Source organism: Populus alba, chromosome 16, assembly GCF_005239225.2.
Source record: "Populus alba chromosome 16, ASM523922v2, whole genome shotgun sequence".
Lineage (NCBI taxonomy): Eukaryota > Viridiplantae > Streptophyta > Magnoliopsida > Malpighiales > Salicaceae > Populus > Populus alba.
Genome location: NC_133299.1, coordinates 2,974,804 through 3,045,413, shown reverse-complemented (window position 1 = coordinate 3,045,413; position 70,610 = coordinate 2,974,804). Strand labels below are relative to the sequence as shown.

Here is a 70,610-nt window from a genome sequence, read left to right as displayed (position 1 = left end):
CATCATAACGAGACCGTTCATCATATTTTTTCCATCCGGGTTGGTCACCCATTACAATGAGACCACATTTCATATTTTTTCCATTTTTGGGTAGGTCACCCATTACAATGAGACCGCACTTCATATTCTTTCTATTTGGGTAGGTCGCCCATCACAACGAGACTGTTCATCATATTTTTTCCATCTGGGTAGGTCACCCATTATAATGAGACCCCACTTCATATTTTTTCCATTTTCGGGTAGGTCACCCATGACAATGAGACCGCACTTCATCATATTTTTTCCATCTGGGTAGGTCACCCATTACAATGAGACCACACTTCTTCACATTTTTTCCATTTTGGGTAGGTCACCCATTACAATGAGACCACACTTCACATTTTTTCCATTTGGGTCGGTCACCCATACAATGAGACCAGCATTTTTCTAGGGTTCGTCACCCGTACAATGAGACCAGCATTTGTCTAGGGTTCGTCACCCGTACAATGAGACCAACATTTTTCTAGGGTTCGTCACCCGTACAATGAGACCACCATAGGGTTTGTCACCCGTACAATGAGACCAGCACTAGGGTTCGTCACCCGTACAATGAGACCAGAATGAGGTCGCCAGATGGGATCTCATGTAGCTTTGGTTAAAGGGAATCGCCAGATGGGATTTCAGGTTAACCGAGTTACACATATTTCGTTCCATTGAATGAGGTCGCCAGATGGGATCTCATGTAGCTTTGGTTAAATGGAATCGCCAGATGGGATTTCAGGTTAACCGAGTTACGCATATTTCGTTCCAGTTGAATGAGGTCGCCAGATGGGATCTCAGGTAAACCCAATGTGTGGGCAGGTCGCCCGTGAAAATAGACTATTGGGAGAGTGTGGGTCGGTCGCCCGTGAAAATAGACTGGGGTGAGTATGTGTGGGCAGGTCGCCCGTGAAAATAGATCAGTGTGAGTGTGTGGGCAGGTCGCCCAAGATAATGAAATCATTTTCCTTTTGTTTTCTTTACAAAGCTTACTATGCAAAATTTTGAGGAGTTTTGCTTCGTAAGCATTGTAAAGAGGGGGCATCTGTTGCTACCCAATTTTTGACCCATGTTTTGATATATTTTCAAAAAATCCAAAAATAGAGAAAAACAATGAAAATCCAAAAAATATGTTTTTTAATATATTTTCGTCATTTTAGCATTTTCAACGTCGTCTAAAAAGGAATTTAAATTGTTAAAAGATTTTCAAACGCGTTCGACTTTTCACGCGTCATTTTTAAATCGTTGATTTTCCGCATTTGAGTCGACGTTGATATTGCTCGTTTTCAAAAAATACAAAAAATAAGAAAAATCAAAATTTACAAAAAAGAAAGAAGTTGAGGGACCAAGTTGAAAAACCTAGCAACATTTTGCCTATAAATACTAGTTTCCTCAACACATTCAAGTGGGGGCAATTTTGAAATATCAAAAAAAATACAAAAAAAACAACCTAACCCTGAACCTATCTCTACCAAGCCTGCCGCCCCCCTCCCTTGGAATTTTGTTTCCCGAGCCTTCTTCTCCTGAAGCCAAAACACAGCCGCCCTGACCTTTTTGCATTTTTGAACACCGGCCAAACAACCCCTCCACCATTTGATTTTTCAGTTTTCTCTTCTTCCACCCGAGAGCAGCCCCCATTTTTCCAAACAACAGCCCCCCACCACTTTGATTTTTTTTTTAGTTTTCTCTTCTTCTCTACTGAACCGAAAGCCCTCACCTTCACTCTCCCCTCTCAGCCGTTCCTCTGGACAACCATCAACCCAGAACTTTCCCTCTCAGCTGCAGGAGCAAGGGACGAACCGAACGGAGACCATAGCAGCCTCCTCTGCAATCTTCTTCCTTCACCGGCCATCGCTGCTCTCTTCTCTTTCCCTCTCCCCCACCTGGCCGACACCACCGATCTGCTCGTCTTCTGCCTCCCGCAGCAAAGACGACCCAGCAGCAGCTCCTCCACCACGCACGGCTGCACCCGCAGCTCCGGCCTCCAGCCTTGAGCCACTCCTCACTCCACAGCAGGTCGGCCACAGAAGAAGAAGGAAGAACAACGGCTGGAAAGTAAAACGGAAGCAGACCCGAACGGTGGAGAAAATAAAACAGATCTGGAAAACTAAGAAAAATTAAAATCGACTGCTGTGTTGTTCTTTGATTGATCTGCAGGTTGGCGCCGGCGAGGAAAGAAGGAGGGAAGAGGTCGTTGCAGACCCCCCCTGTTTTCGCCTTGTTTTCACGGGGCGCGTGAGATCCACGCGCCACCACTGCCACTGCTGTCCCAGCGGCTTCGCAACACTGTTCCGGCGAGTTAGAGGTTTCCAGCACTGTTCCGGAATGTTTTGGTTCATTTTGTAATTTCCAAATTGTTTTAATGTAATATTTTATTTAGTTTTGAGTTTTTTGTAATTTGTATTTGTATTATGGATGTAAAAGAAAAGAAAAAACAAAAAGAAAAGAAAAGAAAAGAAATAAAAACAGTGAAAGTGTATGTGTGTGGTTGTATTTGTTTTATGAATTTGTTATTTTATTTATTTTATTTTTTCAGGATAAAATTGCAAATATATTAAAGAAGAATTTAATATTTTGATCGGATCACGGTTAAGAATTATTAACTTATACGTAAGTGATATTTCTAATTTCCGATGAAAAGATAATTATTAAAACTTCTTTAACACATCAAATTCGTGAAGCAGCTTGCCTCAGGTAGGGTGCGTTAGGGGCGCTAATACCTTCCCTAACCACAACCAGTCCCTTACCCACGATCTCTGACAAGACCAGTACATCAGGTTTCCTAGTAGCCCTCAATGAATTACTAGGTGGCGACTCCAACGAACCGAATTCAAACACTACACAACAGAGATAAATCGCCAGCCGATGCCGCGCGCTGATTTTTTTCGGGGTGCGACAATTACCATAATCTCTGTCAATACTAGTGCATTAGTGTAGTTCTTCATTATGTTGTTTGATCTTATCTGCTGCTGATCTGATGCCTTTTGTTTTGAAAACGAAGCTGGGTTAAGACATAAAGATTGATTGTTGATGATGTTCTTCTATCATAATATCAAACCAAATTCACATGATAATTTTTGAAGTTAAGCAGATTCATAATCAGGTTACTGATTTCTGTGTTTCAGGTTCCTGTTAGATACCTTAGGTTTATTTCATTTGACTGAGTCTACATACCTATGCATTGATTAAGTGGTGTGTATTGATTCTCTTGTATCAAAATTTAAATATGCATATTTAAGTACTGATGTTTAAATGTTTTGTTTTTTGTCTTCCATTTGCTACTTTTAGTTGGATTCTGTTTGTATCCTAATTAGTGGCTTAATGTAGGCACAATCTACTGATTTATCGATAAAGCAAAAAATTAAAAAAATAATTAGGACAAGAAATGGTTTGGATTCTGAAGTGACTGTTTTACTTTAATGGAAAAGAAACAAACTATTTCATCACAGATAACGTAAACTTCTTTACATTAAGACAAAAAAACTGTAAAGAATATAGATTTTTTATTATTATAAGTGATAGTTTTTAATTAGAATGAAATATAATAATATTGTATAATTAGATTACGACAAATTAATGCAAAATATAATGATATTATAAAAGCCTTTAATTTCAGTCATCTTTGCTGTCGTTTCAAGTCTGAACAGAAGAAACCATGGATCATGTTATGAGTCTCAAGTGTTCTGTTTTTAGGTTAGATCTTAGAAGAAAAAAAATTGTTATGAGAAGACAATTGCCATGAAAATATGAAAACTAAACGGTACTTTAACTTGGATATGCTTTCTGTTTTTCATAGTTTAACTTAGATTTGTTTTAAAGACTAGCAATTGATAAAGCTGGATGGGTTTAACATACTGTTTATGTTTTTTTATTTTCCAGCAATATGAATGGCTTAATGGATCACAATATAAATCAATAGAGTTGGTTAAGTCTGATTGGGTTGCAACAAGGAAATCTCCACCTTCGGCCATTGATTATTGGGGCTTTTGGTAAGTCTATTTTGCTCCATTTTTTGATGGTTGCTTAATTAGATTATGCTTAATTTGTCTACTGGGCATGCCTATTGTAATCTTTTCAATTACTGAATGTATTGCTGTAAATTAAAGCAATCTTTTCAATTAATGAATGTATTGCTGTATATTAAAGCACAGACGTCAATTGTTTTTCCTTCCATTTCATGTAGTAATAAATAAGAATTGGATTGAATAATTTCAAGATAAAAGAGACCTAAAGCAACGTTTTTTCAGGAAGAAATAAGACCAAACAAGATTCTTGATTTATTGATGCACATGCAACAATTAATAGCACCAATCTCTTTTTGCTTATTTGTTGAGCCATCAAAGGACACTATCTGTGGGTGATTTTCGTTTTTCCAAGCTTATATTGGAATTCCCGAAGACTACAGTACTGTGTGGATGTTAATGGGAGCACACGTATAACCAGTTTAACATAGAAATAATAATAATAATAAGAAGAAAAAAAACAATTCTTGAGTTTTGAGAACCAACATCTATGGACATCAAGCAATTACCAGTCTGCTTGGTCATTAAATTATATGCCATATTCTAATTAGTTAGGTAGGTTTTTTTGTTTTTTTAATAATCAAATCCCCTCTTTTCATGTGCTTTATTTATAAGAGATCTCAAGAACTTGAGTACTCCACATAAAATCAAAAGGGTAAACTGAAGAAAAAGGAAAAAAAAAATAAGGTTCCCCATTCAAGAGTTACTAACTAGTGAATTTTATTGCAAGTAATGATTTCCCATTTGAAAAGGAGATGTCTGCTTTTTTCTCCTGCTAAATTCCAACAGATTCCAATTAGCTAGCACATATCTGGAAGACCTTGTCTTCTGGATCATTTCAAGCTTTTTACACAAAGCAAGCATCCGGTCCCTCTGTGCATTTTATTTCCCTTCATGTCTTTCCACCCTTTCAGACGCATCCTTGGAATCAAAACAGGGGCTATTAAATTAAATGAAAATTTTCAGGTTATATCTAAAATGAAAAAATATTTGTTATGAGAAGACAAGTACCAAACAAATATTAAAATTTCATTCTTTAACTTGTATATGCTTTTTGCTTTTCATAGTTTAACTTGGATTTGTTTTAAAAACTAGAAATTGTTATAACTTGATGGGTGTAACATACTGTTTATGTTTTTTTTATTTTTCCAGCAATATGAATGGCTTATTGGATCACAATATAATCCAATAGAGTTGGCTAAATCTAATTGGGTTGCAATAAGAAAACCTCCACCTTGTGCCATTGATTCTTGGGGATTAGGTAAGTTCTATTTTGCTCTATTTTTACATGGTTGCTTAATTATATCGTGCATGATTTTTCTGTTGGGCATGCCTATTGTAATGTTTTCAAGTAGTTGGAACTCTGCCTTTCATGTGGTACATATTTTATTTTAAAGGATTGTTTAAGTACTAGTAGTTAAAGAAGTATGCTTATTTCAAAAAATACTTATTGGTGTTGTCATGTTAATTAGATTAACATGGATGATCGATCGTGGATGTATCGTCGTCTTATGGATGGTCGCCTTTGTCCTGAATACATTACCGGTGTTAGAAGATTTATCAATTTTGCATTTTCAATTGATAAAAATATATCTGGGGGAAAAATTAGATGTCCTTGTGTGAGGTGCAAAAATCAAAAAGTTTTTAAAGGAGGATGATGTTTGTAAACATCTATTGACAAAAGGTTTTTTACCTTGTTATGAAAATTGGACTGTACATGGGGAGCCTTATGTCGCAGAACCAATATTGGCTGGACCTTCATCGATTATAATGAGTCATGCTGTGAATGATGTTTGTCTAGAGAATCCATATAGGAATCTGGTTATGGATGCAATGGGGGTTGGTGATGCATTCTGTAATGATAATGTGTCTAGTCCTGTGGTAGCTGGAGAAATTCCAAATCCGGAGGCAACTAAATTTTTTAACCTTTTGAAAGCTGCGGAGGAGCCGTTGTGGATGGGTGTACCAAGCAATCCAAATTATCTGCTTGTGTGCAATTGCTCAATATGAAGTCAAATTTAAATTTGACTCAGAATGCCTTCAATAATTTTATTGACTTTACAAAAAGTTGCATGCCTAATGATGAAAATTTGGTTTCAAATTTTTATGATGCCAAGAAATTTATGCGACCACTTGGACTTGGTTATGAGAAATATGATGTGTGTCCTAATTACTGTATGCTGTACTATGGGGAAGATGCAATGAAAATAAATTGTGATTTTTGTGGAAGTTCACGATACAAACCTAGAAATCCAACTAGTAAAGGTTCCAATAAGGCGGAGAAGCAACTTCGATACTTTCCCTTAACACCAAGGCTTCAGAGACTGTTCATGTCTCCATATCATGCCAAAGATATGACATGGCATCATTTTCATAATTCTGATAATGGGGTTATGGTGCACCCATCTGATGGGGAGGCATGGAAAGAGTTTAATCGTGTCCACTTAAGCTTTGCATCAGATCCGAGAAATATTCGGTTAAGGTTGTGCACTGATGGGTTTTTGTCCATTTGACATGTCTTCAAATACATATTCTTGTTGGCCAGTAATTGTAACTGTTTATAATTTGCCTCCGTGGAAGTGCATGACTAGACCATTCATGTTTTTTGACAATGATGATTCCTGGGCCAAAGAATCCGGGTAAAAAGCTTGATGTTTTCCTAAGACCTTTGATTGATGAGTTAAAGAATTTGTGGTCTGTTGGTGTTGAAACATATGATGTATACAGAAAGGAAAATTTTCAATTAAGGGCAGCTTTGATGTGGACAATTAGTGACTTTCCAGCATATGGCATGTTATCGGGGTGGAGTACTCATGGAAATCTGTCTTGTCCTTATTGTATGGAGCATAGCAAGGCTTTTAGATTAAAAAAATGGAGGGAAAACTACATTTTTTTGATTGTCATCGACGATTCTTACCTATGAACCACCCATATAGATTTCAATCTGATAAGTTTTTGAAAGGAGTAATTGAAATGCTCCCTCCTTTACCTCGTCCATCTGGTTTGGAAATGTTAAACGAAGTGTCCATGTATACTGAGGGACATAATGGAGGTTCATCATATAATGATAAAATTCCTGGCTTTGGGGTTAAGCATAATTGGGTGAAGAAGAGCATTTTCTGGGAGCTTCCATATTGGCATACAAATTTGATTCGTCATAATCTTGATGTCATGCATGTTGAGAAAAATGTCTTTGACAATATTTTTTATACAGTTATGGATTGTCCGAATAGAAGCAAGGACAATTTAAAGGCTAGATTGGATATTCAATTGTATTGTCAGAAGCCAAATTTGCATTTGCAACAAGATATGAGTGGTCGGGTTTACAAACCTAAAGGCACTTATTGTCTACACAAGAAACAACAACAAGAAGTCTTGTCATGGATGAAGGAATTATCATTTCCTGATGGTTATGCTTCAAGCATTTCAAGATGTGTGAAAGAGGCACAATGTAAGGTTTCAGGGATGAAGAGTCATGATTGTCATGTCTTCATTCAAAGACTTCTTCCAACCGCTTTCCGACCTTACTTACCTAGGCCACTGTGGGAGGCATTAACTGAATTGTCCGTATTTTTTTCGAGATATTTGTTCAACAAATTTGAATGCCCAGCACATGGAGTTAATGCAGATGAATATAATTGAAATAATTTGCAAACTTGAAAGGATTTTTCCTCCATCATTCTTTGACTCCATGGAACACTTGACGATACATCTACCTTACGAGGCAAAAGTTGGTGGACCAGTTCAATATCGATGGATGTATCCATTTTGAACGGTATGTTTTCATACTATGTTAATTTTATTAACTTTTGATTTTTAAAAATAAACTAATTGACATAAATGATATAGGTATATGTTTTATCTGAAGAAGAAAGTGACCAATAAAGCTAAAGTTGAGGGTTCCATATGTGAAGCATACTTGATTGATGAAATTACCAATTTTGCATCTCATTATTTTGGTGATGACGTGCAAACAATTTGGAATCGAGTTCCACGGAATGATGATGGTGGCCTTAGAAGTGTAGATGGATGTCTCTCTATTTTTTCCTATCCAGGGAAAAAATTATCCAAAAGATTTTATAGAAGGCAGTTGTCACATGCTGAAATGCAAATTGCGCATAACTATGTGATATTCAATTGTCAAGAACTGAAGCCTTATTTAGAGTAAGTATGAAATATTATTTTGTATTAAATTTATAATAATTTGTTATTAACTTTAACATTTTAAAATTTTAGGCAATGTCGACAAGAGCTAAAGTCACAACAATCACATGCCAGTGATGGTGAAATAGAAAAATTATGTGAAGCAATTTTTCCAAATTGGTTAAAAAATAATGTAAGTGTTGTAATAAAATTAATTTATATTTTTATGTCAATTAGCTACTTTAAAAATATTATTAATATCTTTTAAATCATTATTTCTTATGGAGTTAACTATTATGCTAGGTGGAATACCAATCTAATGGAATTGAAAATCAGCTCTTTGGACTTGCTATGGGCCCTTCAACTTCAGTGAAATGTTATAATGGGTATTATGTGAATGGTTTTAAATTTCATACTCAACGTTATGGTCGTTTTAAAAAGACAATGAATAGTGGAGTTTGTGTGAAAGGAAGTTGTTATGATGATGATGAACGTGATTATTATGGAATGCTTAAAGAAGTTGTTCGGCTAAAATACTTGGGGAGTAAGTGCAAGTTATTTATGTTTAAATGTAATTGGTATGATACAAAACGAGGGATTAGAGTGCATCCTTCGAATGGTTTGGTTGAAATCAAGCATACATCTCGACTACACGGAAATGAAGATTTTGTGTTAGCACAACAATGTCAACAAGTCTACTATACATATCCACCTGGTAATAAATCATCTGAATGGTGGACGGTTATTAAGACAACTGCTAGAAGTCGTTATAATGTTGATATGGGTGAATTTATTGAAGATGCAAACAATGTGAGATCATTTGATGTTGATCAATCAGATGAGATTTCTCAACCATCTCTTGTCCTTCCTACTCAAACACTTGATGATCCAAATATACTTGTTGAATCATCTCATTATGAAGAAATCGGGCAACATGAATTGATTCAACTTGACATAAATTGGGGAAACAAAGATGATGAAGCAGAAGAAGATGGTGATGGTGAAGAAGAAGAAGAAGAAGAAGAAGAAGAAGAAGAAGATGATGATGATGATGATGATGAGGATGATTGTTATGGTGGTGATGGTTAGGAGTGATGATAATAATAAGTAGCACAAGTTAATTTTATTTCGTAGTATATGTAATGAATTATCTTTATTATATGTATGGATGATTTCATATTATTTGACAATATTTAGGCTTTCAATGTTTTGTTTTATTATTATTTTATTCAAGTGTGTGGTTATGCATCACATTACATAAATCATTTTCATTGACCTTTGAAACCATTTATAACCTTTCAAAGTATCAATCTTTAAATTGTGATTTTGATGTTATATTTTATTTTGTGATTTGTTTTCTTGCTTATAGGTGCTGAAGCGTGAAAGAAAGGGTTTTTCCTACTCAATCTTTTGATTTATAGGACCAAACATTAAGGTAAGCATACTCATAAATTTTGATTTCTGCTTAATTAATTATTTAGAATTTTATCTTTTTTTATTGTTTGTGTTAATTGGCTTATGACAATTTAAACTTCATGGCTGATTTTTGTCATTGCAAAGAATGCTTAATGAAATTGTCTTGATGTTATTTACATATTTGGTTTTGTTGCAGTAATTATTTTATTTGAAGTATAATATTTTTCGGAGTGATGGCTATTATTGTTATGTTGTATATATTCATATGATAATGTATATATTTTTTCTGGTTTTTAGTATGCCTCGACGAGGATCCATATTAGAATCTAGGAGTGACAGGTCCACATCAAGGAGTGACAAGTCCACTTCATCCAAATCATTTCAAACTACATCAAGGCATAATAACAAAGCATCCACAGTTCATCAACCTGTGTATCAGAACACAAATGAGTATTATATACCTCATTTGGGGAGTACACATCCTTCTCAACATGATTATGGAGGGTTGATGCATATCAATATTGTGAGGGATTTCGTTTTCAGGATTTGCTTCAAACTCAAGGAGGTTTCTCTCGAGATAACCAACTTGTTTATGGAGGACATAATTTATATGGGAGTCATGGGAGAGTTGATGGTGATGATGATGATGTGAACATTAGAGATGCAGATGAGGGAGACGGTAGTAATGTGAGAGGTGTATGTGATGAGGATGAAGATGGTGTTCCATCATATCACGGTTCAACATCTTCTCCATACAATTATGATCAAATTGTGAAAAGGAAGGGTTTTGACACGCCAATGGATCCAATAACAAGAAAAAAAGAGCTTTGTTTGTATGGAACAACAGAGTAAGTTCAACTTTTTAATAACTAACTGATTAAGGTTATATTTTCAGGTATGAAAAAAATTACTTATTATTGTATAATTATTTGTTTAATATAAGTTTGTTATTATGTATTTTCAGGTTCAATAATGCATCATGTGGACGTGCAATTGGAGATATTTTGAGGTCCAATTTTAAGGGAGCATGGCACTCTTGGGAAAAAGTAGATTCCATGTGCAGGGATGAACTTTTTAGAGAGTTTAAGGTAAGAACCAACACTAATTGCCATAATATTCTTTTTAATTTTGATCACTTTAATGTAGCATTATGAAAATTATCAACTGAATAGCTATGACTGATTTGTGTTATAATTTGTTCTTATTTCTTGTTTACTCTTTAATATCATTTAATTTCTTTAGTTATTACATTTTCTTGCAAATTCTGAACAAGATAACACAATATGATTAATTATTTATATAATTTGAAATTTTGTGCACTCTTTTTACTTGGTATATATATTATTTGGTAGAAAAAATATTCCTTTTCTGAGGAAGATGAGTCGATTGTTCGTAATATTTGGGAAGATAAGGCTAGGATAGCTTTGAATCAACAATTGACACGAGCTCGCAAGAATGCCATGGCAAAAGAAAACACAACAAATATTATAGATTGCCTTGATAAAGGTCCTACCTGGATAAACAATGATGATTGGAATCAAATGATCAAAGATGTTTGGTCCACCCCTGAATTTCAAAGGAGGTCTGAATCTGCTAGGAGGAATCGATTATCCCAAACAGATGGCAAAATAAGCACTCATTCTGGAGGAACGGTGTCATTTGCATCATATCGAGCTAACATGGTAAGAATATATTTTTTTTATGCTTAAGATAATGAATTAAAATTTATAAATTTATCTTTTATAATATTTATTAATCTTGAAAGCAAGAGGAAGCTGGTGGGAAAAGAACCTCCATGGGATGATGTCTTTTCAGCTTTGCATCAAAGTACCAAGCAGTCTGGTAGCTTCGTCGATAACAAGTCAAAAAAAGTGGTTGTATGTATTTTTATTTGATTATTTCTTAATATAACTCAAGTATTATTTAACATTCAAATTAATTTAATGTTGCATGTATTTTATTTGTAGGAAAATTATAAAATGGAGATGATTTCAAAGTATGGAACTGATCGGGAAAATCATCCTTCATTTGATGGAGCAGCTTGGTGTGCGGCTTCAGGAGGAGTTACAAAGGGTAGGGTATATGGTGCACCTCGTATGCCAAAATCTATAGTTAGTCCAAGCTCTTCATCACATTCCTACTCGGTGGAGTCATCATATCCCAGTTCATCATATCGAGCATTGCAAGAGGAGATAAAGAAAAAAGATGATTTGATTTTTTGCAATGAAACGGCAGATGGATTCCATGCAAGAATATCTTGTGAACAATCTTGGATATCATGGCGGGACATCAAATATTGATCAAGGTATGCCATCACCTTTGACTCCATCAATACCGCCACATATGGCTCCTCAAATAATGACATCTATGGGTCCCACATCTCAACCAATTTATCGACCTACACCTCGACCTTTATATCCTGATCAACAATATCATGGTTCGTCTTCGCAACCAGAACCATAATTGTATCTTTTGTTGTTTTTTTTGTATTTGAACTTAATTGTATTAATGCAAGTTTAACTAAATTTTTATAATATGAATATTATTTTTATTCTATTTTTTATTAATTATTGTTAATATTAATTTATGTTGGTTATATATATTCTACAATTTGTAAACTACCCATAAATAAATAAATAAATTAATTAAAAATCATTTTAATAAATAAATAAAAAATTAATTTAATAAAAATATAATAATCCAATCACCAACGGATTCTCCGTTGGTGATTGCAACTGATGCCTGCATCAGCAACGGATTATCCGTTGCTGATGCAGGCATCAGCGTGCATCAGCAACGGAGAGTCCGTTGCTGATGCATGAATCAGCAACAGATTCCCCGTTGCTGATTCGTCAAACTAGCAATGGATAATCCGTTGCTAGTTTTGCAACGGATTATCCGTTGCTTTTTATAAGCAACGGATTTTCCGTTGCTGCGAAATCAGCAACGGATTTATCCGTTGCAAACAAATCAGCAACGACAAATCTGCATCCGATTTGTGCCGTTGCTGATTCCGTTGCTAAATTGTTTTAGCAACGGATTTCAGTTGTATTTGCAACGGAATTGTCCGTTGCTAATTACCATATTTTTTAGTAGTGACCACGGATGTATTAAATACCGAGTTAGGAGCTAGAATCTTACCTTACTTGGAAGCTGAGCTTTGATGCTTTAACTGTTTGTGCTCTTGTCTAAAACGTGTTCCTCAACTGCAGACAGCTTCCTTAACGGTTAAGTTTCTTGACATCAAATTAAAAGTGTTAGGTTGCATGATAGCACTGTGAATAAACCAGAAGAAAATTGTCGTTAGATAGTGTGATTACTTTGTCAAAATACTACATATACTGCTTGCAAAATCGAAATATTTCTGCTTAGTTTCTTACGTTGTTATCTCATTTATGATGGCTGGTTACCATTTTCCAATTAATGCACAAATTATAGAATGGTAATTGTTAAAAAAATCCCAAGTAATTGTGCGCAGTCCAAAACGCAGATAAGTGTTAAAGAATATATGTTTCAAGATTTCCAGGTAGTAATATATACTAACAACATGAGAAATGCGTGCAGGGGAGATAAAGATTGGATTGTTCCATGCTCAAAGTGCAAGAAAATTAAAGAGCATATATAGAACAAACTTTTGTTTCTCCAGTCTTTAGCGATGATAAAAGAATAGAAGTCGAGCCCTACCAGGCTGCAACCTGTGTTTTCATTCGTTTTCTTTTTGTGCTTAATAAGCTTAGACAGAATTTCTTTTTAAAGAAAAAAGCTTGGAAATAAATTCTTTGTCGAGAGACTGGGGTAGATTTAAGGACAAGAGCTTAAAACATTGACTTTGCTATACGTGTTATAGATTATCAAAGAATAATATAAAATTATTTATAGAGATTGTTTCTGTTCTGTATGAATGCCAGTACTCAATAAGGTCCAAGCTGCATAACAACCATTAAGAAATCAAGAGTTATTTGTACTTCATACTTTAGCATAAGCATTTAGCAAATAGCACAATCGCAAATAAAAAAGTTTTTAGTATGCGACTCTAAGCAAGAACCTTGGGTAACTCATATAGTGGTGTATTTTGTGTATTTTGTTACAATATCTTTTTTTATTATTATTATCGTAGGTGTTCGGGTTAGCTTACGTGTATCTCAACTAATTTCACGGGTTCTAAAGTTAACGACTATATAAGGCTCCAGCGATCTTAAGATTTATGAGGCTCGAACTGGTGACCTCTAAAAAATATACCTAAAACTTGATCAGTCAAACTACATCTCTCAGGGTCATTATACATTTTCTTTAATATATGGGTAGAGTGGGTACGTAGCTAGTTTGTATTAAACTGTATGTTTTGCTATTTATATAAATACTGCTGCTCTATGAGATGGAATAAAGGAAGAAATTGCAAAAACTTTTTCACTTTCACCTATGTGTTTTAGCTAAAGGATTTAAAATCTGGCCCGATGAATTTTACATAAGGTTATCGAATTATTGGTAAAATATAATTGTTGGTTGATTGATTTTTCGAATTGTTATATATATGCATGTAGTTTTGAGCACTAAACAATTTTATAGTATATATGCATTTTAAATCTGTTGAAATGGACCGGCAGAATTACAGGAATTATATTTTAGTTTTTCTCTCTTATTTGTGTTTTTCAAAGTTAATTTTGAGCAGATCAAACAAATTTTTTTATGTTTTATTTCTACACATTATTTTTAATTAGTCGTGATGGAGGCCATTTTTATGAATTTTAATATGATTAAGGAATGGATACATGATTGAATATTTTATTAATTTGTTTTTTTTTGTGAAAAAAAGTAAAAATAAAAAAAATAAATCATCATTATCTAATTTTATAGTTATTAAAAATCTCAACTAGTATTTCAGAGATTTTTAAGTAAATAACTGGTTATTTTAAAAATAAAAATCACCATAAAAATATTTATTATGCATATATATACTCATATTAGCTGTTAGGAATTTATTTTATTTTTTTAACACCTTCCTTTGGACTGGATCAACATACCCCCAAAATTACATTAAGAATGAAAGATGGTCTACGAGCTTAATGAAGGAAATGTGCTTAAGAACCATCTCCTTTTGTCCAATATTCACCATCTCCTTTTGTCCAACACCGGCGTTTTAGAAATGAGATTTGAGCTTTAAGGCTAGCCCCTGACCTCAATCATTCTTTTAAACTCATGTTAGGTTTAGCAAACAATTAGAAAGGCTCAATAGTTACATAATTATAAATTCAAAATTTAAAAACGGTTTACTTTAAGTAGAATGTTTTAGGATAATGAAATTTTTTTTTTTTAGTGTAACAAATTTTTTATTTTAAAAATCTCTAAAAATTAGTTAGTATTCCAGATTATCATAAACTAGATGGCAATTTTTTATTTACATTTTCTGTTTTTTTTATTTTATTATGATGTCGAGTACGAGTACGGCAACTAAATAATACAATTCTTCTGCGCCCACTTACATTATAGTACAAACATATTATATATAAAGCTAGAAAAAAATAATAAATTAGTTTTAAATTAAATAGAAAAAATATTACAAATATTAAATAATAACTAGCACTTATTTGAACATATTCGATCTCAAATAACTATGAAATTCAACTCTAAAAACAAGACTTTTAAAATATCCCAACAAAATTTAAGCTCAATTTAATAATTAAATTGAATTCATGTTCATTAACAAGGTTACACATTTGAAGAAAATCTCCGCCTCACAATATCTGACAATGTTGATTTTCGATCAAGTGACATGGAAAAGGTACTTTGATACCCCATATGTGGTTGGATGGTTCAAATGCGAACTCCCATGCTAATGTCATGTACTTGTAATCATCTCAGCTCTTGTGGAAAATATGAAATAATTTTAAAACAAACAGATGCCGAAGAAAGAATCGAATTTCAGTAATCACAAATAAAGCAGGGGATCCCTCGAACAACAAATCGATACTTTTTCGTGCAGCATTGAGTTAATTTGTCTGTATTCAATGGTTTGCAAAAGAATTCATACATCCATTAATGAAAAACTCATCACAGCAATAGAATATATATATATAGAATTAGAAGAATGAAATGTCTGCTAACACCAGGAGGAAGAAAGTACACACCAGCATATGTCGAAACTGCCTTAGAAAATGGTAAATGCTGCAGCAACAAGAGCAATAAAGGTCCAAGACAGTTACAGATTAAGCCTTTTGATCGCAGCTCCTTCACATCTTCAGCATCATTGATCAGTGAATCCATGAAGCTAAGTAAGAAGGGACCCGATGTTTTTTCTTCGGAACAGCAGATAATTCGTAGGCCACCAAGTTTAAAAGTACGAACTTGGTTGACTGATCCATAGTAATTGGAGGAAGTTTCAATGTTCCAGTGAAAATTGAGGAGCTGAACTTGTCATCCGTCAATCCATTAGTTTGCTTGGCCGGAAGTGGATTCCTACCTTCTTAAGATCCTTGACAGAATAATACAAGTAGTGGCCTCGGTGTCCTGAATCACCAGACTCCTTGGTTTCTTCAGGGATGAATTTAGAATGTAAAAGTTCAAGAAGATGTGCAGGGCCTGCAGAGTGCTGTTTATCACCATTAGTCCGCTTTTTAATTTTAGGTGCTGATGGCGGCGGAGGCTTACCCTGAGAGCAAAAACAACAGCAGCAGCAAAAACATATCATGGATATAAAAAAGACAACAGATACCAGGGCCAACATTGAAAGTGATTTATGAGGTTTGCGGATTTGTAGAAATTCATCAATCCTGTTCTTCTTTTCTTCTTCTGTGAACCTCAAGTTCATCAACAAATCCAGGACTGGATAAGGGAGCTGATTCTCCAGTAAAAATAGGTCCCGTTTCACATCAGCAACTTCCTGATCACTCATGTGCAAATCATCATCCTTGCTTGTGACACAATGGATGAATTGGACAACGAAGCAACCATCAATAAACATCATCTTCTTGGAGTCCTCTCCACTGATCTCTTCTATTAAACTCTTATCATAGAATCCCCTTACTTTTCCAGCCACCTTTTCTACCTCCTGGTATAATTTTTCTTTATATTTCTGTTTCTTCTTGAGCTTCTTTGCACATCCGAACGGTGATAAGTACCGATTGAGACCACCAAGAGATTGTAGCATTTCTGGTTCTTCTTTTCACTAGTACGAAGTTTTTCTGGAACCTTCGGAATCTTTGGCAAACTTGGAATCCCCTTATTTTTCTTTAGTGATGTGGAGATTCAATGCAAGAAAGGGAGAGAGAAGCGGAGATATACCACGGTGGCAAACTTGGAGACAAAAACACTGCAAAGATGAAAAGGAATGTTATTTTCTCCTTGAAAGTGGATGGAAAGTATACATGTCCAAGCTTTCTGTCATGTTTTGCAAGATCGAGTTTGGAATTTCAGAAATTATTACCTTCTTCTTCATCTGCTCTGGAAGTTTCTTTTACAGTGGAAGAAGTTCAAGCCTGCTATTTGAGAATATGTTGGTAACAAGGCGCTCTTTTTCATAATCATAAAGAAAGCTTGGGACATTGTAGGAGAGGCTGCAAAGTGCATCTTTACATAATAAAACCTTCATGCATTTGAATATTTTCTATAATATAATTGTGAGGCCCATAAATAATTTTAATAGTAAGCCCAGTAGCTATATCCTAAATTGCCTATTTTTTTAGCCCAAATGCATGCGGGCCCAACAATCACATCCACTTCCTTCTCTCTCTTCAAATCTTACCTTACAATTTGGTCCTATTTCCTTTATCTCTTGAGCAAATTTCTCCATCTTTTCTAGTTTTTATTAAGTATAGCTATATGGATCTCTTTCTTTAAATAAAACTGTTATAAATTTTAAGGTTTATGTGATATAATTGATACGTTATGGGTTTGTTGGGATTGATTTGTGAGTGAGGTAATCATATATGCAAATGAATATAAATTGAAATGGATTAGAAATGAATTGATATATAAATTCGTTTAATTGATGTAATTTTAAAGTATTTTGTGTAAAAGAACTTGAAGAACTTTAATATTAAGAATAAAATAGGGAAACATGGAAGAATTGGGTAGAAAAATCATGTTGAATTCTGGAAAATCTATGTTTGAGGTTGAAGATTCCATAATTACAGTTTGGTCCCTAGATTTTAGTCAAATTATGATTTTGCCCCTAGCTTCTGGAAAATTATAGTTTAGTCCCTGGTTGGGAATTATAATTTTCCAGTTATGTTCTAATGAGTAATTGAGATTTGTTGATTGTTTATTATCAAGTGCTATTGTTTTTATTTGAATTGTATTAAGACCATAGTTTTAAAACCCGACCCGGTTATTGACCCGGTTCAGTGATCGGGTCACGGGTCAGATGGGTTGACCCGGGTTAACCCGGGTCAACCAAGAAAAAAGCATGGCAGTATGGTACCCCTCTCCTGCCCTCTACTGTCTCTCCAATCTTTCTCCAATTTCAACACGAATACTTCCTCTTCTTTCTCTGTACCCATCCAAACTCCCATCTTTCTCCAATTTCAACACGAATACTTTCTCTTCTCACTCTGTACCCATCCAAAGAAACAACCAAGTGAAGAAGAGAGAAAAAAAAAAACGAAACTCAACCCCCCCAAGTTACCAATCAAGAAAAGCTCTCCTGCGATGCCACTGTTATAGTAAAGCTCTCCTGCAAGTTCAACAGAAGGAAGAATCTTTAAAAGATGTTTCAATTTGAAACAGAGGATAGCGAAAGAAGATAGAAAAATGAATTCGGTCAACAACTCATCTAACCTTATTCTCAGACTTGAAACAGCGATCCTTATTCAAGAGTCTTCTGCTCCTCTGTTCTTTTTCGCGTTTGAAATGGGTTTGAAGATTTCTTGAATTAGGTTTGAAATTAATTAGGTCTTCTCACAATCTCATTTCTGCACTGCGTTCATTTATCTGCTCATCTCGACGTCGTTTCGATCATGAAGATATTAAAAAAATTAAACCCGGGTCTTAGCCGGGTTTGCCCGGGCCGACCAGGTCCCGGGTCGACCGGGTCTGGCCGGGCCAATTCCCAGCCTGTTTTTTACTTAGACCCGGCCCGGCCACAGGCCCGGGTCGGCCGGGTCCCGAGTCGACCCGCCGGGCCGGGCCGGGTTTTAAAACACTGATTAAGACACGATGTAAGTAAGCTCTGTCATTTCCGAGGGATTTGGATATGTTTTTAAATGTTTGTAAAGTAATATGGTTGGGTTATTTTGTAAGAACTGGATCAGCCCAGTTGTGATTAACTCTTATAAAAGACTTTAGGTTAGGGCTTGGGTTTGGTCCTCATATTAGGATCCACCATTTGCATTTTCGCCAGCCAGCTAAACTAAGCCTCATTTCCTTAAGGTTGAATGAGTGGGCTAAGAGTCTTTTTGTCTATGCGGCTGTGGCTGCGTTTTATTTAAAACACAGTTAGCAGTCGTTTAGTAATAAAAAAACTTAATTTACTGTGCATGGGACCCATGTTTTTTTGGGTTTAAAACACTGAAAATAGAAAACATAAAAAATCTGTTTTTCATGCACTGTAGCCTGTGAAAACTGACGAACAGTGCAATTCACTGCATTGTTCACGAGTGAATTGCACTGTTCACGTGAACAGTGCAATTCACTTGCACTGTTAGCTGTTGTTTTTTTTTTTTGTTGATTGTATTAATTTTTTTAAAAAAAAAAAACTAGTTTAGAGAATTAGAGAACAATATTTTTTTTCTCGAAAAAACTAGTATAGAGTGAATTAAATTTACTCGCATAATAATATTAATTTTATATCTGATAATATTTTATTTAATTTTATTACACGCTCAAAAAATTATGAAAACTATAGTTCTTATCGGATGAATTTTGTACGTAATGGAATTATAAATAGTTTAATGGAATAATAAAAAATATTTTATATAAAGTATTATTTTTTTTATGATGTAATAGGAATAATTAATTTTACAATATTTAAATTTAAAACCATCAATATTAATATATATTTTTTTAAAATTATTTTTATAATCTCAATTTCAAAAGCATTCTTAATCAAACACATTAAACTACTTTTTCTTCAACCTCAATTTTAACCACAGTTTTAACCAAACGCCTATTTTTTCAAACCAACCTCAACTAAAAGTACTTTTTATAAAATAATTTTTTTCAAATTATAACCACAACAGCTACCGCAATACCAAATACACTCCAAATTATCCAAATTTATAAACACACAAAAGGTAGAAAAACAATTCATCTAATCCTAATTTATCCACAAAAAAACTTAGTCCTACATGAAGAACGTGCATGGCCAATATTCCAATGAAAGATGCCAGAATACCATCTTACAACCAACATTGCAGCTTGTATAATCAATACTACTGCTCCTTGAGAAAAGGGAGTTCATTTTACAAAGAGATGAAATGAAGAACAAAGATACACAACGCCAAATTAATACTTCAGACTGTCAAATGGAGAAAGATACACAGTTGATGTTTAGGAAGTCAAGTGCTTGAATTACTTGATGGAGATTAACACTTAGCCACAGTTATCGTTCTTATTGGAAGGGAATATAGCGAAATAGCTCTGAATGACAGTTAATATAATGGTAAATGTTGCGGCAACAAGTGCAATAAAGCTCCAAGGACTGCTAAAATAGGTATGCATCCACTCAGCTACCCATTTCTTGATGATGCTCTTGCGGTCCAGTTCAATTCGCCTTTTCACATCACTGTATGCGTAAGGGTTGGGCACCAGGTTTCTAGACATCTGATTGAAGAGATCAGCGACCTCCTGCTCACGAACAAATATATTGAGAACTCCCTCTGATTGCAGCACCTTCACATCTTCGACGTCTTGAATCAACGAATCCAGGAAGCATGCGTAAGAAGTGACCCAAAGTTCACCAGATGCATCGCAGCATGTTTCATACGCTATCAAGTTTAAGAGCACGGACTTGAATGACTCTTCTATGGTTAGTGGTGGAAGTATTAGTCTGCTACCACGGACTGATGATTTGAACTCCACATCTGAGTAAGCGTTAGTCCAGTTTGGCCTGAAGCGAATCCCCACTGTGCGAAGGTCCTTGGCGGACCGGTAAGAGTACCAGTCACTGCTTGTAGAACAATGGATGCAGGCTTGTTTGTTGATGTGGTCGGTATGTAGAAGTCCAAGGAGATGGACAGGCTGACGATCTTCTGTTTCTTTATTTCCCCGCGTTTTTTGAGGTTGTTTCCAAATACATTTGCCAGCAAACTTCTTTATCATCTCCTTGAATGACTCTTGTGGAGGAGGAAGTGCACGAATGTGCCTGATGAAATCGTTGATCAATTTATTAGCTTCTCCTTCTTCCCCTTTTCCGAACCTCAAATTCATCAATGACCAGATGACTTGGAAAGGGAGTTGGTTCTCTAGCAGTAACAGGTCCCTTTTAACCAGAACTACCTGATGACCAGGCATCTTCAGATCTTCAGGCCTGCGCAAGAGGCAGAAAATAAATTGGAGAATGAAGCAACCATCAAGAAACATTATCTGAGTGAATTTCTCATCATCAAACTCATCTGTCGAATCCTCAGCATAGCATCTTCTAGCGTCGATTGCCACCTCCGCCACCTTGCAGTAAAAATCTTCAATGCATATTCCACTATCATCAACGAACTTGCACGTAAATATAACCTTGAGCTTCTCCATATCCCTGAGTTCAGGCTTTCCATGGTGATAAGGACCAATGGAGACCAGAGTGGGGTCATAGCATTTCTGGTTTGATTGAATCTGTCGAAGCAAAAATGGGACCTTCGGAATCTGTGGCGCTTGCATTTGGCTGTTACCAGTCTTGATCTGCCCTTCAGTGATGATGGATGCCAGCCACTCACGAGGTCCACCTGAGAAATGCGAGTTCGCCTCCTGTGGGATTGAAATTTTTAGTTCTTCAGCCATTATTAGCACAGGCTACAGAATTCTCGACAAAAGAAGGGCCTTTTTACCGCTTCACTCAGCGTAACTTTATCATGTATCCATTGATAGTACTGAACAAATTTAGATGGGAAGAAGAATCTTACCTTGCTTGGAAATGGGGGATTTTGATTACTTTAGTTCAACTAAAGGATGAGATCATGTTTTGAAGAAAGATCAGTGAGATGAAGCTTGAGATAGGGATATAAATGATTCTGTTAAAATGACAAAATTAATTCAAGAGCTAGAACGTCATGAGGTGAAAGTGATATACTTGAGACAGATTTGTCTCATAATAGTAATCGTTGACTGAAAATAACAACGAAGCTTAATTTGTCCACTTTAGAAACAAATAGAGTGAAAACAATACAGGAAAAGATAATAATCATAAATAAAGTAGATGATTGTGACCCATATTAGATATTACGCAGATGATTTTGACTACCAAAGCAAAAAGGTAAAAGGTTTCCCATTCTTTTAGTCCCTCGATTTTACTGTCACTTCCAGCTGGATTACTAAAAATGAAGCTATTACAAGCTTGCTTTACGGAAAATACCCTTGTCGCTTTGCTAACTTATATGCCAACATGACCTCTGTTTTTGGCGGTGGTATGATAACTTTACCCATTTTATATACATGACCTGCTCTCAGCCGCCGCAGGTCGAATGAAAGAAAAGTATGAGGCGCATTTTAAAAAAAAAATCAATATTAAATAATAATAAAATAATAATATCAACCTTGTTAACACATAAACCTCATGCCTCATGCCTTTTAATCCGAAAACATTAATTATACAAAAACAATGAAAGTTGATTTTTAACAAATTAAATATTAAAAAAAAAAGTAACCACACACAAAAATACATGAAAGAAAAATAATAATTAAAAGCTAAAAAAAAAATACAAGATCAATTTGAGTTATCCTATCAAACTCATAGGTCAGCAAGTAAAATTAAAATAATTTTTATAAAAAGAAAGCTTATTCTAAAAAAAACATTAAGATCAAAAAAAAATAATTAAAAAATAGAAACTTGTGATAACCCGGTTATTTGATTATAAGCACTAAACCTTGAAAAATCTTGAAATCTAAATCTCAATAAACTTAAATATCAATGTGTGAAATTGAAAAAAAAAAATTATTAAAAAAAGATTCAAAAGATAAAATAGCAATTAAAGGATGATCAAATTTAAAGGGAAAAAAAAAGATGGATTATTTTTTATTATAACGTTTAAATTTGAAAAAAAAAATCAATTTCATAAAAGAATTAAAGAAGAAACCACAAGAAAATGAAAATCAAATATGAAAAAATTATAAAAATTTATTAAACAATGAGATTGCAAATAATTGAAAATTTACAAAAGACACGAAAAAATAAAAAATAAAAAAGAATCAAGAATTTTATATATTTTTTAATTATTATAAAAAACTAATTTGCCTCTCAACCAATTTAATATAACAAAAAAAAAAACTCTACTGAAAATACAAAAATACGTCCAAAGAAAGCTTGAATAATTTTCACTATTTATTTTAGTCTTTTTGTCTGATTTTGTGAAGGGCAGGTAAATGATCAGGTAAAATGTATATAAAAAAAGATAGTATATATTTTGTCCAATCCAATATGAAATGAGTACATTTTCGTTCAATCAATATCTAACACTACTGATTTTCTGATCAAGCGGATGGATGATTCAAGAGTGAATCTTTTAGAATGGCATGCACTAATCATCTCTGCTCTAAGTAGTCAACATGCTCTAATTTTAAAACAAACAGATGCCTGTTCTACTTTTCGAAGAACAAATTGAATTTCAGCAATCCCAAACAAAACAGGGGATCCCTCGAACAATAAATAGACACTTTGGCATGCAGCATTAAATTTAATTTGTTTTTCTACGTATTGCCTTAATGCGTTTCCCTCCTCTATTTTATATGGGATTGCCCAAATAATATTCAGATTCCTGACCTATTGATGGTTGAGATCAGAGGTTAGGAAGGTCGTTCAAGATTTATAGGTCTCATCCATGTCCTAGACATCTGGTGAAGGAAAGATTGTGAAGACTATAAAGGCTTTAAAAGAATCTATTAAATTGTGGAACAGTGATTCAATGGGTAACATTGATGGGAAGATCAAAGCCTTAGAGCTGGAATCTGAATCCTTTGAGGGTTGAAAAGAAAGCAGAGAGTTATCAGCAAAAGAATTGGCAAGAAGCAGACTGCTTGTTAATGAACTTGGAATTGTGTACCGAATGCAAGAATCGATTTGGCATCAGAAATCAAGAGTAATGTAAACTTGGAGACAAAAACACTAGATTCAAGCAAATCTACTCCCTGGATAAAAGATACAGACCATCCTGTTCAAATTTGGAATTTCAGAAGTTATTACCGTCATCTTCATCTGCTCTGGAAGTTTCTTTTACAGTGAAAGGAGTTAAGTCTCCGAGGTGGTAATAAGGCACCTGATCATGATGCCATCAATTTCTTTTTCATAAAGAAAGCTTGGGACATTGTAGGAGAGGCTGCAAATTGCATCCTTACGCTCCTGTCACAAACTGCATGCAGGGCCAACAATCACAAAGTTTCCACTTCCTTCTCCTTTCACGCTACCGTCCCTTTTCTCTACAATTCCTTCTCTTTAAATCTTATCTTACAATTTGATCCAATTACCTTTATCTCTTGAGTAAGTTTCTCCATCTTAGCTTTATGGGTCTTTTTCTTTACATAAAACTGTTATAAATTTTAAGGTTTATGTGATATTAGTTGATATGTTACGGGTTTGTTTGGATTGATTTGTGTGTGTGAGTCATCATATATGCATTTGAATATAAATTGAAATGGATTAGAAATGAATTGGTATAGAAAGTTGTTTAATTGATGTCTTTTTAATGTAAAAAGAACTTGAAGAACTTTAATATAAAAAATAAAATAGGGAAACATGGAAGAATTGGGTAGAAAAATCATGTTGAATTCTAGAAAAATCTTGAAGATGCTATAATTGCAGTTTGGTCCATTGATTTTAGGAAAATTATGATTTTGCCTTTATATTCTGAAAAATCATAGTTTAGTTTCTATTTGAATATAAAATTAATTATATTTTTGTTTGTAAATATGTTTTAGATACTTTGAAAAATTCATAGTAATTTTTTTTTATAAAAAAAAAAAATATAAGTCGAAGATTGCAGTTTTCTACTTGTCACATAAATGTGTAAATTTAATGTAAATATATATTAGAAGTATTATGAGTTTATATCCATACGTTTATTTTAAAATTTAATATGTGATTTTGAGTAATTAATATAAATATGTTTTATATAATATTTATAAAAGCATGTGTGTTTGTATCTTTATGTGTAACGATGGTTTATATACTTTTTTTTTGTTTTAGAATAACATTGGTGTTCGGGCCAGCTTGCACGCACCTCGGCTAATTCCATAGGTTCTGAAATTAACGACCATGTAAACCTCCAGTGGCTATCATATAAGCAACCACAGGACTCGAACATGAGATCACAGAGGAAACAAACCTCTTAATCTCAAGCTTTTATCACTGGATCACCTCCTAGATGGTTATGATGGTTTATATACTTTTTTTATTTATTTACGTGGGTGTCCGGGCTAGCTTGAGCGCATCACGACTAATTTCACGGTCTACTGAACATCCTGCAAACCCAATGAGCATGTAAGGCACCGTGGGGGTGACAGGCGTGCACAGTGAAGTTTGAACCCTGGTATAGAGGAAGGAAACAAGCCCTTTTCATTACTAGACCAAGACCTCAAGTGCGCTGATGGTTTATATACTTGGTATGATGGTTATGTATATGATGTGACAGTATATATATATATATTGTAAGAACTGGATCAGCCCAGTTTCGATTAATTCACAATATGTGGCCTGACAGCAAGGCCATGTTTTGTGCCTCCTGTGTCACTTGGGCTTGGTCCTCATATTAGGTCCACCATTTGCATTTTCGCCAGCCAGTTAAAGTGAGCCACGTTTCCTTAAGGTTGAATGAGTGGGCTAAATTATCCAAATTTAATCCTAATTTATCCAAAAAACTAGTGATGGCTTCTTGCAACTGCTATGGTTTATGATCGATCATACATGAAGAACGTGCAAAATCAACATTCCAATAAAAGATGCCAGAATATCATCTTACAACCAACATTGCAGCTTGTATAATCAATACTACTGCTCCTTGAGAAAAGGGAGTTCATTTTACAAAGAGATGAAATGAAATGAAGAACAAAGATACACAACGTCAAACTAACAATTCAGACTGTCATGAGAAAGATACACACAGAGGAAGTCGAGTGCTTGAATTACTTGATGGAGATTAACACTTAGCCACAATTACCATTCTTATTGAGGGAACATAGCGAAATAGCTCTGAATGACAGTTAATATAATGGTAAATCTTGCAGCAACAAGTGCAATAAAGCTCCAAGGACTGCTAAAATAGGTGTGCATCCACTCAGCTACCCATTTCTTGATTATGCTCTTGCGGTCCAGTTCAATTCGCCTTTTCACATCACTGTATGCGTAAGGGTTGGGCACCAGGTTTCTAGACATCTGATTGAAGAGATCAGCGACCTCCTGCTCACGAACAAATATATTGAGAGCACCCTCTGATTGCAGCACCTTCACATCTTCGACGTCTTGAATCAACGAATCCAGGAAGCATGCGCAAGAAGTGACCCAAAGTTCACCAGATGCATCACAGCAAGTTTCATACGCTATCAAGTTTAAGAGCACGGACTTGAATGACTCTTCTATGGTTAGTGGCGGAAGTATTAGTTTGCTACCACGGACTGATGATTTGAACTCCACATCTGAGTACGCGTTTGTCCAGTTTGGCCTGAAGCGAATCCCCACTTTTCTAAGGTCCTTGGCAGAACGGTATGAGTACCAGTCACAGCTTCTTGTAGAACAATGGCTGCAGGCTTCTTTGTTGATGTGATCGGTATGTAGAAGTCCAAGGAGATGGACAGGCTGCGGCTCTTCTGTGTCTTTATTTCCCCACATTGTTTGAGGTTGTTGCCAAATACATTTGCTTACAAACTTCTTTATCATCTTCTTGAATGGCTCTTTTCGAGGAGGAAGTGCACGAATGTGCCTGATGAAATCGTTGATCAATTTATTACCTTCTCCTTCTTCCCCTTTTCCGAACCTCAAATTCATCAATGACCAGATGACTTGGAATGGGAGTTGGTTCTCTAGCAGTAACAGGTCCCTTTTAACCAGAACTACCTGATGACCAGGCATCTTCAGATCTTCAGGCCTGCGCAAGAGGCAGAAAATAAATTGGAGAATGAAGCAACCATCAAGAAACATTATCTGAGTGAATTTCTCATCATCAAACTCATCTGTCGAATCCTCAGCATAGCATCTTCTAGCGTCGATTGCCACCTCCGCCACCTTGCAGTAAAAATCTTCAATGCATATTCCACTATCATCAACGAACTTGCTCGTAAATGTAACCTTGAGCTTCTCCATATCCCTGAGTTCCGGCTTTCCATGGTGATAAGGACCAATGGAGACCAGAGAGGGGTAATAGCATTTCTGGTTTGATTGAATCTGCCGAAGCAAACGTGGAACCTTTGGAATCTGTGGCGCTTGCATTTGGCTGTTACCAGTCTTGATCTGCCCTTCAGTGATGATGAATGCTAGCCACTCATGAGGTCCACTTGAGAAATGTGAGTTTGCCTCCTGGGGGATTGCAATTTTTAGTTCTTCAGCCATTATTAGTACAGACTACAGACTACTACTAAAGATGGCTTTTTTCTGGTTCTTTCAGTACACCGTTAACATCTATCCATTGATAGTAGTACTAAACAAATTTAGATGGGAAGAAGAATCTTACCTTGGTTGGAAGTGGGGCCTGGGGGATTTTGATTACTGTACTTTAACTAAATCACGAGACCACGTTTCGAAAAAGAGTACGATGAAACTTGTGATAGGGATAAAAATGATTCTTTTAGAATAAAAAAATTCAAGAACTAGAATGTCACGAGGTGAAAGTGACACAGCTGAGACAGATTTGTCTTATGATAGAAAGCCTTTATTGAAAGTAACAAACAAAAAAAAAATTCTCCTATAAAATTAGGAAGTTATTACTGTAAGTAAATTGATTTTTATAAATTAGTTTGTTGAATTGTTCAACTAGTTGAGACTGAGTAGCCAGTTGAATTAAATAAATCAATCAACTGATTGAGAAACAGTCGATCGGTTTAGTCGGCAGAATATAATTCCTATTTAGATTAAAATTTTCTAGTATTAGTTTAATTCTTTAAGACTTTATACCAATAAAAAAGTTTATACTGCAACATTATTCAATATTACAAAAATAGATAGAATAGCTAAGAGAACTAAGAAATAAACACTTAATAAAAGTATAATTTCCTCTTAATCTTCTTCTTGTTTTTTAAGTTTTTAACTTTGCATTACTGTTTTTGATCTTATACCACACTCATCTTTCTCTTAGCAAGTGGTATTAAAGCTTAGGTTTGATTATTTAACATTGTTAATCCAAACTTCTCACTTCAATGTCCTACGTTGACAAAAGATTATGAAACTTGATATATTCGAGTAAAAGTTTAGCTAGGTTTTCAAGATGTATAAGAAACGGTTGAAAAAAGCTTTAAGGATCTTATAGATGAAGCAACATTGACTTCATCCTAAAAGAAGGTCATGCAAAAGACACGAAGAAATGATCAATAAGCATTAACAATCATCCACCAATATTTGGATGATGCCACTTTTGAGATAGTGACTAATGTAACCACTGCCAAGCAAGCATAAATTTTTTTGCAAGAATCATACCAAAGAGCTGTCAATGTGAGAAAGGTACGTCTACAAAAGCTATGTGGTGACTTTAAAAAGTTACATATGCTTGAATCAGATAATGTTTCAAAATATTTTGTAAGAGTATTGACCATATACAATCAAATAAAGAGATGTGGGAAGAATATATATGGAAGAGACACATGTGGTAGAAAAGATTATAAAGTCGTTGCAAAAGAAGTTCCATTATGTGGTGATCGGGATAGATGAGTCACAAAATATGAATGTTCTTTCAATCCAAGAGCTCATGAAAAAATTACAAGCCCATGAGGAAAGAGTCATTGAGATTCAAGAGGATGTGTGTGGGTGCACAAGCACTTTTTTTCAAAGAAAAGATGGTTTTTAGATATTCACAAAAGGGTAAAAGGCATGAACAAACTAAAAGAGAATGCAAATCTAGTAATAGAAGAGGAGAAGAAAGCCACCCTATTACTAGTGCATGATGAGATAATGTAAGATAAAAAGAACATGTGGTATTTTAACAATAAAGCCAATAACCATACGTGTCGAGACAAAGACAGGTTTATGGAGCTTAATGAAAACAATTAGAGCTAATGTCACCTTTGCAGATCATTCAAAGGTTGTCATCAAAGAAAAATATATATAGTTTTAATTAAATTGAAAGATGGGAGCCATCAATTTATTGGTGATATTTATTATATACCAAGAGTGAAAAGCAACATATTGAACTTATGACAATTATTGAAGAAGGGGTCTGAGATTAAGATGAAAGATCATATTTTAAAATTATTTGACACTAAAAGGGTTATGATTGCAAAGATAGTCATGACAAAGAATAGAATGTTCTTGCTAAACATATAAACATATATGCTTAAATGCATGTGTGAAGGATAAGACTTGGCTTTGGCATAGGACATTTGGGCATGTAGACTTTTTGCAATGCTTTTTAGCAAGCCTAACACATATTTCAACTAGGTTAAAACTTGGTTTTACCCTAAACACGCCAAGAGAGATAAGGCGGCATCTAGTAGCAAAATCAATCAGAACTAAAAGAAAGAAGCAAATGCATGAATTGTAACAAGTAATTAAGTGAATGAGTCAAAAATCATAAGTGCACAAATCATAATAAGTAATAAAATGAATGAGTAGAGTATCATCCTAGATCTTAAAGGGGTTGTTATCTTTAGCTTCTTTCTTTCAATTCTGATTGATTATGCTCTTAGATGTTGTCTCTTCTCTCTTATGGTGTGTTTAAGGTATCGAAAAACATTTGCTAGTTACTGCCTAAAGGGGTTTTTATAGACTGACTTTATCCTTCAAATGAAAGAAAATCATTTTCTTTTTTTATCATGCATTCTGACTTTATTTTATTTCTTGATATTGTGAGCTAATTTTAGAGAAGAAAACATGTGAATTGAGACTTCTATATTTCTAGAACAATTTTAAAGAATCAAGGTTTCTTTTTAAACATCTGGAACTCGATATGTGGGCCAAAAACAGAGACAATACTAGATCATAAGGATTCTTGGTCTGATTCAAACTCTGTATTTTGACTTGATATTTGGGCTTTAAATCACAAAAAAATGGGATCTTTCTCTTCATAAGAATTGTAGGTTTATGTCTTAGCTTTTCAGAATGGTATATAATACATGAAAAGGAGTTATATAACTTTTTTTATAACCTAAAAACCAATTAGTGCTCAAGCTTGTCTAGGACAGACTAACCAGTGTTTGAACTCTAAGTTTAACCCATTGTTTGCCTCCTCATATTTTCTCAAATTCAGCGTGCTATGGTAATTAAATATCTAAAAAATATACTAAATCACTAAAAAGTAAATTATTCTCAAAATACATAAAACTCTAGACAACTTGCTAAAAATCACACAAAATACTCTAAAATAAAGTAGGAATGACTAAAAATATATGTGCAATATATTCCCTTATCAAAAGCTGAGCTTTGAAACATTAAAAATTCAAGCCTGCTAATCTAGTAAATAGTTGCATCAGTGATATAAAACACCATCAAAGGCTCTCTCATTTTTCCCCCTTCTTTTCTTTCCTATTCAAGGGGGTTATACCAAGAACAATCATTGCCATTGAAAATAAATGACATGCAAGTTTAGAAGCAAGGCCCGCTGCAAGCTCTCTCAACAGACCTGTTGTCACTCCATCAACCAAAGTTTCTATAGGTATATGGAAGCCCTCTTCCACTGATCATTTATACAAAAAAAGAATTACGCTATAGAAAAATGCAATTATGCAATCTCTATTTATTTAAGCAGAAAAGCATGTGTAAAACAACCGACGGTAGTGTATTTAGCTATCCATCTTCTTCGGTTGCAGAAACATCATACCTTAGACCAGTAATTGCATCAAATAAATTTTTCATCAGCTCTCCATATCTTTCCAACTTATCCAAACAATTTAGCTATTAGCTATCCATCTTCTTCGGTTGCAGATGCACCCAAGCTCATAATTGTTCATAAAACAAGTTAGAAATCACCTTTTTTCCAAATTCATACAAAATTGTAATTTCAGAGGTGCATATTATCACACAAAGAAGATGAATGACAGCGTTTTGAGAAAAAAGACAAGGCCAAATCTTTCAGCTTCTAAGTTGTTCATGAAGACAAAAATTAGACCACCATCATGATCTGTTAACATATAACATTGAACATAATATTCTTTAATCCAATAGCATGTGTAATGTTTCTCGACTAGTATTGATTACTGACGCAAAACCAATTGCTAGGATATGAAGAAAAAAAATTACTTCTTGTTGCCTCACACATTACATCCATTATGTATTGTTGTTATATTGTTGAAAAACAAGACATAAACTATTATGGATGTCACTATTCAAAGAACGATGTTAAGTTGTTTTCTCATTTTAACCATTAAACTTAAAAGATCATTATTATAAAATTAAATTTGAGGTTGTTACTGAGAAATTTTTTTTAAAAAAAAGATTAAAATCAACACAAAAAAGTAGATTCTTTTCCATTTTCGATGTTGAAGGCATGAAAAACTTCAACTTAGTTATTGAAGTTTCCCTATTGTTCTAGAATTTTACATTACAATATTATAATTTATTTTTAGAATATTTTTTAAGCCTGAAAAATTAAGTGAGCACAGAGGAAATCATTGAAAAAGAGAAGAAGAAAGAAAAGTTTTGATTGTTATCATTAAAAAAAAAGTTCGATATTGATTTAAATTGGTTCGTTTTAAAACAAAATTCAATAAATGTGATTTTTCTTTTTAAACATGTCTTTAGAACCGTGAAAATTAAAAAAATTTATTTTAAAAAAAAAATTAATTTTTATCCTTTTTTATTAATTTTTTATTATAATCTAAATTTTTATTTCAAAATATTATAATATTGATCTTTAATATAAGTTATTTGAAATATGAGCCTTAAATGATCATGTGCTCCCTCTAGAAGAAAAAAACAATCAAGCTTCAAGATTAAATTTCTCTTGGCCATTGTATTGAAATTTACATGTTGAAAATTATATTCTTTTTGCGTAGTATGTTAAAGTTTTATTTAGTCTAAATTTGTGTTGAAAGTTAATTTCAAAGCCCCTTAACTAAAAATTACACTCAAGATGAAAACATCAGTAAAAAGCGACCCTGAACAAATTGATTTAGCACACAATGCCCTTAATTTGCTCTCATAGCATTAGCCTAAATGAAATCATCTTATGTCTTACAAGCTGACAGAATTCATTACAATTTAATTCCCTTCCTGAAACATTACACATTCTGTTGAATAAGAACTATATATAGTTTCTACATCATCGCAACAACATTAGCGTGTTGAATTATTCTTGGGTGGGTGCATTGTATAGTACGTCTGAGTGGCGGTGAGAGCCAAACCAACAGCGGCGGCAGCAAATGCAATGAAGGCCCAAGGACTCTGAAAATAAGTTTGCTGCCACTGAGCTACCCATTTCTTCACGATGCTCTCACACTGCTCATTTATCTCTCTTTTAACATCATTATAGACACTAATATCAGGTTCAAGAAAACGGCCCATATGGTTGAAGAGATCCGCAACCTGCTGGTCAGCTCCATGGAAATTAATAATTATGCCCTTTGATCGCAGCTCTTTCACGTCATCAGCATCATCAATCAGCGAATCCATGAAACATATGTAAGAAGTGACCTGAAGTGGATTGAGTGCAGCAGATGTTTCGTAGGCCACTAAGTTCAAGAGCATGGACTCTGTCGACTCATCTATGGTAATTGAAGGAAGCTTCAATGTTCCATAGAGAGATGATGACTTGAACTTGACATCCGTCAAAGCACTAGTCTGACTAGACATGAAATGGATTCCCACCTTCTTAAGTTCCTTAGCAGAATAATACAGGTAATGGCCACGCCTTCCTCGAGCATCAAACTGGCTTGGACTTTGTCGGAATGAATTTCTTAAGACATGTGGCCAAATAAGACAAGCAATGGCTGCATCTTCGTGAAGACGACTTGCCTTTTATGTAGTGAGAACCTATGAAAAGAGAATATAGAAGTTGAAGAAGATGGGCAGGTTCTTCATCAGGCTGCCATTGAGAATCATATCCTAAGGCTCGCCTCCCCTTTCTTATTAGTAACCACAAAAGTCGAGCTGGTATCAGGACACATAATTCCAGCACGGCAAACGCTGGCACCATGCTCAAGAAATCCGGGTCAGGATTATAGTATGATAAAACAAATGGAAGAGCAATTGGAAGAAACAATAACAGGAGACAAACGGGAGACCAAAGTAATTTTCGAGTCCGCAATGGTTGATCTTTCGGGTTGAGAATATGGAAAAAAAGAAAATCATTCACATGTTTCATTCCATGATTAGTTCCATCTTTTTCGTACCTCAGACTCGTCAGTGATTTTAGGACTGTAAAAGGAATCTGGTTCTCCAGTAATAACAAATCCCGCTTCACATCAGCAATTTGTCGATCAGTCATCTCTAAATTTTCATAATTATGTGTCACACAATGGATGAATTGGAGAATAAAGCATCCATCAAGAAACATCATCCGGGTGAATTCCTTGTCATCATAGCCTTTCACGACGTCCTCGTTGTAAAATTCTCTTGCGTTTTGGATACCCTTTTCTACTTCACTGAACATGGGTGCTATTCCTTTTCCACTATCTAGGATGAATTGGCGAGCCATCGAAACTTTTAGAATCTCCGCTTCTCTAAGATTTTTATGATGACTCGAAAACTCTGGAACCTCCTTTTCTCTGTCATCATCATGAGGACCCAGAGAGTGGTAAGGCCCAATTGAGACCATCAAGGGACTGTAGCATTTCTCGTTTTGATCATTTCTAAGCTTGTCTGCAACTTTTGGAATCTTTGGCCCGAGTGGCTGGTTGTTCTTAGTGTCTTTGACCTCTCTCATTATGGAACTAAACCACGAAGAATGCTCATTCTTTTTCACTGAGTAATTTCCTAGTGTTTCGTCCATCTTCAGCTCTCGAGGTTGGTTGTTATGAATCCCTTCCTCTGTGTTGATCAATGAATCAACCCTTATTTCACTTAGATGTGTTTCAGACATTGTTGACACAGACTACTAAGCATCAGCTATGATCATTCGTTGTTGGGGGCTTGATCAAAGATACTGGTAGCTGAGAGACAACATTAAAAACAGTACCAAATAGCAGAGCAAAATATCCATAGAACACATAAATATGCAAATAAGTAGTCGTGCTAGAGTAGTTTTGAACTTACAAATAACCGAATTTGGTACAAGAAAAGGCCTCTTCTTTCATGGCGGAGTTATTCTCCTCCGTTGTCTTGCAAAATCAGCACCTTTTACTTCTTGTATCTTCAAAAAAAAAAAAAATATCTCAGTTGTTTCTATATATTGCATTCAACAATTCATGTACTTACATTTATCATCCACTCATACATACATACATACATACATACATACAGATATACATGTATATCATATAAATAAGTATATATATAGGATACTAACGCATCAGCACACAACTAGAACATTACAACATAAAATCATATACCAGCATGTGAAATCATAGAAAATATCAACTTAGATTTTGTGGAAAATATGCATGGAGACTGCAAAGACTAATTTGAAGAACAACAAAGAAAAATATCAAAATCACATAGGAACATGTGCCATCACAGAGAATACCATATACCAACATGTGGCATCGTAGAAAAAATACATTACTCTCTTCGACCGCCATGAGAGACGGATTAATAAGATAAATCAACTAATCATATAAACCATTAGATAATTAATTACGTAGGTGATTATTTGATTCACTACATATTGAGTTTAATGATGTTGATACCTACTCCTTGTGTTCCAGATAACTGACAAGTATACTAACATGTGTCAATACAGGAAACTAATTTGTATTCATACGAACATTACAACAAATATTATATTAACAACATCCTCAATGTCTGCTAATGAGGATGTTGACGAGTAAAGATTTAGTAAAATAAAATTTTATTTTATTGATTTAAAATTATTAAAGATTAAATTTTAAGATTTAGTAAATATTAAGCCCCTTTAATTTTCTCTTGTTAGGGATTGAAAAAAAATTAGGTTGGTTTTTTTTTTTTATTCCTCAACTCTCTTTTTTAATTTGATCCTTTGAGATATATTTTTTTTTAAAATTAACTTAATAATTTATTTTAGTTTCCTAGATATTAGGATCTCTCAATATCGAATAAAATTTTGACACTTGCTTGATGCTTGGTTCGTCAAAATAAAACTGAGTTCTTTTGATTTAGAGCAATTAAGACTTGAGGGACCAAATTTTACTCTAAAACAAATACAGGGGACTAAAGTTAACTTGTAGTTGAAGATTGGATAGCACGTGCTTTGTGATGAAATTCATGGCACTCTAGCGACACATGCAGCTTTTCTAGTGATGAAACACCGCCTTCTACAGCTGTGTGGGAAAATTCACAATGATATCTTCTCTGTTTTGGGCGGAGTGTGTGACATGAAGATCAATAGTTTATCATCAACAATACTTTCTTTTTTTTTTTTCTTTTATTCTCTCTCCTCTCCTCAAAACTCATAGTGATCTATCTATAATTCAGAATTGATCCTCATTCTTTTAATTGTTTTTTTTTTTTTTTTTTGTATAATTTGTTTCGTTCAATTTCAACCTTTAATCTAAAATTTTAAGTTGTTCTCTCTTTTTTTTTTTTTTTTCAAATCATATCCTCATTATTTTAGTTTCTATATTTTGTTTTTGGTCTTTTATAAAATTGATTATTTTTCAATTTCATTCTTCAATATAGGGTTGGTTAAGAATTGAGCTTCTTCCTTTTTCCCGATATGGTGATCTAAATCTTAAGATCTAGGTCACGAGTTTAAAATGTTTATTTAGGCTGGCATTGATTTTTTTTTAGGGTTGATTTTTTTCACTGATTTTCTTTTTCAAATTTATCATTTGACATTCGATTTTAATTTTTTTTTGTGTTTTGACCATCAACATTGGGTTCGTTTTATAATTAAGTTTCATATTTTTTTTTTCTTATTTTACCTTCTCTTTGGCTTTCTCATTCGCATAATCTAGGTGACGGGGTTTGGTAAATTTACCCGAGTTTGCAAGGTTTTTTTTTTTTATTTTGTTAATTGATTTTTTTTTTTTAATTTCACCCTTTTAAATTGAATTTGTTAGAAATTGGGCTATGTGAGTTGGTTTCTTTTGACCTTTTTTTCATTTTCTTTATTTTTGCATTATGCTGGTTATGAATTGAACTTTGTTATTTTTTTTTTTCTTTTGACAAGCATTCACTTTTTTTATTTAATTTGATAGATTTATTATTGTTGTTTTTTTTCATCTTTAAATATTTATTATTTAATTTGTTTCATCAAAGATACCCATTTGATATATTAATAATAGATTTATTATTTAATTTGTTGATTTATTATTGTTGCTTATTTGATCTAATAGACCCGAATAACGAATTATTCAAACTTCTTGAAAACACATTTACATGATTTAAGCATTTTTTTTACACTAAGAAAAAAAATTTGTTCTAACCCGCAGCATATAGTGCATACTATTGGAAAAAAGTGAACTAGATAGTGTTTTCGGATTAAATGGCAGAGTTGATCAAGGAATAAAGGCAATATTAGAAGGCTAGGGTTAGGTTACTTATAAAACTGTTTTATTAAAGAATTGTTTCAATTAAAAAAAAAATTAAACTCTTGTATTAGATTTCATTAATAATTTATTTTATTTTTCAAAACATTTTTTAAAAATGAAAACTCTCTCTATGTAAAACTTGCATGGTTCTACCCTTACTTATTTGATTATTAAAATTTTAATACCATATCAAGACTATTTAAATCGAAAGGCTCAATTTGATAAATAAGATTCCATGATTGTTTTTATATTATTTTATGATATGTTTTAATTCATTGCTTAAAAACACTCTTTCGTGGATTTGGGCACCAAAATCTGAGTCCCTCGCATGATAACATGATGTTTGGTGATTGCTAAATTCAAATATTAATTAAGAAATTAAAGATTAAAAAAATTTTCTAATGAAAAACAAGATTTCCGAAGATTTTACAATTTAACAAGGTCAAAAGATCCCCAGTTGTCTTTTGCATGAAAGTTAATGGATAGTTAGTCATATGTTGGGCCGGTTTGCACCATTCGGCCCATTATGGGTTTTGGCAGCGCGTCACTTGGGCTAGCATGTGAATTGGGCCCGTGCAGGCTCATTCTCGGCATAACATGAGATTTATTAAGACAGATTTTGCATATTTAAAGATAAATATACTATTAAGTGATTGTGTATTCGATGGTTTATTTTAATAAAATAATTAAATTTGGGTCTCAATCACTACACCATATTTGATTAATATATAATATGAAAAGCTTATCCCAGGACTCAAAAGCCTCTAATGAACTAAAAAAATGAGAAATATATTATTTACTTATTTAATTTTTTATTAATTCTATCTATAAAAATCTTAGAATCAAGAACATATTTAGCATGTCATGCCCAAACCATTGCTTTAGACCGCAATTTTATATATAAGAACATACGATTTACACTACAAATATAGATCGATGATATGTTTTAAGCTATTTAAATAATTATCAGTATGGTATGATACAATTTAATATTATTAAATAATATGAGATAATAATCAAGGACCCAATTTAATATGATTTTATTATCTTTTAACTTTTAATTTTTGGCTTTTATTAACTTATATTTAGAGTTTTAATAGTCAAAATAAAGTTTTAATGAAATACTGTATAGTTAAAGTTGATTTAAGAATATTATTTTATATTATTATGGGTTTGCGTGATGTATAAATAGTCACATGTTGAAAAAACAGGATTAATTTATTTTTTTGGAATTATATTAATGTTTTATTATATTTTTAAGTTAGAGATAGATTAATTTAAACTTGTATAATATCTGCTATCTACATGTACTTTGTATTGTCATATAACAATAAATAAATAGTATTGAATATTTTTAATTTCTTAAGATAAGATGATATATTTAGTTATTGTTAAAGAATAAATTATATATTAAAACTTATTAATCAAATGTTCACGCAATTCTTTTTTTTTAATTAAAATTAATTTATAACACAAAATAACTATTAAGTTTCAAATTTAAAAGATTTTTATTTGAAAAAATATTTAATTGAAAATATAAATTATATTTTAATGTTGCACCTAACAATTTAATTTTATATTTTATAAAATTAAATATTTTGACATTGATTTCTGTATAAATCAATTAACTCTTAATCCATTTGCCACATTTTACCAAGAAGTGATCGATTGGCTACTCAAAATAACCCCAAGGAATCAATTGCAGCCTCAACCTACTCAGAACCTAAAATTAACTACTCTGCAGACCCAATCTTCCATCAATTTTACTTCAATCTTCCATCAATAAATCTAGTGGGACTTAAAAAATGCCACCACATATAAATTAACCTCAAGTAAAAAAAAAAAATCAAGCTTATATAACAAGCACATAATTAAATATAAGTAAAATATCTGAAATACAAACTTAATATAAACATTGTTAACAAGTAAATTAAACGCATGATAAGTTAAGATCCAAATTTATTTACCAAACACATAATTAAACATAAAACTAAAATATTCCCAACACAACTTGATAAAAACATTCCAAACAACTAACTTAAACATTAATAATTAAAATAATATTATTCTAAGTTCCTAAAGATTTATAACTTTCTATTTTAGTCAATCCCATATTATATATTTTTTTCCTAAAACACACCTGATTGAAGCCCATCCATGCATGCGGAATGGAGAGAAAGACTGGGAAGTGGAGAGAGAGTAAAGAAAGGAATTTGACATACCTTGAAGATCTCTCTTGTGACCGGCAGAAGCAGCAGCAGCAACAATGGATAAGAGAATGAAAAGTTAGGGTTAAGAGATAAATACCTGTTTATATAGATAGGATATTATTTGTATTAGCAAGAAGACTTTGTGTATTTTTGTCCACAAATATCCTTTCACGTGGAAAAAGATGGAGAAGTACTTTTTGGACATCAAGGATGACTTGGTGGACCATGTGAAGTAGCCGGCACCATCATTAATCTACCCACTACCACCAATTGTAGCTGTCTGTCAACAAAGTGAGCACTTCGGTGCCCCTTCCAACACCAACTCTTGTTTTTTTCAAGATAAAGACAAAGAAGCTTATTTATAAATAGATAGTGTATTTTTATTTTATGTATAATATAAAAAAAAAACAAGAAAGAAGAAAAAAAAAGTAAAAAAGAAAAAGTAACCCTATAAAATTATGAAATAGTTATGAGAAAAGTAAGTCAAATGTTTTTTTAATAATAAAAAAATTCTAGTTATTTTCTTATTAGTAAAAAGATATTTCACATTACTTAATAAAATTCTTTTATATATTTGTTCATGAATATAGGTAAATTAAATAAATTATGTAAATGATTGTGTCTAATTTTTTATTTTATTCTATTTTTTTTTATGTTGTCAAATTTGTATGTAAGTATCCTAACAGGTCAAGTCATGAGGTGAGAATTAACAAGTAATCTGATTAATATGATTAAACCCGAATGAGACTCCGTCAAGTCAATGCGAGGATTGATAAGGGAATTTTTAGCATGTATATTTTCTGCTATTCATGCTTGATTTTTAAATATTTTGGATATGTTGCACAAGAAATTTAGAATTTTGAATCTCTTTTTGAACTATTGACCTCGTGGGAAATTAATGTGTTTTCAGAACTTAGGTTACTGAACAGGCAGAGCCGGGCAGTAAAACTGAATAGTAATTCATTATGTGCTGCAAAGAAGCTATACAATTTAGTTCTGGATGTTCGTAACCATTTTCAAATAGCTGAGATGAAGGTCTACAAAACATATGAAGGGCATATAACTCAGTTTTGTTGTTTCGAAGCCCAAAAAGCGAGTTGAAAAACAAGGATTGAACCAGCCCGAAATTCCTGCACTGCAAAGACTGTTTCGGTTTATGGCCCTTATCTCAACTCTCAGACGTCCAAAAATTGCAAGATCAGTTTCGTTGGAAAGAAAATTTGATTCTCTACAATTTCTCCAGAAATAGAGATCTTTGAATTCGCACGTCTTCTACCTCAAATCGGGCCCGCAATGTCTGAGTAGGAAGGAATTTAATGCAGAAAAGGAAACTTTCCTCATTACTGCAGGGGTAGAAAAGCCACAATATAAAAAAAGGAAAAGGAGGAGAGAGGACAGACAGAAACCTTACAACATAGAAAAGAAAGGAGAGGAGGCGGCACCAAAGGGAACAAAAGAGGGGCAGAGGTAAAACTATTAAAAACCGGGAGGACACCTATCTTTTCAACGAAAATTCTCTGCTTTTGAGTGATGTTCATCGTATCAAGTTTGTTTCTCTTTAATTTAACTATGGAGTAGACTTTTATTCTGGGATTTTTTATGTAACATTTCTATGATTATGTGAACAATTTCTTCGGTTGAATTATTACATTAAGATGTTGAGTATTTCATTCTATGTGTAATGCTTGCGTGTGTTTGGCCAACATCTGCATGATTTAGAATTCAATTTGAAACTGAGAAGTGATAATTGTTTTAGCTATTGTTTGAAATACCATAAGAAATCTATAGGATAGAGATATCCTAAGATCTTTTGTAATCGTTACAAGTTTTACAGTACTTAATAAATTTCGACAAGTTCAGAACTTTTGTAGAGTATATGAAATTTGTTTGTCGAAATAATTTATTAATGCTCGAGAGAGATTAATATTTACCTAAGGAAAACCTGATTATCAACATTAGGAGTAATTAATTTAATCGAGAAAGTTCATATAGGCATAGTTACGGTAAGTCAGAAATCCTAGAACTAGTACAATTGAATTCATTAATATTTAATCAATTGGTTGTTTGTTTTTAATCATTATTTTTTGTTGCGTAAACTATCTTATTCGATTCCTCAAATAGATCATAATTTAAAAGACTTTGATAATTAGTAGTAATTTTTACAAATCCTCGTGGGACGATACTCTACTCATCACTTTCTTACTTGTTACGATTTGTGCACTTGCAAATTTAACCAACAAGGATCCAGATCCTTGATCAGGTTAGATTCTATGCTGGGTCTAATTATGGAGCTCATTTGTAGACTTTTGTTTGGAACCATGCTGCTGCTACGGCTTCTTCCAAGAAATTGCCCGAGTAGGCAGAGGCAAAAGACGAGACCATATTGTAACAGGTAAGAGTCACTTCTTCCAAGAAATTACTCATCATCCATGACGTTAACCAAATCATCCTAGCCTGCCTCAATTATCGACCACACCAGCGAAATTGGACCTAGCTCTTCTATTAAAATATACATGTCAGCCACACCGAGGCTTGTAGCCCAGCATGGCAAGGGTTTCTTTGCCTCTGCATTCTGGGTTCAAGCCTCAGCGTGTACGCCTGTCACCCCCACGGTGCCTTACATGCTCATTAAGTTTGCAGGATGTTCAATGAACCGTGGGATTAATTGTGGTGCGCACAAGCTGGCTCGGACACCCACATAAATCAAAAATATACATGTCAGCCACATTAGTTTCTTAGCATTCAGTATATTTTCGAATCATTTTTCATTCTCCATGTAAAGTTTTTTCTCGGTAAATTTATCATACCCTGTATTTTTTTTTCTTTATATCAATTTAAATAAAATAAAAGTATGGTAGCGGTTATTTTTTTAAATATTTTTTACTCTTAAATATATTAAAATAAAATTTTTTATTTAAAAAAAATTATTTTTGATATTAGCCCATCAAAACGATATTAAATTCACTAAAAAAATATTTGAAGCAAAGAAAAAAATAATAAATATTTAATTCTAAAAATATTTTCAAAACATAAAAACAATAAGAATCAAGTGTATTGCCTTGTCTCAACCTTTTCATATGCTTGGAAAACATACCTTTTTAGCATTGTGCAGCTAAATCAAACCATTACAAGAAGAAGAAATCACATGAGATACATTGAATTAAGTCAAAAGTCTTTCATGTTCTTGACTCTAGCATCAGTGAACAATTCTACAAATATTTCTAACTCTAGCGTTGGTAAATATCACACAAATCTAAAAAATATGATACTCCTGACTCTGACGTCAATGAATATTTTCTTAAAAAATGAATTTGAAGAAGAAATTTTCTATGTCATTTTTTTTTTTGTTTATCCTTTATTATTATTTTCCCTTTTTAGATGGAAGTAAAAAAAAAAAAAAAAAGCATTGCATGATATATTTACATTTAACAGTAATAGTCCGCAGATTGAGCACATCTACAAAAAATACAAACACAAAGAAAAAAAAATAAAACAAAGTGCGAGGGGTTCACAAATAAATCAACGAAGGCCTCAAATATTTTTGGAATTTTCTGTTATAAAAAAGGGGTTTGTTTGGTCAAATATCAAATTAAAATGGACATAAAAATTATGGTCAAGGCATAAGGGTGTGTTTTGCCAAGCACACCCTTAGCAAACACAATTTGGGTCGGTTAGGCCTAAAGCCCAAACCCGACCCACTCTTTTTTTTTCCTTTTTGGGCTGGATCTAGCCCAGCCATACGTGAAAGGTTCACACATGCTTGCAATAGTAACCAGTTAATTATTTTAGCAAGGAAGGAAGGAAACTTACCTAGGCGTGCAGCTGCTGGAGGCGAAGTCAAGTGAGACTGGGCTAAAAAAAGGGGGTTGAGGGGGGCGGCGGCTAGTATAGGGTTCGCCACCCCCTTCTTTTTTATGTTTCTTTCTTTTAGAGTTTCTAGTAATGGCCTCCTCTAGGGTCTCTTCTTTTAGGGTTTTTCCTCTTCTTTTTTTCATACCCTGAAATCTGTATTTATAGTGCCAGAGTTCCTTCGCGTATGAGAAACTAAGTTTCAATCAAATTCATTCTCTTTTTTGAAGTTTGAATTTGATTAAAAATCAAATTTGAAAACAGATAACTATCATTATCTTAAATATAGGGATTATCTTAAAGATAACGATTATCTTGAAGATAAAGATAGAAAGACAAAAGCACATTATAGTCCTTAATTTTCATGCAAGTTCACAAATCATACTTTTCATTGAAATAAATCTATGATCTTTTAATTTTACATTTTAAATTATGTAAAAATTAAATTAAAAGCCAATTGGCCAAAATTAGGGTACAATAGTGGAAAAAGATGAGACGTACTTTCTTTTTCTTTTTGTACTTTTGTTTTGATTTGTTGGAATATGTATTTATGATGTTTTTTAACTTAGGAATTACGGTAGAAAAATCAAAATAGTTTTAAAATTTATAAAAATATATTATTTGAACATAAATTTCTTTTTTCATTTTTCTTGAAAAGATGGAGTAAAACTCTGAAAACGTCCTAAAAGGTTTTCAAGTTCTCTATTTATCTTGGGATTGGGAAAGTTACTAAACCAATAACTGGATTAGATAGGAAATTGATTTGTTCCTCTAATTATTTATTTTATGTTTGAAGAAATTTGTTGTGAAGTTCAAAACCATGAATACAAAACGATTCAACCCTTGCTATGCTAAAAGAAAAATATAGATAAAAGGAATAAAAAAATTATGAAGGGCATCAATTTTGCATTCAAAAACATTAGCTTATTAAATTAATATAGCTAATTATAGTTATTAAATTCCATCTTATCCAATAAATCAATCTAATAAACTGTCAATTTAGAGTTTCATCTAAGTTAAGTTTTTTAAAAAAACATTATTTTGAATATCAAGATGACTCGATAAATCAAGTCTTAAGTTAATTGATCTAGTAATTTAACTGGTGATGTAGTTAATTTAGTAATCAAACTCAAATGAAACTTAATTAGGTTAATTATAAAGAATTTTTTAAAACAAATCATATTCATAACAATATTATTTTCTAATTAATCCGGCTTCATCCAGTGACAGGTTAACTATACAATGCAATTTCAACAAAAAAAAAAAAAAAAAAAAACCTCGACAATGCAATGATCCAGATCCTTGATCGGGTTAGATTCTATACTGGGTCTTCCAATGTAGCTCATTTGTAGAATTTTTTTGGAACCATGCCGCTGCTATGGTTTCTTCCAAGAAATTGCCCGAGTAGGCAGAGGCAAAACAAAACTTGGCTCCTACGCACTGAAAATTGAAGATCTATTGCCCTCATCATCCATGACGTTAACCCTATCATCTTACCTGCCCCAATTATCGACCACACCAGCAAAGTGGGACCAACCTCTCCTCTCAAAATATACATGCCAGCCGAATCTTGTTTATAATATGGTTGCAATAATTTTTAAAATAATTTTTTGTATTAAAATACATGTTAATAATATTTTTTATATTTTTAAAATTATTTTTAATATCAGTATATCAAAATAATTTAAAAATATTAAAAATATATTAATTTTAAATTAATAAAAATATAAAAATATTTTAAATTTTTTCAAACATATTTTTAAAATACAGTAATAAACATGATGTTAGCATTCAGTGTATTTTTGAATCATTTTTCATTCTTCCATGTAAGGTTTCTTCTCAGTAAATTTCTGATACCCTATATTGTTTTTCTTTATAATAGTTTAAAGAAAATAAATATGTGATAGTTGTTGTTTTTTTAAATAATTTTTATTTGAAAATATATTAAAATAATAGATTTTTTATTTTTTAAAAGTTATTTTTAACATCAGCGTATCGAAACAATCTAAAAACATCAATAAAAATAATTTAAAACAAACAAAAAAGTAAACAAAAATTTACTTTTAAAAAAATATTTTTAAATCATAAAAACAAATAAACTCTAGTGCATTACCTTCTCTTAAATTATTAATATATTTTAACATAAAAAATAATTTAAAAAACAATTACAAATAATCATTCAAAACTTGGCCATCACTCCCATTCCAAACTTGGCGCCTACGCACTGTAAATTGGAGATCTATTGCCCTCATCATGCATGACGTTAAATCTTAGTCCTACCTCAATTATCGACCACACCTGCAAAGTGGGACCAACCTCTCATCTCAAAATATACATGCCAGCCACATTAGTTTCTTAGCACTCGGTATATTTTCGAATCATTTTTCATTCTTCCATGTAGAGTTTCTTCTCAGTAAATTTCTGATACCCTATATTTGTTTTCTTTATAACAATTTAAAGGAAATAAAAGAATTTTTATAGTTTTTTTTAATATTTTTATTTAAAAATATATTAAAATAATATTTTTTATTTAAAAAAATTATTTTTAACGTCACAACATTAAAATAATTTCAAACCACCAATAAAAAAATTATTCAAACAACACAAAAATAAATATAAATTTATTGTTTTAAAAGCAATTTTAAAATATAAAAAAACAATAGAATCTAATGCATTATCTTCTCTCAACCTTTTCGTATGATCTAAAAAGATACCCATTTAGCATTGCGCAGATAAATCAAACCCAATATCAAATCCAATAACAAGAGGGACCATTACAAGAAGAAGAAATCACATGAGATACATTGAATTAAGTCAAAAGTCTTTCATAATTATTAAGAAAGAATAATTAGTCAAACCAAATGGAAGCATCAAAATTGGCTACCCATGAAAAACAGATAATGCATCCCCTCCAGCCTGCCAATATGTTTTTCGTTTCCCTAGTGACAATATCTTGAAATATGAAAGCCATATAAATGGTAGAGGAGCAAGATAAGACAATCACATCCATTTCTAAATAGCAAAACAAGCTCACAAAGAGGAACAAATGGCGGAGTTGTTCGTTAATCAGGCAAAACAATATGCAGAGACAAGGCCAAGTTATCCTCAAGAACTGTTCCAATTCATTGCCTCAAAAACTCCCGCTCATGACCTTGTATGGGATGTTGGCACAGGAAGTGGGCAGGCTGCTCGATCGGTGAGTTCTCTTGCCTCCTCTGTCTCTTATCCAGTTCTTCTACCTGACATCTGTGTTGATTGCAATTCTTGATAAGACCAGTATTCTAACCAATCCAAGTTTCTTAATTTCAGCTAGCTGGGATATACAAGCATGTAACAGGAACAGACACAAGCCTGAAACAACTGGAATTTGCACCAAAACTTCCCAATGTGAGCTACCACCATACGCCTTCAGTAATGTCAATGGGTGGACTTGAACAGACTGTGTCAACACAATCTAGTGTTGATCTAGTGACTATTGCTCAAGCCATGCATTGGTTTGATCTCCATGCATTTTACCAACAAGTAAAATGGATACTCAAAAAACCTGATGGAGTCATCGCTGCTTGGTGCTACACAGTTCCTGAAGTCAATGACTCTGTAGACTCTGTCCTCAATCCATTTTACTCCATTGATTCTGATCCCTACTGGGAACCGCAGCTTAAATTGATCGACGACAAGTATATGAGCATTGATTTTCCCTTTGAGCCAGTTGAAGGAGCTGATCATACAGGACCATTCAAGTTTGTAGCAGAGAAACTGATGGATTTAGATGAGTATTTTACGTACCTAAGGTCATGGTCTGCGTATCAAACGGCCAAGACAAAGGGTGTGGAGCTACTGAGGGATGATATGATTGAGAGTTTCGAGCGTGCTTGGAATGAAGATGGGCCCGACCAAAAAGTTGTCAAGTTTCCGGTCTACCTGAGGATTGGCAAGGTGGGAAATGCATGAGATTGTAAATCAAATGGTTCACTAACTAGATAAGTGGAAAATAAAGTCGACTGAAAGTTAAGATGTTCCTCAATGAAAAGTTCTCTGTTGATCACTGTAATGCTCATGGAATTAGAATGGTGGTTTGTCTCGTCTCTACCCCTTGAAGGCTGCTGCTTAATTACTTTGTGTTAGTCAAAATGTCCAATCTTCCACCATCAATAAGTTGATGTTCAGCCAAACAGCTGAAGAATTAGCAGGGAAGTTACTGAAAAAAAGGGTTTAAAACTGACGCTGGATATGAAGTTTCTCTGGCAATATATTCTTCAAAATACGTGAGAAAAATTAAGAGTAGAAGAACAGAGGCATGAAAATAAAGCAATCTAAGCAAAAAATCGTATCTTTTTCGTGCAGCTCTACCAACCCAATCCTCAAAAAGATTTCTGTAAAACTCTACGTTCATGGCAAATTAGTTTGCTATGGCTTTTGCATGCACATTATTTTTATTTAAAAATAAATTAAATAATATTTTTTTATTTTTTTTAAATTATATTTTTAATACAAATATTTCAAAACGATTTAAAATTACTAAAAAAAATTATTAATTTAAAATTAAAAAAAAACAAATTTAAAAAAATATAATTTGATCACAATACTAAACAACCTGGTTGTTCATCGTTTGCTCACAATTAACCAACTCTTGCCATGAACACACCTGCTTTCATTTGTTTAAGATATCGCATTCTTGCATTGCATCCTTCTTCACAACAATATTATTTTTTTTAAATCAACACAAAAAAAGTAAATTCTTTTCCATTTTCGATGTTGAAGGCATGAAAAACTTCAACTTAGTTATTGAAGTTTCCTTATTGTTCTAGAATTTTACATTACAATATTATACGTTATTTTTAGAATATTTTAACCAATCCAAGTTTGGGAGTGTGGTAGCGGTTGCTTTTCAAATAGCTTTTCGTGCCGAAAAGCATGTAAATAATGTTTTTTCATTTTTAAAAAATTATTTTTGATATCAGCACATCAAAACGATCCAAAAGATACAAACCGCACTCAATTTTAGCAAAAAAAAAAAATTAAAATTTTCCAAAAAACAGGTTCAACCTCAATGTCAAACACCCCCTAAATTGAAAAAAGCATCTGTCAGTATTGTGGCTCTTGGCTTTTGGTATTGTCATGTTAAAGTCTCTTTTTTATATCAAAAAGACAAAAACTAATCTTGAATGTTAAAAAAGCGATGTTAAGTTGTTTTCTCATTTCAACCATTGAACTTAAAAGATCATTATCATAAAATTAAATTTGAGGTTGTTGTTGAGAAATTTTTTTTAAAAAAAAGATTAAAATCAACACAAAAAAGTAGATTCTTTTCCATTTTCGATGTTGAAGGCATGAAAAACTTCAACTTAGTTATTGAAGTTTCCCTATTGTTCTAGAATTTTACATTACAATATTATACTTTATTTTTAGAATATTTTTCAAGCCTGAAAATTTAAGTGAGCACAGAGGAAATCATTGAAAAAGAGAAGAAGAAAGAAAAGTTTTGATTGTCATTATTAAAAAAAAGTTCGATATTGATTTAAATTGGTTCGTTTAAAAAAAAATTCAATAAATGTGATTTTTCTTTTTAAACATGTCTTTTGAACTGTGAAAATTAAAAAAAATTATTTTAAAAAAATTAATTTTGATCCTTTTTAATTATTTTTTTATTATAATCTAAATTTTTTATTTCATAATATTATAATATTGATCTTTAATATAAGTTCTTTGAAATATGAGCCTTAAATGATCATGCCTCCCTCTAGAAGAAAAAACAATCAAGCTTCAAGATTAAATTTCTCTTGGCCATTGTATTGAAATTTACATGTTGAAAATTATATACTTTTTGCGTAGTATGTTAAAGTTTTATTTAGTCTAAATTTGTGTTGAAAGTTCATTTCAAAGCCCCTTAACTAAAAATTACACTCAAGAGGAAAACATCAACATTGATCTCAATTGGTTCGTTTTAAAAAAAGTAAATTCAGTAAATGTGATTTTTCTTTTTAAACATGTCTTTTGAACCGTGAAAATTTTTAAAACAATAATTCTGATCCTTTTTTGTTAATTTTTTATTATAATCTAAATTTTTATTTCATAATATTATAATATTGATCTTTAATATAAGTTCTTTGAAATATGAGCCTTAAATGATCATGTGCTCACTCTAGAAAAAAAAAACAATCAAGCTTCAAGATTAAATTTCTCTTGTCCATTGTATTGAAATTTACATGTTGAAATTATATACTTTTTGCGTAGTATGTTAAAGTTTTATTTAGTCTAAATTTGTGTTGAAAGTTCATTTCAAAGCCCCCTAACTAAAAATTACACTCAAGAGGAAAACATCAGTAAAAAGCGACTCTGAACAGATTGATTTAGCACACAATGCCCTTAATTTGCTCTCATAGCATTAGCCTAAATGAAATCATCTTATGTCTTACAAGCTGACAGAATTCATTACAATTTAATTCCCTTCCTGAAACATTACACATTCTGTTGAATAAGAACTATATATAGTTTCTACATCATCGCAACAGCATTAGCGTGTTGAATTATTCTTGGGTGGGTGCATTGTATAGTACGTTTGAGTGGCGGTGAGAGCCAAACCAACAGCGGCGGCAACAAATGCAATGAAGGCCCAAGGATTATGAAAATAAGTTTGCTGCCACTGAGCTACCCATTTCTTCACGATGCTCTCACACTGCTCATTTATCTCTCTTTTAACATCATTATAAACACTAGTATCAGGTTCAAGCCTTAACGTGTATGCTTGTTACCCTCGTATTTCTTTGCCTCTGCATTCTGGGTTCAAGCCTTAGTGTGTACGCTTGTCACCCCTGCGGTGTCTTACCTGCCTACTAGGCTTGCAGGATATTCAGTGGATCCGGGGATTAGTCGTGGTGCGTGTAAGCTGGTCCGGACACCTCGGGTTATAAAAAAAAAAATACTTGTTGCTGCCTCGCACATTACATCCATTTTATATATACTAAAATAATATGTTGTTATATTGTTGATCACTGTAACACAAGACATAAACTATCATGGATGTCACTATTCAAAGAACGATGTTACAGTTGTTTTCTCATTTCAACCATTGAACTTAAAAGATCATTATTATAAAATTAAATTTCATGTTGTTGTTGAGATTAAAAAAAAAAAGAGAGAGACTAAAATCAACACAAAAAAAGCAAGTCTTTTACATTTTCGATATTAAAGGCACGAAAAACTTCAACTTAGTTACTAAAGTTTTATTTTATGCATTATTTGATCCCTATTGGTCTAGAATTTTACGTTATGACATTCTACTTTATTTTTATGATACTTAAACCTTGAAAAATTGAAAGGGCACAGAGGAAAGCATTGAAAAAGAGAGAGAGAAAAGAAAAGTTTTGGTTGGCATCATAAAAAACCGATCTCGTGGTTCGTCTTAAAGAAGAGAATTCAATAAATATGCTTTTTCTTTTTAAGCATGCCTTTTGAACCGTGAAAATTAAGAGATTTTATTTTTTAAAAATTAATTTTGATCCTTTTTTATTAATTTTTTACTATAATCTAAAATTTTATCTCTTATATTTATCTTTAATTTATGTTCTTTAAACTTCATTTAAAATACGAACCTTAAATGATCATGTGCTCACTCTAAAAGAAAAAAAACAATCAAGCTTCAAAATTAAATTTCTCTTGTCCATTGTATTGAAAATTACATGTTGAAAATTCTGTACTTTTTTTTTTATCCTATTGCGTAGTATGTTAAAGTTTTATTTAGTCTAAATTTGTGTTGAGAGTTCATTTCAAAGCCCCTAACTCAAAATTACACTCAAGAAAACATAAATAAAAAGCGACCCTGAACAGATTGATTTGCACACAATGCCCTTCGCTCTCATAGCATTAGCCTATATGAAATCATCTTATGTCTTACAAGCTGACAGAATTCATTACAATATTATTCCCTTCCCGAAACATTACACACTCTATTGAATAAGAAATATATATAGCTTCTACATCATCGCTTGCAATAGTTAATTCTTATTGGGTGGGTGCGTTGCATAGTACGTCTGAGTGGCGGTAAGAGCCAAACCAACAGCGGCGGCAGCAAATGCAATGAAGGCCCAAGGACTATGAAAATAAGTTTGTTGCCACTGAGCTACCCATTTCTTCACGATGCTCTCACACTGCTCATTTATCTTTCTTTTAACATCATTATAAACACTAGTATCAGGTTCAAGAAAACTGCCCATATGGTTGAAGAGATCCGCAACCTGCTGGTCAGGTCCATGGAAATTAATAATTATGCCCTTTGATCGCAGCTCTTTCACGTCATCAGCATCGTCAATCAGCGAATCCATGAAACATACGTAAGAAGTGACCCAAAGTGGATTGAGTGCAGCAGATGTCTCGTAGGCCACTAAGTTAAAGAGCATGGACCTTGTTGACTCACCTATGGTAATTGAAGGAAGTTTCAATGTTCCATAGAAAAATGATGACTTGAACTTGACATCCATCAAGGCACTAGTCTGACTAGACATGAAATGGATTCCCACCTTCTTAAGTTCCTTGGCAGAATAATACAGGTAATGGCCACGCCTTCCTCGAGCAACAACTGGCTTGTACTTTCTAGGAATGAATTTCTTAAGACAAGTGGCCAAATAAGACAAGCAATGGCCGCATCTTCCTGAAGACGACTTGCCTATAAAAATAAAATATAGAAGTTGAAGAAGATGGGCAGGTTCTTCATCAGGCTGCCATTGCGAATCATGTCCTGAGGCTTGCCTTCCCTTTCTTAGTAGTAATAGCCACGAAAAAACTAGTATCAGGAGACATGCTTCCGTCACGGCAAACATTAGCATCTTGCCCAAGAAAACTAGGCCTTGATAATAACTGGGGTGGCCATGATTGTGGCTAGAAGGGCGTGATAAAACAAATGGAAGAGCAATTGCAAGAAACATTAACAGGAGACAAACGGTAGACCAAAGTAATTTTCGACTCCGCAATGGTTGATCTTTCGGGTTGAGAATATGGAAAAAAAGAAAATCATTCACATGTTTCATTCCATGATTAGTTCCACCTTTTTCGTACCTCAGACTCGTCAGTGATTTCAGGACTGGAAAAGGAATCTGGTTCTCCAGTAATAACAAATCCCGCTTCACAGCAGCAACTTGCCGATCAGTCATCTCTAAATTTTCATAATTATGTGTCACACAATGGATGAATTGGAGAATAAAGCATCCATCAAGAAACATCATCCGGGTGAATTGCTCGTCATCATAGCCTTTCATGTCGATCTCGTTGTAAAATTCTCTTGCGCTTTGGATAGCCTCTTCTACTTCACTGTACATGAGTTCTATGTTTTTTCCACTATCTAGGATGAATTGGCGAGCCATCGAAACCTTTAGAATCTCCGCTTCTCTGAGATTGTTATGATGACCCGCAGAGTGATAAGGCCCAATTGAGACCATCAAGGGACTGTAGCATTCCTTGTTTTCATTTCTAAGTTTGTCTGAAACTTTCGGAATCTTTGGCCCAAGTGGCTGATTGATTTTAGTGTCTTCGACCTCTCTCATTATGAAACTAAACCACGAAGAACGCTCATTCTTTTTCATTGAGTAATTTCCTAGTGTTTCATCCATCTTCAGCTCTTGAGGTTGGTTGTTATGAATCCCTTTCTCTTTGTTGATCAATGGATCAACCCTTATTTCACTTAGATGTGTTTCAGACATTGTTGACACAGACTACTAAGCACCAGCTATGATCATCCGCTGTTGGAGGCTTGATCAAAGATACTAATATCTGAGAGACAACATTAAAAACATTACCAAATATCAGAGCAAAATATCCACAGAACACATAAATATGCAAATAAGTAGCTGTGCTAGAGTAGTCTTGAACTTACAAATGACAGGATTTGGTACAAGAAAAGGCCTCTTCTTTCAAGGCGGAGTTATTCTCCTCCGTTGTCTTGCAAAATCAGCACCTTTTACTTCTTGCATCTTAAAAAAAAAATATCTCAGTTGTTTCTATATATTGCATTCAACAATTCCTATACTTACATTCATCATCCACTCATACATACATACATACATACAGATATACATGTGTGTGTGGGATACTAACGCATCAACGCACAACTAGAACAATATTACAACAGAAAATCATATACCAACATGTGAAATCATAGAAAATATCAACTTAGATTTTGTGGAAAATATGAATGGAGATTGCAAAGACTAATTTGAAAAACAACAAAGAAAATATCAAAATCACATAGAAACATGTGCCATCACAGAGAATATCATATATCAACATGTGGCATCATAGAAAAAATACATTACTCTCTTCGACTGCCATGAGAGACGGATTAATAAGATAAATCAACTAATTATATAAACCATTAGATAATTAATTACGTAGGTGATTATTTGATTTACTACATATTGAGTTTAAGATATAATTAATCAAGTAATTACGTAATGATGTTGATACCTACTTGTTGTGTTCCAGATAATTGACAAGTATGCTAACATGTGTCAATACATGAAACGAAGTTGTATTCATACGAACATTACAACAAATATTATATTAACAAAACCCTCAATGCTCAGGGATGGTGACGAGTCAAAGAAATATAGTTGCTTAGTTGATCCTCAGTTTAGTAAAATAAAATTTTATTTTATTAGTTTAAAATAATTAAAATTTTGAAGATTAAATTTTAAGATTACTAAAATTATTTACTCTGCAGACCCAATCTTCCATCAATTTTACTTCAATCTTCCATCAATAAATCTCGTGGGACTTAAAAAATGCCACCACATATAAATTAACCTCAAGTAAAAAAAAATTCAAGCTTATATAACAAGCCCATAATTAAATATAAGTAAAATATTTCAAATACAAACTTAATATAAACATTGTTAACAAGTAAATTAAACGCACGATAAGTTAAGATCCAAATTTATTTACCAAACACATAATTAAACATAAAACTAAAATATTCCCTACACAACTTGATAAAAACATTCCAAACAACTAACTTAAACATTAATAATTAAAATAATATTATTCTAAGCTCCTAGGAGATTTATAACTTTCTATTTTTGTCAATCCCATATTATATTTTTTTTTCCTAAAACACACCTGATTGAAGCCCATCCATGCATGCGGAATGGAGAGAAAGACTGGGAAGTGGAGAGAGAGTAAAGAAAGGAATTTGACATCCCTTGAAGATCTCTCCTGTGAACGGCAGAAGCAGCAGCAGCAGCAACAATGGATAAGAGAATGAAAAGTTAGGGTTAAGAGATAAATACGTGTATATATAGATAGGATATTGTTTGTATTAGCAAGAAGACTTGGTGTATTTTTGTCCACAAATATCCTTTCACCCCGTATGACAAGACCTTTTTACTTCTCCCAGCAGAAATTAGAATTGGGCTAAACACAGCTCCAAATACAGGTGCTTGCCTTACCATCAACGAGGCTCCGTTCCTCACACATGTTGGAAACAACTCCAGTGTGTAAATCATTAGCATAATAAAAGCTGTGCAGGCACTGAAGTATGATACCAGCTCCAGTCCAATCAGCACCACTTCCTTCCAGTTAATGATGCACATTATGCTGCAAATGCCACCTAATGTAGTGAATGCAAGAAGAGATCCCTTTCTGCTCCATTTGCTTACGATAAAGGAAAAGATGATGTATGATGGTATTTCAGCTAAAGCATTGAACGCAACACTCAAGTAGATGTTGAAGCCCAGGTTTCCCACTGCTAAAGGCATGCTGTAATACACAATTCCAATGCCAAAACCTGTTAGCATCACAATTAACAACCTTTGAAGAGCCCATTTTCTCACGAGTAGAATCTTGATTGGTGAGTAGAGGTTAGTTTTTGGTGCTTCCTTTTTGAGGGAAATGTAGGGTAAGCACAAGTTCAGGCTTGTTGGACCAAGTCTTTTCAATATTGCCATAGCAGCTTCTTTGCGGCCTTGCAAGAAAAGCCAGCGGGGAGATTCGAGTACTGAAAGATGTACTAGTACACAATACAAGATGGATGGAGTTGATGTCCATACATAGATGGTTCTCCATGAAGAATTTCTGTTTATATACGCTATACCTGGCAAAGATAATAGCCCTACTGCAAAGGAGACTCCAGCAATAGTTCCCATTTGGCCACGCCATTTGCTTCCTACCTTTTCAGTGGCTAACACAAGAGCAGTTGCTCCAATTGCTGCACGGCCAAATCCACTTAAGAATCTGAAGGCAGAATAGATCCATAAATTAGTGGAGAAAATGGTCATGAGAGAAGCTATGGACATTGTTAGACAAGAAAGTGTTGGCAAGTTCTTTCTGCCAAGAGAAGTGTCAGCGAGTGTGCCTAGAACGAAACCTCCAAGCAAGCAACCGAGAAAGAAAGACGAAGCTGGCAGGCCTTTTATGAAGGAGCTTGCGCATTCAAGATCCCAATCCGATATGATTGTCTTGTAATTAAGTGTGTCCATTCCAGTCCCATGAAGACTTGGAAAGGTCACACATATGTTAGCACTTGAGTTGCAAATGCCATTGTTGATGCAGTGCCACGCTGGTTCCGAGTCTGCGTAGACACTAATGAATGTCTGCTGAGCATCAAAGAACCTTGATAACAACACAAGGGTGGATTGAACTAACTGGGTCCATCCAAAATCTCCTATTACCCTTTCAACAATACAAGGGTGGATTGAACTAACTGGGTCCATCCAAAATCTCCTATTACCCTTTCAACAACCGAATCAAGAGACGCCTGAGGTTCATCGACAACCGAATTTTCTGGCTCCGCCAGAAGGAATGGAGGCAACAGAGGGCTGGAATCTGCCATGCTGTGATCCTGGTTGTGCTATCAACTAGCAAGTGTACTGTAGAACTGAAAATGAAGGGGTGTCGATACATGGCGGAGACATTTTGGTTCACTTAAAAGCCTAAGAATGGGACCAAATGCCTTGGATTTGGAACCCCACTAAAAGATTTAGTTCTCCCACAGAGGCTTTAGACTTTCGTTTCAGAATCCACTTTGGAATAATTAAAAACACAAACAATGACAATCAAGCATGAAGCATGTGTTCAGAAAAGAATGCCATTGTTTTAGCTCCTTCCACTTTCCCAATTCCCATCTGCTAGCTTTTGAATTTTTTTTACCTTTCCTTCGAAAAAAGAATGATTAGAGACTGTTGAATCAGTTCATATGTTCAACACCCTCCACAGGTAGGAGATAGAGTTTGGAGTAGGGTAGGGATTATTCTTTCATAATATTTTTTTGTTTAGAAATAAATTAAAATAATATTTTTTTTTATTTTTAATATTTATATATTAAAATAATTCAAAAAATATAAAATACAAATAAATTTAAATAAAATAAAACTAAATTTTAACCCACCTTTACTTAAGCCCCGTTCCCAAACGAGAAAGTGTCTTCATACTGCAAGTAATAAAAACTCTAATGTAGCTTTTATAAATAGTGAAATAATCTTCACGATTTATAGGAGCTTTCTTGAATAACACCTTATAAATACTTCGGACACATCATAAATCTTCAATTCTTAAACACAAATTCATTTAAACAGCTGTGCCCTTGTTTTTTCTGAAGATTTCTAGGAGATATTTGAAAGAAGGATAATGATTATTTTTTAATATATTAAAATAATAATTTTAAAAAAAATTTTAAGCAAAGATAATAATTATTTTTTAAAGTGTTTTTTTATATATATTAAAATAATAATTTTTTAAAAAAAAATTAAGCAGAATAATGACCCGTAATGTGGTTTAATAACTTTGCTATCAACCCTAAATAATTGTGTAATATAATATTTAAAAAAAAAAAAAAAAAAAACCACTGTCTTTCCATCCTTTTACCTAAAATTAAAGTTAGAGAATAAAAAAAATCACATCCATACAAAAGTCAATTACTTAATCTTCTTTGCTAACAAATATCTCTTCTTCTCCACCCTCTCCATCTCTTACAAGCCTTTGCCTACAAAACTACATACATAAACCAAACTAAACCCAGCACGAACCTATAAATATAAAACAACCCTTTAGTAAACGTACCACAACCCCTCCAAAACAACATTTAATGGATGTGAAGATCAGAGAGGTCTTCGAGTCCGTCGGTTCCTTCTTCACCGGCGATGATCATATCCCTTGGTGCGACCGTGACATCATTAATGTAAGTATATTTGTGGGTTCTTGAGAAATTTGTTGTTGATCATATGGGGTTTGGTAATTTAGCAAAAGTCGTTGCCTTTTTAGATTTATAGACTCGGATTTCTTGTTTTACACATGATAGAATGCTTGACCATGTTTTGGTTTAGAAAATATTGATATTCGTGATGCTGGAGTTGATTGTTATGACAGAAAGATTAAAACTCGTGATTTTAAAAAAAAAAAAAAAATTCTTTTGGTTCATGCAAGGATTGATGCTAGATGTTGAATATGAGAGGAATGCAAGGAAAGGGTGAAAGTTTTAAGATAGAGAATAAAGGGTTTTCGTTTTTTCTTTTTTTGTTTTGAAGTAAGAAAATTGAGGGCAATAGAAATCAATTTTGCTAAAAATATAGGTCCCATCTGGAGCCGGTTCATTTTTATTTTATAATGGTCTTTGTACCCCTTCAAGACTCTTAATTCATTGTTCTTACTGGTTTTGGAGGCATTTACAATCAGGCTGTGTAAATTTTGTGTGCTTGACAGTTCGTCTATATCATCATTTTTTTCCGGGAATGGAATCATGTCACACTGTTCTTTTGCTTTGGAATATTGTATATGTTTGCTCTTGCTTTCTTCACTGCTACTTTTTCAGCTGAATGGCCGTCTCCTGATGTTTTCCCTGTGTATATTTGAAACTTAAGATTCGTTTAACTTTAGTGCCCTAGTTTGCTAAAGAAGTTCTGTTATTGTCCTTTGTCATGGTATGTAAATACTTTAGAGCAAGAATTGCGAAATCCTTTTTATAAAAATGGAAATGAAGTTTTGGAATGCTTTTTCTCTGGTGTTGCATGTGTTTCATTCAGTCCCAACTCCCAGGTCTTTAGCATTTATGTTGCCTTTGCTACTTAAAAATACTAAGGACCTATAAGTTGTTTTGCAAGCATTGAATCAATAGTTATTTCAATTTTCCATGATTTTGTGTTTTGGTTAACACTCTGTCCTTTTGATGCCAGGGCTGCGAGAGGGAGGTTGCAGAAGCTGCTGAAGGTGACTCAGAGGAACTTAAAAGGGATAGCATTATGCGATTGTCATGGGCTCTTGTTCACTCTAAACAACCAGAAGACGTGCAACGTGGGATAGCTATGCTTGAAGGTAAACGACAAAAATTGTCTGTCATTTTTATCTTACCACATCCAACTTCTTCATGCTGATGTCCTCATGCAGGACACATTAGAGAAAGTTGCTCCTTGTGTTTCTTTATGGAATAGATTGTGTTTATTTGGGATTTTAGGGGTTGGCAAAAAATTGGAAATCATTTGAGGTTTAAACATGTTTGGAGAACAGTGAAGTTGGTGGCAAAGAGTTGATGGTTTGAATCAGAATAAGCTACAAGTTTTCTGGTACAGATCCCAAATTTTGAGTTGTGTGGTTTGCTTCCAGAGGATTAAATAATGAGGAAAGCCTTGGATTTGTACCTTTTGTAATTGGAGAAAAAGGATGGGATTCTACTGCATATACTTTTGGCAGCTTATCTGCAAATATGTATTAGGTAGAATCCTTGCTTGTCTGGATGGTGTTGGTTTTTCAGCCACGATAATACTGTCCCTACATCAGTAGTTTTTAGCATGCTTCATGCCACGTTCCCTTCGCTGTAACAATTCAAAATAGTAGTCTTATAGTGATTGTATTCCTGATGAATTTTTAAAGTCATTTAGGAAGTTCACTATGCTACCACAGTTTTGCAGAAGAATATTTTCAGCGACATGCTTTCTTCTTTTGGTATCAACTGGAAGCAATTGAAAATGTTGACTTCATGAACTAGCTAACCAGCAGGAATATTGAAAGGGAGTCCCTAGATAAACCATTGCCTCTTGCATGTAATTGCTTCCCCCTTGTTAGCAAATTTGCTCGAGTTTGTATGTGTCTTCAATTTTAATTTTCATATCTTTATTTAAAATTTGCTTGCTCTTTCTTGAACTAAATACCCTTTGTTGCAGCATCATTGGCAAATAGAAGCTCGCCTTTACAACAGAGAGAGAAGATTTATCTTCTGGCTGTGGGATATTACAGAAGTGGTGAATATTCAAGGAGCAGACAGCTGGTGGACCAATGTTTGGAGGTCTCTTGTGTTTATGTCTGCATAAGTGCTGTTTTCTTTTTGTTTTTTGCTTCTTTTTTCTGAATTTCAACTTTTTGTAGATTGTACCTGATTGGAGGCAGGCTTTGGTCCTGAAGAAGACACTTGAAGATCGAATTGCCAGAGGTATGCTCACTTTGAACATTTTTACTCTCATGATAGCATTAATCTGAATAAGTTTCAAAGGTATTTGTCTAAACAATGCTGAAAGTGTTTGTCAAAATGCAGATGGTGTTATTGGAATAGGCATCACTGCTACGGCTGTGGGACTGATAGCTGGTGGAATTGCTGCAGCATTCGCTCGCAAGAAGTGACAACTCTCAATCCCATCAATGTGCATAAAAAATATTTTAAAAAAAGAGCAGCTTTTTTTGCTTACAGCTTTCTCAATAATTTTAGATTATGAACAGTAGCATCACTCAGTTATATCTATGTTACAACTGCTATATTGTTTGTAGACAATAGCATTACCTAAAAAAGAAGCTTGAGCTATGAGTTGGTTCTACCATATGGCCATGTTTGAATAAATAGCTCTCTGTACCTAGATTCTTGTATTTTGTATAGCAGCAGCCTTGGAAAATTTGAATTTGCTGAAGTGTGTGTGGACTTGTAGTTCGTGTAACATAAAGCAAGAGCAAGATTGAAGAAATCTCTATTGATCTCCATACAGTGCAGGATTGTTTCTTGTACATGTTAGGATGCTGGACCAGCATTGTAATAGTATTTTATGTCCTATTTTTTATGAGAAAAGGTAGTTTCTTTTGATATAAAAGAGTCAAGAGTCATGATTAAGGGGATTACAAATAAAGTGGGGGTGGTTCCTGATTCCCGAATCCAGGTTTATCACATTAATCGTTTCCCTAGGCCTATTATTGCTCGCCTGAGCTGAAAAGGCATGAGGTATAGTTATTACTACAGGTTAAATTGTTTTTATTTTTTACAAAAAAAAAATATACAAGTTTTTGAAATGTGTTTTTTGGTTAAAAAAAATTATAATTAAAAATTAAAAAATTTATGCATGTATTTAATTAAATACATCAAGAACTATTTATGTCAATAAATACAAAAAATAAAGTGTTAATATGTCTATTTAATTTATAAATAGTTTTTTTTTAACATAAAAAAAATTAATGTGTAGGTATTATTAATATGTTTTTAAATATTGAGTAAAAAATATAACTATAAATTAAATAATAAAATATAATAAAAATATGTAAAATTCTAAATTATTTATTTAATTATCTTGAAATATAGCTTACCCTAAAAAAAATCTAGTGCAACTAACCTTTTTGTGACATTTCTATTTTGTAGATCAATACTCGTGTCCCGTGATAGCTTGTCCATGTCACATGAAACTTGCATTGTCAGTGGCTTGTTATGAAAAATGTGTGTGAGAGAGAGAGAGAGAAGAGAGAGAAAATGAGGAGAGAGAGAAAAATGGTTAGCGGGCTGTAAATTAGCTCAACTAAATTACATGGAGGCTTGGTTAGGCTAGAAAAAACCAGCCCAAGGTTCCCTCGGTTGGTTGAGTGGAACCTTTTTTCTTCTTCTTCTTCTTTCTTTTTTTTAGTATTGTTAAATTGTTAGAATTTATTATTTTTGTGTTTTAAAAATATTTTTTTTAAAAAATTAATTTTATTTTTTATTTTTTTATCATTTTAGTGTTGATATTAAAAAATAAAATTTTTAAATAAATTATATATATATATAATCAAATAAAACAAGAACTATGTATGTAAAGTAAATAAATAAAAAGTCATTAACGATACCTAAAAATAAAACTTAAGAATCAAGAAACAAATGTAGATAGAGATATTTTATCTCGAAAGACAAAACATTTGCGCGATTTTGTTTGCTAAATCTATTTATTAAAATATTTTTTTATTTTAAAAAATAATAATAAAAATAGAAACACAAATTAAATTAATTGAGTAAAATAAAAGAAAAAAATCATGCAATACTACACTTATTAGAGATATTAGATGAAAAATAATTTTTATTTTTATTTTAAAAAGTGAAGTTCATCCATACAAAAGATAAAAAAAACAAAATTTAAAAGAATTACAAAAGATTCTAACAACTACAGTTTAAGTATTTATTACCCAAAAACCTATTTTTTTAACTCATTTCTAACCCAAAACACTATAGGAGCCATGATTAACATATATGTGGCCTTATAAACCCAAAAAAAATCACCCTAAAAATCAAATCAACTCGAAATAAAAAATCAACCCGAGTTCATATTTGTTTTTTCATAAACTTTAAAGGAAAAAAAAAAAAAAACCTAATATGAACTCTCCTCATTAAATGGAACAATTTAACACAAATACTGTCTATTTTGATGACCTAAATCGATATCAATAAAACTTTTTGTCTTTACTGTTGGAATTTGATAACCTTTGTCTTTTTTATCTTTTCTCTCTGAACTTGGAACTAAAAAATAACAAAAAAAATCTTATGTCAAAATTGAATTCGAAAAATATTGAGGTATTGAATTATATAATTTGCATGATTTTTTAAGTTCAATGATCAAAATACATCTTTTGCGAAAACTTATGGCATGTCACTCATGTTTCGTAATTTTTTTTTTTATTTCAGTCCCTTTTCTTTAAATTTTATTTTTTTATAAAAAATCAAAATTAATTGGTTTTCAATTAGAATTAAATCACAAAAAAAAAAATTAATGACTAAATTAAAAAAAACATAAAATTTTTACATATTCTATCCATAATAATATATAAGAAAATTCGTGAGAGAATAGACAATAAAATCTTGCACAATAAAAAAAACCTCACGTCATTTAAAATAATAAATATTTACTCCTTGCTAGCTGTCGGGACAAAGAAATTATTGTACGAGCAAATTTTGGTCCACGGCACAAAACTTTTGCATGTGCTGCAAGCCTTCAAGTCCATATCTTTTGTACATTACCAAAACGAGATGGGCTAGATTCTGAAAAATAAAAGGCAAAAAGAAAGACTAAATGGTCTAAAAGTCACATGTGGTCCTTCTACTTTGTGCATTGGTCAAATCAAGTCCTCCACTTTAACTTGGATCAAATCAACCCCTTTACTTTCGATAAAATACGATATGAGATCCTGTGTCCTATTATATCACAACTCACAGCATTCGACCGGCCGATTATATAGTGATAAAGTTGGATTGAGGGGCTCATGTCAACATTTATCAGAAATCAAGGGGCTGATTTGAGGCAATTTAAAGCTAAGGGTTTGATTTGATCAGAAGTAACAAGCCGAGGAAACAAACATGCATGTCTAAGAAAAAGACAGAATTTACAGGGGCTGTAAGATAAGACAGAATTTACAGAGTGCTGCAAAGTTTTTAAGGATTTGTTTCCTTTTCCAGATTTTTAAAGGGCTGAAGAACAACAAAGATGGCAGGGCATGACAGCGACTTCACCAGCTCAACCTCACATTGCAACACAAGAGTCATGGTCTGTTCTGCCCAATTATGCTTTTGTGGCTATGGTGGCCCTGCAAATTTATAGCCTGTCCTTCTCAGCTTGTTCGCCATGTCTACTTTACACACAAAGACAGATTGGATCCATGACGATGCTGCTCATGATTTTCTTGCCAAGTTGTATTGAAAAAGAAAGCATTTCATCCATCCCTGTTCTAGGCAAGGTAGGGAAACAAGTATATTTACCCTTAAAACCCGAGTAAAAATCACAGTAAGAGGTTCTGAATCTTTTTTCCCTCGAAATTAACACTAATTTCGAAATCAATATTATTGTATTTGCAAACAAATATAAATTTGATTAGATGACAAGTAGATATATACCTTAAACATTGCCATGATTTCCTAGATAAATCCTATCTTTTGATTCAAATTTCATTTCCTTATTTAGCCTCTAATCTGACAAAATCTAGCTCTAGAACACCAAAGATTTTATCCTTCAAGAATTCAAAAATTCAAAGAAAATTCCAAACCTACTGTCTGGTAGTGCTGTGCAGCTTCTTCTTCTTTTTTAAGATTACATTTAAATAATATATTTTTAAAAGATTTTTTTCATCTTTGTCATTAATATATCCAAGTTATTGAAAAACATCTAAAAATATGTGAATTTAATGTTTTATCACTCAAAAATTATTTAAGAAACAGATCAAATCTCAAAAACAAAACACTCCCATGATGACATCCATCTTCACCTTCCAACTCACTTGAAAGCTCTCTTTCACCAGCACACACACACTCTTCTTCTCCGAACTTACCTCTGCAGTTCTCTCTATCAACCTTCTCATACCTTAAACCCAGGCCAATAAAGCAAGAGCAAGACTGGAGAGAGCAAAAACTTCCCAACAAGCAAAAACAAAACAGAAGTAGAGTAAACAAGAAAGGAAGCAATACAACAGTCGCTTGTAGAGAGACAAAGACATCAGTTTCTCCATCATGGGCTGTTATGCTTCAAGACCAAATACCCTCCTCACAGAGAACCACCATCCTGAAGAAACCTTATCTTATGCTTCTCCTGCTAAAGATAAATCTATGTTTTCTCCACAATATTCTTCACAATCAGTCCCTAGAGCTTTCTCTTTTCGAACCCCATTGGTCCACCATCCACCTTCAAGGAAAGGTGACTCTCACCACCTCGTGTCTCTAACTTCCTCCACTTATGGCTCTCTTGTCCTCGTTGACCCCAAAAAGAACACCTCAAAACCCTTTGATGAGCCACAATCACCAAGAAAATCAACCAAAAAGATACATAAAGCACAAAATAATCGAGACCCTTGCGAGCCTTTATCCCCTGATTCTGTCATTAACACTTGGGAGCTCATGGATGGTCTTGATGAGGATGATGGCCTTGATTTTGAGATCAACAACTCTTTTAAGTCAAGATCATCACATTCTGATCATGCTATCGAGTTTATCTCCAAAGCCAGTTCTCTTCATCATCCGGGTTCTGATGGGTGTGTGAAAAAGCTACATGCTTCTTGTGATTCGGTGAACTTTGAAGTAGTTGCTGAAAAGCCAGTTTCGTTGTCAAAGCCATTATGGAAGCACTTTTCTGAGGAATCATTGCTTTCAAAGATGGATCCTAATGTAGCAGCAAGTTATACGCGTGCATTGTCATCGAGGCAATTGGGGTGTCACAAAGAGTCCAAGGATGCAACACCAGTGGATTCTAGTCCCATGAGCTGTACTTTATCAAGTAAATATGGGAACTTTTTGAATGACAAAAAAGGCAAAATTGTTCTGTATTTTACAAGTTTGAGAGGAATAAGAAAAACTTATGAGGATTGTTGTGCAGTTAGAATGATATTCAGAGGTTTCAGAGTTGCAGTTGATGAAAGAGATATTTCAATGGATTCTAGCTATAAAAAAGAGCTGCAAAGTTTGCTAAAAGGGAAACCAATGAGCCTTCCACAAGTTTTTTTTAGAGGAAATCATATTGGCGGGGTGGAAGAAATCAGGCAGCTAAATGAAGCTGGTGTACTGGCGAAGCTGCTAGAAGGTCTTCCTGTTCTAGATCCCACGTTGGTTTGCGAGACTTGTGGGGATGCAAGGTTTGTGCCATGTCCAAATTGTAGTGGAAGTAAAAAAGTATTTGATGAAGAACAAGAGCAATTGAGAAGGTGCCCAGATTGCAATGAGAATGGTTTGATTCGTTGCCCTGGTTGCTGCTCATAGATTATGCTTACAATGCTTCAGTTTGTTGCTTGCCCGCAAACTTGCAACTTTTATCTTACTACTTGTAATCACCAACGCCATTGAAAATTGTTTGTTCTCATGATCTGTTTACATTGCTACTCCTACAGTCCTATTTGTCAAGCTCTTGGGTATAATTCCCCTCTGTCTCTCTAAACAAGATCAATAAGAATCAACATTTTTTTATGCTTCTTCTTTGTTTATTTTAGCTTTCAAGATTGTGATCATTTGTCTCTTCTTTTGGTGGAACATTCAGTAAAGATGCATTCGAGTGAATATCCAGAGATTTTTCGTACTGCAACAGTGTTTGGTGAATCTACTCATTACTGTATTTGGTCCCTTCATGACATATCTCCACTCTGAGTAATGTACTCGGAAATTAGAGTGATTATAATGGGTATATTTGGTGATGAGAAAATCTAATTATCAGGTCTGTTGGTCCACAAAATTGATGCTGCCACGTGCAGATTGAATGACTGGTAAAGATGGAAGCATGGATTCTTCTCTGCCAATACCTGAAGAAAGTCTTGAAAACAAAAAAGGCCATACCAGTGGTTCAGAATAGCAAATGATGAACCAATCTCAGATAAGCCTGCTTGCTGCATGATATCAGCGAGAAGAAAAACAGACTGTCCCATGATGTCCATTTTCCCAGGTCTCGTATTTCATCTCCTATGCCTTGATGTTTGAACTTTGACGAGATTTTGAGCTTGGGCTGCAGCTGCCTTCAAAATCTCAATCTTCCAAACTGAAAATCCAGAGATGCAGCCAAAACAGGCATGAGGAATCCTTTGAGAGCATCACAGATGGTACTGATATACAAACGTGATCATTGTCACTAATGAAAAAGAAAAAAAAAAAGAATTCTTAGGATAGATCTCGAGTAACTATTTCACTAGAAAATTGAATAAATATTATAACTGTGGCAGAGAAGCTACCCCAGCTAGAACAAGACGAAAGTTAAAACGACAGGGTACACTTGTATCATGTTGGCCTTCGCACGCCTTCATGTGGCTATGGCAGCGGGACATATCAAGAGAGATTCTTCTCCGGGCGGGAAGCTCTGGTCCCCGGGCAGGAGAAAGACGGCGCCGTTCTAATCACCTGGAGGAACCATGTTAGAACAATGCCAGATTAGAATCCTGGGTCGTCCTATGACCTTTTCCACACCCACTACAAGAATAAATCATAAATGCATTAAATGCTGCATGTCCCTGAAGCATATGTCTCCATGCGCAGGGCATCTCCTGGATTGAGTTAGGAGGAATTCTCATTTATTGGACACTGTAAATGACATAAGCATTCACTCCCATCGGTAATCCACAACTCCTGGATAAGAGATTTTGTATTCAGAAGTAGTTTGGAGGTATTGTTGAGCTTATTTTTTTATATATAAAAAAATTAATTTTTTAAATTAATTTTTTTTAATATTTTAAAATGATTTTGATATATTGATATAAATATAAATTTTTTAAAAAAATATTATTTTAATATAATTCAAACAAAATATATTTAAAAAATAATCACTACTATGCTCTTAAACACCCATTTAATCTCTTCATTTCCTTGACACACCAAAACTCTCTCCTGTACTCAGATAACACAGCTTCTATAAACATATTTTTGCAAACATCTTTGAAAATTAAAGAATTCGAAGATCCTCAACCTTCCTAACAAATTTATTTTATAAGTTTTCAGCTCTCGCATTTTTTTACAAGAAAAGAGACGCATCGTACGTCATTGTAAATTCTTCAATAACCAATAAATAAATGGCAAGGAGTACAATAAAGCTTTCAAAGGATACCCAGTAACATGTTGATTGTGTTTTCGGGAGAATTTTTTTTTCTGAATATGACTAAAACATTTATCAATTTTCGAGAGTGTTTTATTGTTTTAGTTTTATATATATATATATAATCATAAACAAAATAGCAGAATGATAATTGAAAATAACAGAGTAATGAAGAAGAAATTGTATATTGCAGTAAGTATGTTTGTACAGGATGGCTAGCTATTATATAGAGACAGATTCTAACTATTCTAGGAATGTCAACTATACATTAAAACGATCCTAAGATCATGCTAGGCTGATCTGGTGCATTGATCCCGATCCACAATTTTCTCCTTAAGGAGATTCATTTCCTTTTAACACTCCCCCTCAAGTTGGAGTATGAATGTCTATGACACCCAACTTGCTGAGATGTGTATGAAACACTGGCGATCTCAATGGTTTTGTGAATAAATCTGCAATTTGCTTTCCAGTTTGAACATACGCTGTCTTGACTTCTCCCCTTTGAATTCTTTCTCGAATTGTATGACAATCTAGTTCAATATGCTTTGTTCGTTCGTGATAAACTGGATTTGCGGCAATGTGTAAAGCCGCCTGATTATCACAAAACAACTTTGCTGGTCCAGGGTGTGATACTCCCAAATCTTTCAATAAGTACCTCAACCAGGTAAGCTCACAAGCAGCTGCAGCCATGGAGCGATATTCCGCCTCCGCTGATGATCTTGATACTGTTGTTTGCTTTCTACTTTTCCAAGACACAAGTGATTTTCCAAGGAAGGTGCAATATCCTGTTACAGATCGCCGTGTAATTGGACACCTTGCCCAGTCTGCATCACAATACCCTATCAAGTGGAGCGGGCTATCTGAAGGAAATAATAACCCTTGTCCTGGTGCTGCTTTCAAGTAATGGAGGAGTCGATGAGCAGTCTTGAGATGATGTAGTTTTGGTTCCTGCATGAATTGACTGAGTGTGTTCACGGAGTACGTGATTTCTGGTCTGCTAATTGTGAGGTAGATCAATTTTCCAACTAGATGTCGGTATCTAGTAGGGTCTTTAAGTGCCGCACTCCCTGTATCTGTTAATGCTAAGTCAGGCTCCATAGGTACCTTAGCTGGCTTTGCTCCAAGTAACCCAGCTTCCTCCAATATGTCTAACGTGTATTTTCGTTGACATACTGTAATACCTGTCTTGGATCGTGCTACCTCGATCCCAAGAAAGTATTTTAATGGTCCAAGATCTTTAATTTTGAAGCAACTGTTGAGGAACGCCTTGAGATCATTAATAGCCTTTTCATCATTCCCAGTAACAACCATATCATCGACGTAAAGTAATATGATTGTAATGGAATCCCCACGAACCTGTGTAAAAAGTGAATAGTCAGCACGAGATTGTTGGAATCCAATTTCTTGGATTGCACATGAGAATCTGCGAAACCAACTACGAGATGCTTGCTTAAGTCCATAAAGTGACTTATGGAGTCGACAAACTGTATTCTCCCCCTGTCGACGATAACCAGGAGGTGGGAGCATATATACTTCTTCACTGAGCTCGCCATGTAAGAAAGCATTTTGGACATCCATCTGATGTAATGGCCAGTGCCTAACAGCTGCTACTGCGAGGAGGCAGCGGACGGTGGTCATTTTGGCAACGGGGGCGAAGGTGTCTTTGTAATCAATACCTTCGCGTTGTGTAAATCCCTTTGCAACAAGCCTGGCTTTGTAACGCTCGATGCTGCCATCAGCTTTGTACTTGATCTTAAAAATCCACTTGCAACCGATGGGTCGTTGGCCAGGGGGTAAAGGAACAGCGGACCAAGTGTGATTTTCTTCAAGAGCTGTAATTTCAGCAGTCATGGCTGCAACCCACTGGGGATCATGACGAGCCTGCTCATAAGTGGCTGGCTCAACCAAGCGAGATATATTACTCACAAAGGAACGATATGGACTAGAGAGGCCAGAGTAAGAGACATACCGGTGGAGTGGATAACGTGTACCAGACATGGATGCAGAGGAGACGTCAGGGCCAAGGACAGCAGCATGATAGGTTTGGAAGTCTTGTAGGTAAGGTGGAGGCCGATGAAGGCGGGTGGAATGGCGAGGTTCGGGGAGGGTCTGTATTGGGTCGATAATGGGGGGTTCAGTGACGTTGGTTAAGGAGGACACAGATGGATCAATGAATGTTGACGGGACGGATGACTGGGATGTCGTAACAGGAGGTTCTAATGGGACAGTGGTTGTGGTGTGAGGATGGGTGGTGGTCTCAGGTAATGTGGCGAGGCTACTGGGGATAGGCAAAACTGGGTTGTCGTCAAGAGTTTCTGGTGGTAGCTTAGTGAAGGGAAATGTATGTTCATGGAAAGTGACATCTCGTGAGGTAAAAAATTTCTTGCTTTCAAGATCATAAACACGATATCCTTTTTGGCCATGAGGATATCCAATGAAAATGCAACGGCGAGCACGACAATCAAGTTTATGATCAGGGGTGAGATTTGTGGCATAACATAGGCAACCAAAAACCCGAAGAGTAGAGTAGTTGGGTGGAGTGTGGTTTAAAAGTTCATATGGGGATTTGTGAGAAAGAAGGGGAGTGGGTAGACGGTTGATAAGGTAACATGATGTTTGGACACTTTCCCCCCAAAATTGTAGTGGTAAATTGGCTTGAAAGCGAAGGGCTCGGGCTACATTGAGAAGATGACGGTGTTTGCGCTCAACCACTCCATTCTGTTGAGGGGTATAAGCACATGTGTGTTGGAAAATGGTACCACGTTCATCAAGAAAAGAACGTAGTGAAGTGAATTCCCCCCCCCATTATCTGAACGTAAGATTTTGATATCCCGATTAAATTGTGTTTTTACCCAAGAGAAAAAGGACTTTATCAATGATTGGGTGTTGGATTTAAGACTCATGAGGTGTACCCAGGTGAAACGAGTAAAGTCATCAACAATCGTTAAAAAAATAACGAGCCCCAGAATGTGTATGGATTTTGTGTGGTCCCCAAACATCACAATGAACTAAATCAAATGGTGCAATGGTATTTATTGAGCTTGTAGGAAAAGATAGACGAGTTTTGTTTTGCTAGAGGACAAATCTCGCAGACATGCTTATTATTAAAAACAAATATCAGGGAAAGATTGGGATAAATGGTGGAGGGGAGCAGCAGATGGGTGTCCGAGTCGTTGATGCCAAAGGTTTGAAGTGCAAGTGATGTGATTGATGAGGCAAGGATTTTGGGCAGGGGTGAGATAGTAAAGACCATTAAAAATGCTTGCCCAGGCCAATCATCCTCCTCGTATCCACGTCCTGCACAACACAAAAATTTGGGTAAAATATCACTATACATCTCAAAGCCCGTGTCAATTTGCTTACAGATATTAAGTTCACACGAAAATTAGGCACATGGAGGACTCCATCCAGAGATAAGTCTGATGATAATTGAATAGACCCTATACTGTTGATGCGTGTCTGTTCTCCATTAGGTAAACCAACAAAGTCATGAATCAATTTCTTTTTGTTGTGCGTTGGTGGTAATTGTGATACATGATCTGTTGCTCCACTGTCCACTATCCAATATAAAGTTGAATGTGTATTAAAATTATCACAATTGGGTGTAGCAATACCTGTTGCGTTTGCAAATGGTTGATTGTTACCGTTTTTCAGTAATGCCATGATTTGCTTATACTCTTCAGCTGTGAAGGTTGGGCTTTCATCAGTCGATTCCCTTTTCATCTCAATGTTGTTGATCGTTGTCTTCTTATTTCTTGGCTTCATGTTTTTTCCATGCCATTTGTGGCCAATTGGAAACCCAATTAGATAATAACATTGATCAACCAAATGTCCTCCTTGTTCACAGTGAGTGCAAAACTTCCTGCTGCCAAATGAAGTCACCGTCTGTGATCCTCCCCGTCGTGCAACCTGCATCGCATGGGAGGCCGGCACGATGGAATTGCGTGCTGCTACCTCCATTTGCCTCTCTTGTTGGAGAATAAGGCCATGGGTTCGTCGTGTATCGGGTAGGGGATTCATCATCAAGATCGACCCACGGATTTGGGAATAGGGTTCGTTAAGCCCCATTAAAAATTGCATCATCTTCTCCTTCTCTTCTCTGTCAGCAAGCTTTTTCAGCATGTCGCAAGAGCAAGGGATGGGTTCCTGGTAAGACCCTAATTCATCCCAAAGCCCTTTGAGTTTTGTATAATAGGCAGATATGGAGAGGGACCCTTGACGACATTCAACAATTTCTTGTCGTATTTGGTAGATTCTGGATTCATCTCCTTGGGAAAATCTGTCTTTGAGGTCGTTCCAAATCACGGCTGCTGTATCTGAGTAGATGACACTACGAGCTATCTCTG

The 70,610-nt window shown here is 34.0% G+C and overlaps 9 protein-coding genes, 1 long non-coding RNA gene and 1 pseudogene across 17 annotated transcripts; 6 read left to right on the top strand and 5 right to left on the bottom strand.

Moving 5' to 3' along the window:
- Positions 1 to 4,355: 4,355 nt before the first annotated feature.
- On the top strand, positions 4,356 to 10,084 carry LOC140954669 (uncharacterized). The gene is made up of 3 exons (XR_012168113.1): positions 4,356 to 5,301; positions 9,553 to 9,618; positions 9,897 to 10,084. It is a non-coding gene; the product is annotated as an uncharacterized lncRNA (long non-coding RNA).
- On the top strand, positions 6,041 to 7,812 carry LOC140954715 (uncharacterized; annotated as a pseudogene).
- LOC140954714 (uncharacterized) lies at positions 7,873 to 9,507 on the top strand. Its single transcript, XM_073405385.1, has 4 exons — positions 7,873 to 8,204; positions 8,277 to 8,376; positions 8,487 to 9,252; positions 9,488 to 9,507. Exons 1-4 carry the CDS (start codon positions 7,894 to 7,896, stop codon positions 9,505 to 9,507), a joined length of 1,197 nt encoding a protein of 398 aa, XP_073261486.1. The 5' UTR covers positions 7,873 to 7,893.
- Positions 10,085 to 13,510: 3,426 nt separating the features above from the next.
- Positions 13,511 to 16,743, bottom strand: LOC118033314 (uncharacterized). Its single transcript, XM_035038249.1, has 4 exons — positions 16,309 to 16,743; positions 16,057 to 16,245; positions 15,702 to 15,761; positions 13,511 to 13,525 (listed from the first exon to the last, which is right to left on the bottom strand). Exons 1-4 carry the CDS (start codon positions 16,741 to 16,743, stop codon positions 13,511 to 13,513), a joined length of 699 nt encoding a protein of 232 aa, XP_034894140.1.
- A 3,345-nt stretch (positions 16,744 to 20,088) lies between these two features.
- On the bottom strand, positions 20,089 to 21,778 carry LOC118033315 (UPF0481 protein At3g47200). Its single transcript, XM_035038251.2, has 2 exons — positions 21,644 to 21,778; positions 20,089 to 21,488 (listed from the first exon to the last, which is right to left on the bottom strand). The coding sequence occupies exon 2, from the start codon at positions 21,399 to 21,401 to the stop codon at positions 20,124 to 20,126; it is 1,278 nt and encodes a 425-aa protein (XP_034894142.2). The 5' UTR covers positions 21,402 to 21,488; positions 21,644 to 21,778; the 3' UTR covers positions 20,089 to 20,123.
- A 3,900-nt stretch (positions 21,779 to 25,678) lies between these two features.
- LOC118033255 (UPF0481 protein At3g47200) lies at positions 25,679 to 52,571 on the bottom strand. 8 transcript variants are annotated; one of them, XM_073405432.1, is made up of 4 exons: positions 52,395 to 52,569; positions 51,046 to 52,291; positions 34,057 to 34,153; positions 25,679 to 27,237 (listed from the first exon to the last, which is right to left on the bottom strand). In XM_073405432.1, the coding sequence occupies exon 4, from the start codon at positions 27,148 to 27,150 to the stop codon at positions 25,891 to 25,893; it is 1,260 nt and encodes a 419-aa protein (XP_073261533.1). In that variant the 5' UTR covers positions 27,151 to 27,237; positions 34,057 to 34,153; positions 51,046 to 52,291; positions 52,395 to 52,569; the 3' UTR covers positions 25,679 to 25,890. The 8 variants fall into 8 exon arrangements, with proteins under 8 accessions (XP_073261533.1, XP_034894064.2, XP_073261534.1 ...); XM_035038173.2 differs by having other exon boundaries at positions 34,057 to 34,146; XM_035038170.2 differs by lacking the exon at positions 25,679 to 27,237 and adding an exon at positions 31,971 to 33,953 and having other exon boundaries at positions 52,395 to 52,571.
- LOC140954724 (putative UPF0481 protein At3g02645) lies at positions 32,140 to 32,655 on the bottom strand. Its single transcript, XM_073405400.1, has one exon. It carries the CDS (start codon positions 32,653 to 32,655, stop codon positions 32,140 to 32,142), a length of 516 nt encoding a protein of 171 aa, XP_073261501.1.
- On the top strand, positions 45,450 to 46,574 carry LOC118033256 (uncharacterized). The gene is made up of 2 exons (XM_035038176.2): positions 45,450 to 45,725; positions 45,839 to 46,574. The coding sequence occupies exons 1-2, from the start codon at positions 45,576 to 45,578 to the stop codon at positions 46,478 to 46,480; spliced, it is 792 nt and encodes a 263-aa protein (XP_034894067.1). The 5' UTR covers positions 45,450 to 45,575; the 3' UTR covers positions 46,481 to 46,574.
- Positions 52,572 to 52,658: 87 nt separating the features above from the next.
- LOC118033316 (organic cation/carnitine transporter 3) lies at positions 52,659 to 55,346 on the bottom strand. The gene is made up of 2 exons (XM_073405399.1): positions 55,219 to 55,346; positions 52,659 to 55,126 (listed from the first exon to the last, which is right to left on the bottom strand). The coding sequence occupies exons 1-2, from the start codon at positions 55,344 to 55,346 to the stop codon at positions 53,791 to 53,793; spliced, it is 1,464 nt and encodes a 487-aa protein (XP_073261500.1). The 3' UTR covers positions 52,659 to 53,790.
- Positions 55,347 to 56,420: 1,074 nt separating this feature from the next.
- On the top strand, positions 56,421 to 59,394 carry LOC118033310 (mitochondrial fission 1 protein A). The gene is made up of 5 exons (XM_035038246.2): positions 56,421 to 56,690; positions 57,682 to 57,820; positions 58,666 to 58,787; positions 58,868 to 58,931; positions 59,034 to 59,394. Exons 1-5 carry the CDS (start codon positions 56,598 to 56,600, stop codon positions 59,117 to 59,119), a joined length of 504 nt encoding a protein of 167 aa, XP_034894137.1. The 5' UTR covers positions 56,421 to 56,597; the 3' UTR covers positions 59,120 to 59,394.
- Positions 59,395 to 62,904: 3,510 nt separating this feature from the next.
- LOC118033302 (uncharacterized protein At5g39865) lies at positions 62,905 to 64,658 on the top strand. Its single transcript, XM_035038232.2, has one exon. The coding sequence runs from the start codon at positions 63,216 to 63,218 to the stop codon at positions 64,452 to 64,454; it is 1,239 nt and encodes a 412-aa protein (XP_034894123.1). The 5' UTR covers positions 62,905 to 63,215; the 3' UTR covers positions 64,455 to 64,658.
- Positions 64,659 to 70,610: the final 5,952 nt, after the last annotated feature.

Bases quoted from the DNA above. Each gene is read 5' to 3' on its own strand.
- LOC118033255 (XM_073405432.1), bottom strand. From the start codon at position 27,150: ATGCAAGCGCCACAGATTCCAAAGGTTCCACGTTTGCTTCGGCAGATT.
- LOC118033316 (XM_073405399.1), bottom strand. From the start codon at position 55,346: ATGGCAGATTCCAGCCCTCTGTTGCCTCCATTCCTTCTGGCGGAGCCA. The intron at 55,127-55,218 runs GTTAGTTCAATC...GTTGTTATCAAG, and splicing joins GGAGATTTTGGATGGACCCA to GTTCTTTGATGCTCAGCAGA.
- LOC140954714 (XM_073405385.1), top strand. From the start codon at position 7,894: ATGTTTTATCTGAAGAAGAAAGTGACCAATAAAGCTAAAGTTGAGGGT. The intron at 8,205-8,276 runs GTAAGTATGAAA...TTAAAATTTTAG, and splicing joins GAACTGAAGCCTTATTTAGA to GCAATGTCGACAAGAGCTAA. The intron at 9,253-9,487 runs GTTATGGTGGTG...AACCTTTCAAAG, and splicing joins TGATGATGATGAGGATGATT to TATCAATCTTTAAATTGTGA.
- LOC118033314 (XM_035038249.1), bottom strand. From the start codon at position 16,743: ATGCTACAATCTCTTGGTGGTCTCAATCGGTACTTATCACCGTTCGGA. The intron at 16,246-16,308 runs GTATCTGTTGTC...TTTTGCTCTCAG, and splicing joins CACTTTCAATGTTGGCCCTG to GGTAAGCCTCCGCCGCCATC. The intron at 15,762-16,056 runs GTAGGAATCCAC...TTGTTGCTGCAG, and splicing joins CTGTCAAGGATCTTAAGAAG to CATTTACCATTTTCTAAGGC.
- LOC118033256 (XM_035038176.2), top strand. From the start codon at position 45,576: ATGGCGGAGTTGTTCGTTAATCAGGCAAAACAATATGCAGAGACAAGG. The intron at 45,726-45,838 runs GTGAGTTCTCTT...TCTTAATTTCAG, and splicing joins GTGGGCAGGCTGCTCGATCG to CTAGCTGGGATATACAAGCA.
- LOC118033315 (XM_035038251.2), bottom strand. From the start codon at position 21,401: ATGCAAGCGCCACAGATTCCGAAGGTCCCATTTTTGCTTCGACAGATT.
- LOC118033310 (XM_035038246.2), top strand. From the start codon at position 56,598: ATGGATGTGAAGATCAGAGAGGTCTTCGAGTCCGTCGGTTCCTTCTTC. The intron at 56,691-57,681 runs GTAAGTATATTT...TTTTGATGCCAG, and splicing joins GCGACCGTGACATCATTAAT to GGCTGCGAGAGGGAGGTTGC. The intron at 58,932-59,033 runs GTATGCTCACTT...GTCAAAATGCAG, and splicing joins TGAAGATCGAATTGCCAGAG to ATGGTGTTATTGGAATAGGC.
- LOC118033302 (XM_035038232.2), top strand. From the start codon at position 63,216: ATGGGCTGTTATGCTTCAAGACCAAATACCCTCCTCACAGAGAACCAC.
- LOC140954724 (XM_073405400.1), bottom strand. From the start codon at position 32,655: ATGTCTAGTCAGACTAGTGCTTTGACGGATGTCAAGTTCAAGTCATCA.